General features: G+C 46.6%; 1 protein-coding gene and 1 long non-coding RNA gene across 2 annotated transcripts; both read right to left on the bottom strand.

The window, feature by feature from the left end:
* Positions 1–19,337: 19,337 nt before the first annotated feature.
* On the bottom strand, positions 19,338–19,769 carry LOC136525679 (cytochrome P450 71A1-like). The gene has a single exon (XM_066518584.1). It carries the CDS (start codon positions 19,767–19,769, stop codon positions 19,338–19,340), a length of 432 nt encoding a protein of 143 aa, XP_066374681.1.
* Positions 19,770–20,930: 1,161 nt separating this feature from the next.
* LOC136529957 (uncharacterized) lies at positions 20,931–23,066 on the bottom strand. Its single transcript, XR_010777486.1, has 5 exons — positions 22,264–23,066; positions 22,076–22,135; positions 21,874–21,950; positions 21,363–21,794; positions 20,931–21,270 (listed from the first exon to the last, which is right to left on the bottom strand). It is a non-coding gene; the product is annotated as an uncharacterized lncRNA (long non-coding RNA).
* Positions 23,067–60,948: the final 37,882 nt, after the last annotated feature.

Here is a 60,948-nt window from a genome sequence, read left to right as displayed (position 1 = left end):
TCCAGCGTCCAGTCGTTTTGATCGGAGCGTCCGGTCACCCCATGTTGTGCCCAGTGAAGGGGTACAGCGGCTCTATTTCATGGGGGCTTCTATTTAAGCCCCATGGCCGGCTCAAACTCACTCTCTTGGCCATTTGTATTGACATAGCAACCTTGTGAGCTTAGCAAAAGCCCTCCCACTCATGTCCATCATTGATCCATCATCATTGTTAGATTGAGAGAGAATCTAAGTGCATTGCTTGAGTGATTGCATCTAAAGGCACTTGGTATTTGTGTTTCGCTGTGGGATTCACTTGTTTCTCTTGGTGGTTGCCACCGCCTAGACGGCTTGGAGTAGCGGAGGAGGATTGGCACGAGTTGGTGATTGTTCGTGGCCATCTCCAGCGATTGTGAGGGGATTTGTACCTTCCTCGACGGAGTGCCAAAAGGTAACTTTTGTGGATTGCTTGTGTCATTGAGTTACCTCACTTGTGGGTAGGTTCTTGTGGTGTCCAATTGTGTGGACAAGGTTCGTGCAACACCTCTTAGCCGCCGAACCACCAAGTGTTGGTCGACACAACGGGGACGGTGTTGGCAAGCACATGAACCTCGGGAGAAAATTGGTTGTCTCTTGCCCTTTGGTATTCTCTAGGTGATTGATAAAGTATTCATCTTGTGATTGGTTCACTCCTCTATGCGGCGGTATAATCACCTCACTTACTCATTTATATTTCCGTAAACTAGCTATATAAGCTCTTTAGTGTAGCTAGAATTGAGAGCTTGCTTTGTGGATTAAGTTCATCTAGTGGAGCTCTTTAGTGTAGCAATTGTGAGAGCTCTTAGTGAGTAGTGACCTTGTAAATTGTGTGCCTAGTGATCATAACAACTAGAATTGTTGGATAGGTGGCTTGCAACCTTTGTAGATCTAGAGCAAGTTTGCATTTCACTATTTGTTATACTAATCAAATTGCTCTAGTAGGTTTGTAGATTTTTAAATAGGCTATTCACCACCCCTCTAGCCATATTAGGACCTTTCACTTGGACAGTGGCTGGGTGGTCACCACCACCCTAGGGGCGGTGCCACTGCCACCCTATCCGATGACCACCTGACCAGTCAACTAGCCATTGGATTCAACCGTTAGGGGGCACCGCCACCCCTAGGTGGTGCCACCACTGTCGTGTCCAGTGACCTCATAGAGGCTGGCTCCAAGGGGTAACGGCTCTATTTGCTTTTGGGATTATAAATAGAGGGCGTGGCCAGCCTTGGCCACTCTCTTGGCACTTCTAACAGCTACATACACCCTTTGAGAGCTAAGCACACCACTCCACTCACTTGCACACTTGATTTCATCATCTTGAGTGAGATTAGAGAGCCTCTAGTGCATTGCTTAGTGTTCTAGCATCTTGTGGCACTAGTTGGGCGATTTAGGCTGGTGAAATTCTTGTTACTCTTGGTGTTTGCCAACACTTAGACAACCTGGTGATTGGTGGATCGTCGAGCGGAGGAAGGTGATTATCTCTGGCTTCGATCATTGTGATTGTGATGGGTTCTTGTGCCTTTCCTGGTGGAGCGCCAAAGGCAACTCTAGTGGATTGCGCGTGGCTTGTGGATCCTCATCTTGTGTTGGTTGTGCGGCACCCGGTTGCGGGTTAGGCGTGTGATGCCTATTAGCGCGTGAACCTTCAAGTGAGTGAATCACCACAACGGGGACTAGCTTGCCGGCAAGCAAGTGAACCTCGGAGGAAAACTCATTGTGTCTTGATTGTCTCCTCGGTATTCATTGATATTCATTGATGGATCACTTGCCACGGTGGTATATCACTTCTACCTTTCTCCCTCACTACTTTGTGTTCACCAAGTGTAGTGCTTGTAGCTTGTGTAGCTCTTTAGTTGTAGTTATCTAGCTAGCTTTGTTCACCTAGGTGTAATTTAGCGACATAGCTCTTGTGTGACATACTAGAGATCATAGAAATTAGAATTTGGTGGGTGGCTTGCAACCCCAAGTGTAGTGCTAGCGCAAAATTCACTTTGCCATCTTATTGACTAATCACTTATCTTAGTGTTGTTGTAGAAATTTTTAATAGGCTATTCACCCCCCTCTAGCCATTAGGACCTTTCACCGCTGCCAGGCTATGCCACCATCCTTGGCCACCAGCTGGCTGGAACCAACCGTTCCCCCACTCTGCTTTGCGTCATCCCGAAAAAGGGTGAAAAATGTATGTTGCATGCGTATGTGTCAAGTGTTTCAGATATTTTAGAGGTACGTTACTGTAAGGAAAATGGACCCTTGGCCCATTTACTTTGGATTTTGGTGTTTAATGACCAACACAACAAAATTAGACTAATGAATTTGCAAGTGTTTGTTTTGTAGTTCAATAAGGTGCAAGACGTGACTTGGACGAAGGTGACGTGATGATCCGATGATCAACACCTCAAGCAAGACCTTAGGAGCACAAGAGAAGATCCAAGAGATCAACCAAAGTCCAAGCATGAAGATTAGAACCAAGCCGTACGTAAGATCGCGAAGAAATGAGCTCACTGTGGTGATCGGACGCTGGACAAGCGACCGAACGCTGCGACCGGACGCTGGGCAAGTGGCTCGGTAGACAGGCGACCGGACGCTGGCAGCAACCGACCGGACGTAGGGAAGCAGCGTTCGATCGAGTACAGAGAGGTTCTAGAGCGGCAAATCTGCGACCGGACACGTCCGGTGGCAGGTGACCGGATGCTGGCCAGCGTCCGATCAGTGTATTGCCGGCTCAACGGTCGGGACGATCGGATGCGTCCGGTCAGGATGATTCAGCGTCCGGTCAGTAGCAGTTTCGTGGGAATTCGACCCCAACGGCTACTTTCTCAGTAGGGCTTATAAATACAACCCCCAACCGGCCATTTGAGGTGTGTGGAACTGAGGAAACATACCAAGGGTGTTGATACACCATTTTAGTGATCTCTACATGCATAGTGCTTAGTGTTTTATTAGGTGATTAGCATAAGTGCTTTGCGAAGTGCTTAGGTTGATTAGACCACCGCTTATGCGCTTGCTCTAGGTGTATGCCTAGTGTTTAGTGAGGTTTGCATACCTCTTGCCACCCCGTGCTTGCGAGCACAAGTGTTGTACATCGGAGGGGCTTGAAGTCTTGCGAGATCACACCAACCGCGTTTGTGGTGTAGCCACCACCGTGTACCGGAGGGAACAAGGCCCACGGCGTTTCGGCCGGAAGCTTGATAGTGAAGACAACGGGGAGCATCCGGGAGAGGCTTGCCGAGAGGCACATCGGAGACCCACTTGCGCGTGGAGAAGGCCCGAGGCTATCCACGGAGTTACCCGACTGGGAGCTTGGCCCTTGCGAGGGATTCCTTGCGAGGGGCTCCAAAGAGGACTAGGGGAAGCTTACGCGCTTCTCGATACCTCGGTAAAAATACCAGAGTCGTCGATGGGAGTTTGCATATCTCTACCTTGCTCTTTAGCTTCCGCATTTACATTGATTACTTTACTATGTTTACGGTAGAGATAGCAACATACTAGCAAAACCATAGTTGCACATCTAGATAGTTTATCTATTGCATAGGTTTTGCTAGGATTAGAAAAAGAGGCCATAGTTTAGAGTTAGAATTTTAAGTCGCCTAATTCACCCCCCCCTCTTAGGCGTCACGGTCCCATCAATTGGTATCAGAGCCGGTTGGCTCATATTTGGACCTTTGGCTTAACCGTTGTTGAGCCGACGCTATTGTAGAGTGGTTGGGATGGATACCGCTAGACCTCCATAATTTGATGGCACTAACTTCCTTTACTATAAAGCAAGAATGGCTTGCCACCTTGAGGCAGTTGATTTAGGTGTATAGAGAGTCACTCGTGATGGGATGAAACCCATTAAGAATCCCGAAAAGCCTACAAAGAGTGATAAAAAAGAAATGCATTTCAATGCTAGAGCTAAGAATTGCTTGTTTAAATCTTTTAGCATGGATGTGTTTAACCAAGTGTTCACCTTAAATACGGCACATAAAATTTGGTTAAAACTCCAAGAGCTCCATGACGGCACAAGTAATGTCCGTGAGCAAAAACATTGTCTAGCCAAGCAAAATTATGATTCCTTTGCTATGAATGATGATGAGCTTGTTCGTGATATGTATTCTCATTTGAATCTAATCATCAATGAGCTCCATTCAATAGGATTATTAAAGCTAGATGATGCGGACATCGTGAGGAAGATCATCTCCGTTCTACCACAAAAGAAATATGCAAGCATCATCACCATCCTTCACAACATGGAGAACTTGAGCACCATGACCCCGGGCATTATCATTAGAAAGTTAGTGGCATTTGAAATGTCATGTAAGATGGGTCAAGGAGAAGCATCTTCGTCAAGCAAAGGCAAAGCTCTCGCTTGTAGCGAGAAGAAAAAGATGAAGGGAAAGAAAGTTGAGTCAAGCTCAAGCTCAAGCTCCTCAAGTGAAGAAGAAGATGAGGATGATGATGATGATGAACAAGAATCAAGTGATGATGATCAATCTTCCTCCTCCACCTCCGACCTTGATGAAGAATCAATCAAAGTGATCAACAAGGTGGAGAAGATGATCCAAAGGCTCAATATCAAGGGTGTGCCCATCCAAATTCAAGATTTCATTTTCACAAATCAAAGAAAAGAGCAAAGAAAGAAAGGATGCTATGAATGCGGCGAGTTGGGGCACTTTGTGGAAGTTTGTCCAAACAAGCCCACACCCAAGACAAAAAAGAAGGCGTGCAAGAACAAAGCCCTCACATCAATAAGGTCATGGGATGATTCCTCAAATGAAGAAGATCATCACAAGAGGCGAGGGCGCAAGCACTCATCATCAAGCTCTTCTCGTGTGTGCCTTATGGCACGAGGTAATGAAAGCTCATCCTCTAGTGAGAGCGATAGTGATGATGATTTGTCTTCTTATAATACAATTGTGCAACAAAATCTTAAATATGCTAAAGTTTGTACTAGTCAACAAAAGAAGCTCAAAAATTTAAAAGAAGAGCTAGGTAGTTCAGAAGAAGCATACAAAAATTTGCTTGAACAATATGAAAACTTTGCAAATCTCAATGTTGAACTATCTACTAAAGTTGAGCAACTTGAGGCTAGTGCAACAACAAATGCATCACAATCAATGATGAGCAACTTTTAAAAAAATTAAAAAATTAAAAGAAAAGTTAGCTAGCTCACAAGAAGCATATAATAGTTTGCTTGCTAAGATGGAAACCATGTGCAAACATTGTGATGAGCTAACTAATAAAGTTGCTAATCTTGAAGCCGTTAGCACAAACCCCACCAAGGCATCTAAAAAGAAAAGTTCTATCTTTAACATGTCTAAAAAGGATGCCTCTACTTCTTGTAATGATTTATGTTTAGACTCACCTTTGTGCAACCAAGTTTATGTTGAGAAAGTTATTATAGATACATGCACACAAGAGGTTGCAAAGGAGAATGAGCAACTCAAGCAAGAAGTAGCTCGCCTCACCAAGGACTTGACTCAAGTGAAAGGCAAGGCGAAGCAAACCCAACTTCATCAAGATAACACCGTCAAGGGAGTGAAGAAGCTTGATGAAGAACAAACCGTGGTTTGTTACGTGTGCCACAAGAAAGGTCACAAGTCCTATGAGTGCAAGGTGAAGAATGGGGAAGGAGCAAAGAAGAAGGAGAAAAAAGCAAACAAGCAAGCTCTCCAACACCTACCCCAACAAGATGGATAAGAAGGCCTCCACACCTTATCTCTTGAAGAAGAAAAATGACAAGGTGGTGGCCATCAAGGTGAACAAGCATGCCAACAATGGGGTCAAATGCTTTTGGGTGCCAAAGGAAATCATTTCCAACATGAAGAGCACCAAGAAGGTTTGGATCTCGAAAGGGAAGTGAGAAGTCCGTCGGACCGAAGGGGAATTTGGAGACTTGGAAAAGTTTGGGTGCATTTCATGGGGTGCATCGTGATGGACAAAGTCATTGCCAAGTAGGTTAGTGAATACTATGGACCCAAATTCCCCTTCCCATGTTAGGTAACTAGATGTCATTACTTTCAATTAGTATTCATTTCAATTAGTTTTGTTTTTCAATTGATATACTCTTAAAGCATCTAGTTATCTTTCATGCCTAATGTTTGCATTTACATGCTTAAATATTTTGTCATGCATTCAATAGGTATATCATATGGTAGGCTTGCTCGGTTTCATTATCAACCCTTGGAGCAAACCCACATGGTTTAAAATTGTTTAGGAGCACGGCACATAGCTTGTTTTACAATTAATTGTCTAATATGTGCCAAAGTCCAAATTATAGATAATCTCTCCCAAATATCATCTTTCAAGTGGTATTTTGATACTTAAATCAATGTGCACAAATTTTACAAGTATTCAACACTTGTGTGCACAAATTTAGGGGGAGCTTAATCTACAACTTGGATGCTTTGAGACTAACACTTGTTCAAATGGTATCAATTTTTTTTCAAACCTATCACATGTATAGTAGTCTCATTGTAAGGAAATTGGAGTCCCTGGAGTTAAGCATCATTCTTCAATTGGCATCATCATGTTGATTTCATTTCATATTTATATGCTTTCTCCATGCATTATATAGATTAAACTCTCTTGTACAATAAATTGCTAATTGTGCATATGCTTTGCTTTCGACCGTATGTATGCATATATTTAGGGGGAGCTTAGTCTATATAATGTGAGAGTCAAATTTTGTGATTCATTTCACTCTATACACAAAGGATCACGAAGTTTGACCCTCCCTTGTGCTACAAATGTCTTCCTTTTCGGTGTTTGATGCCAAAGGGGGAGAATTTGAAGGACCAAAGGCAAGCATCAAGTTGATGTCTACAAGTGGAAATGGTCCGAGAAAGGGAGGAAAGTGAATTATGGATTAGTCTAAGTAATGGGAGAATCTTTTTTAGAAAGCTAGGCTTTAATCCATAATATCATATGGGGACATTTGCAAGGGCAAGACAAGTTTTTAAGTAAAGTTTCAATTAGTATCTATCAATTAGTATCATATAACCTTGCCCTTTGCATTGCATCCTAGCAAGTAGGTAGTTTTTTAACTTCTGAATTCTTATTATTTGCTTGCTTTGGTCGTGTTGGCACCAATCACCAAAAAGGGGGAGATTGTAAGGAAAATGGACCCTTGGCCCATTTACTTTGGATTTTGGTGTTTGATGACCAACACAACCAAATTGGACTAATAAATTTACAAGTGTTTATTTTGTAGTTCAATAGGGTGCAAGACATGACTTGGACGAAGGCGACGTGATGATCCGATGATCAACACCTCAAGCAAGACCTTACGAGCACAAGAGAAGACCCAAGAGATCAAGCAAAGTCTAAGCATGAAGATTGGAACCAAGCCGTACGCAAGATCACGAAGAAATGAGCTCACTGTGGTGACCGGACGCTGGACAAGCGACCGGACGCTGTGATCGAACGCTGGGCAAGTGGCTCGGCAGACAGGCGACCAGACGCTGGCGGCAACCGACCGGACGTAGGGAAGCAGCGTCCGATCGAGTACAGAGAGGTTCCAGAGTGGCAAATCTATGACCGGACGCGTCTGGTGGCAGGCGACCGGACGCTGGCCAGCGTCCGATCAGTGTATTGCCGGCTCAACAGTCAGGACGACCGGATGCGTTCGGTCAGGACGATTCAACGTCCGATTAGTAGCAGTTTCGTGGGAATTCGACCCCAACGGCTACTTTCTCAGTGGGGCTTATAAATACAACCCCCAACCGGCCATTTGAGGTGTGTGGAACTGAGGAAACATACCAAGGGTGTTGATACACCATTTTAGTGATCTCCACATGCATAGTGCTTAGTGTTTTATTAGGTGATTAGCATAAGTGCTTTGCGAAGTGCTTAGGTTGATTAGACCACCGCTTATGCGCTTGCTCTAGGTGTATGCCTAGTGTTTAGTGAGGTTTGCATACCTCTTGCCACCCCGTGCTTGCGAGCACAAGTGTTGTACATCAGAGGGGCTTGAAGTCTTGCGAGATCACACCAACTGCGTTTGTGGTGTGGCCGCCACCGTGTACCGGAGGGAACAAGGCCCGTGACGTTTTGGCCGGAAGCTTGATAGTGAAGACAGCGGGGAGCATCTGGGAGAGGCTTGCTGAGAGGCACATCGGAGACCCACTTGCGCGTGGGGAAGGCCCGAGGCTATCCACGGAGTTACCTGACCGAGAGCTTGGCCCTTGCGAGGGATTCCTTGCGAGGGGCTCTAACGAGGACTAGGGGGAAGCTTGCGCGCTTCTTGATACCTCGATAAAAATACCGGAGTCGTCGACGGGAGTTTGCATATCTCTACCTTACTCTTTAGCTTCCGCATTTACATTAATTACTTTACTACATTTGCGGTAGAGATAGCAACATACTAGCAAAACCATAGTTGCACATCTAGATAGTTTATCTATTGCATAGGTTTTGCTAGGATTAGAAAAAGAGGCCATAGTTTAGAGTTAGAATTTTAAGTCGCCTAATTCACCCCCCTCTTAGGCGTCATGGTCCCATCAGTTACAAATGTTTGATATAGATGTTGTAAAAGTAGATTAGGATATTGTGTAACACCTCTGGTGTTACGAGCTCGCTTAGCACAGAGATTATAGCCTGAGAAATAGATCTATAAGTATAGTGAGTTAGTTTCATCGAATGCGATAATGAAAAACATAATCCCTAGTTCTATGGATAAGTAATAGTTTGGCTTAAAAAGCGATTTTTATAATAAAGCAATAATAATATAGAACATGTGTTTGGGGTTTTAATAAAATTTGAAGTTGTGTTGAAAGTACACTTTTTGATGATTTATAAAATGAAAAATAGTTAAATAACGCCTTGTTGTTTCGGTTCTGTTGTTTGGTATAAAGTGTGTGCTATGTCACGAAATGGTTGTGGGCGAAGTTTGATAAAGTTTTGACCGTTTAAAATTCAACCAAAAGTGCTTAGGAACATTAGTTCTAACTAAAACCTTGAATTCTTTCAAGTATGAAATGATAGTAGACAATGTCATTTTGGCATTTGATTTCCAAAAAAAATGGTTAAGCACTACATCTATGTTTTCGCACGATCGGTTGTAGTTAGGTGTATACTAGGATGTGGTGCAGGTCATGGTTATGTTAGAGTTACGATGCTCACGCAAAAATTGAGCGAACACCGCTAGAACGCGTTGAGGACATGTCGTTGGTGCTCTGTTCGTGAACTGGCGCCTGTAGCGAGCAATCTTAGCTGCTCACCTCAACTACCTTGCCTCGTTCGCTCTCGGTCGTTCGCTCCACCTACCCAAGCTACTGTTGCCTCTGCCTATCTCTGCTTGCCTACCTCTGCTTGTCTCTATCTGCCTCTACTGTTGCCTGTGCTGCCCCTGCGTTCATGCTCAAGTGGAGGCTAAGTCTTCACGCTGCTTCTCTCTCCCTACCATGCACTCATTCTCCCTCTCCTTGCCCTCTGTCGGTTGCGGCCGCCATGTCGAGCACCCAGTTCATGAGCAGCCACCGCCGCTATTTTCCGCTGCTCACAACCATCTCGCGCCGAGCCAGCACCTCGACCAGCTCCGCTGTTTCCCCATCGCCTCTGCGTGCCTCCTTGTCGAGCCTGCTGTGGCTGGAGCCCCACCACGCTCTTCCGCTAGCGTAGCCCTGGCCGGACGTCACAATGGCTCGCGCGGGCAAGCTGCCGGGGGCCGGCTTAGGTCTTGCCACGACCAGCCCAAGGCCACGCGGGCTCCCATGCACCTCGCCGGTGGGCTTCCCACCGCCGTGCCTTCCCTGACCAGGATTGATCGTCGGCCGGTGCTCCTCTACTCCGTGCATTGAGTGGAGGGAGAAAGGTAAAAATAGAAAATGTTTCTTGGATCTGAATGCAATTTGTGTGACTCTAATGAATAGTGCATCACAGTGCTTGTGGATCTCGGGTTGAATAGAGAAAAGCGCGGGGTCTTTCTACAAAATGCGCGCCCGTGCCTAGGCCACGCCGCGTGGGCCAGCCTGTTGGGCCGCTCGCCCTGTGCCTCCACGGCCACGGCCTGCTTGGCGCCCCGCTTGGGCCAGCCTTGTGCCACCCGCGACGTGCGCGCGCTGTGCGCCTAGTTCATGTGGGCCGACCACTTCCGACTGCTGGGCCACCACCTGCCCGCTTGGGCCGCTCACTGGCCGCTCAGGCCTTTCCTTTTTGTGTTGTTTTTGTTTTGTTAATTCAGTGCTCTCCAAAAATTGAAAATAAAGTATAGAAAAATCACAAAAATGCCAAACTAATTTTGTTAAGTTCTTAAAATCATGATCTATCTATTAGCGTAATTGGTTCATCTAGTTTTAAAATGTTTCCAGGGTTGCTCTAATTATTTTAAAATGCTTAATATTGTTAAGATATTAACTTGTAGGAATTTCTATGATAACTCGGTGATAGTATTATATCTAAAAAATTTATGGTAGGTTCATCACATGGTTAGGTGTCCACTGTAATTTTTGTAGTTGCAGAGTAATTAAATTGCTAGGATAGAAAATGAGCCCTAGTTTGAATATATAGTAAATCAAATAAATGAAATAAAGAAACATCTTGGAATTGTATAACTAAAACACTTGTTGGGAAATGACATATTTCTCGACGATGTTGATACATAGATTAGTAAGTTAGTCATTAGAGCTAGCTGGTTAGTTCGTAGTATGTACTCTGTTTTAAAAGTTGTTGTTGTTGCCTTGTTAATGAACTGTTGCATCATCTCTGCATCGCATTGCATACCATAATAGAGATGATGATGGATCGTGGAATCAACTGGAATAGCTGAGAAGATGGTGCCATGAGTCCTGTTACAAAGATGGAATGCTAACTTTTGGTTATATTTTACCCAGGCAAGCCCCAATGCATAAACCCCTATTTTTCTGCACTTTATATATATATATATATATATATATATATATATATATATATATATATATATATATATATATATATATATATATCCTATGAGTCTTACTAGTATGACAGGATCGTGTAGATTGCTATGCTATAGGACTCTGGTATAAGTCGAGTGATTGCATGTCACTCGCAAGAGATAGAAAAAATATTATGGTTGTTACTATATTATTATCACCTGGAATATATATATATATATATATATATATATATATATATATATATATATGAATGATAATTGAAGACCGGGGGGAAAGGTACTTTAGATATGGACTTGGTTTGGCATTTGAGTGAGGCTCGGATTGCATTTGTGCCATCTGGGTTGGTTAAGGACCGGCCGTTGCATTAGACTCTAGGCAAGTCACAGACTTATTATCCCGAGCACATACTTGGGTATGGGCATAGGGAAGGCTTGTTGCTCTCTTGTCGTGGGTTCTGGCTCTTTTCGGACCGACTGATTGGAGGCGGAGATGGTGGAGGTCTAAGCACCGCACTAAGTCCGGAATTCAGGAGCGGGGGCTTGGAGTCTAAGTTTGGATGGGGACCTAGACCCTGTGACATGAGAGTGACTGGTTGGTCCTGTTTGTGTCTGGGGTACAAGGGGGGATGTGTTTCAGGGTACCCAGCTGGGCACATTGATTCACGAATCGTCGGTGATCCGGTATGACTTGTCTACACTCTAGCACCGTAGTAAAAACTGGAAGATGAAAGATGGTAAATGATTTTGATTGCTTACCACCTGCTTGAAAGTAGCACAGGTGCTTACATAGAATGGTTAGTTAATGAACCAATGTTGACTGCTAATAAAATTGAATATAAGAACGCACTTTTAATAATGCTCCTGCAGATGCTCTAAACCCACAAGCAAGATAGCCTTGCATATCCTTGGAGTCTTTTCTTTCCTCCTATCGAGTAAGTCTTGCTGAGTATAATTGAGTACTCAGGGTTTTATTTCCTCCTGTTGTAGGTGACTGGCGGATGCTAGAGCTGACCCTTGTGTGTGGATTCCTCCTGGTGGGCTCAGAGAGGATTTCTTTCTGCTACGATCTTAGTCTTTATTTATAACTCTCAGTAAATGTTTTTATAAATGGAAGTTTTATAATTTGTTTTCATAGTTTATATATCAATGTTTCATCATGTCAGGAATAGATATTTATTTCCGTTGTAACTCTGATCACATGTTTATATTCCGTTGTTAAATTAAATTGTTCATAACTCTAATAACATGATTCCATTCCGCTGTTATAACAATAAATATTATACTCTGATGTTGCATGAAAAGTGATGTAAGAAATGGCTAAAATGTTATAAGCTTTATTCTCTCATTTGTGATCTTGATGGGAAAATGTGGATTTTTGGGTTCTCCCTGGGGTGTGCTCGACAGAACTGCGTAATTTGGTGTGCTCCCTTGAGTACTTAGTGTCTAATGGAAGACAAGTACTCCTAGGAGGCATTAGATTAGACGGTTCTATCATATGTTGCAATGGCTATACACGTATGTTGCAAGCGTCTATTCAAAATGTTTCATTTGTTTTTTCTAGACGTGTGTTGCAAGTGTGTTTATTTGGATGTTGCATATGTTTCACACATATATTGTAAGTGCTTTTATCCGGATGTTGTATATATTTTGCAATGGCTTTTCACGTGTTTTCAAGTGTTTTTGTAAGTGTTTCAGACACATGTTTCAAGTGTATCATCTGTCTTTAGACGCATATTGCAAATGTTTTATCTGGATGTTTCAAAAGTGGATTGGTTGTTGCACATGTTGCAATGGCGCTGATGGCTGGCGGATAGTGGCCTACCGTAGGACTTTAGCTCCTACATTGCGCGGCGCGCCTCTCCCTCCCCTCCCTTCCCTTCCCTCTATCTCACCGTGGCAGTTCGAACTCAACCAAGACGCGGAGTTCGGTGGCGATGGAGCGGGATGGGATGCGGGGCGTGGGCATGGTGCAATACGGACAGTGGTACTTCGTTGGGGACGCGGGGCGCCGAGCGCAGGATGGACGCAGGCAGGGCGCGCTAGCGCGGGATGGACGCAGGCGGGGCTCATTTCCTTATTTCAGGCGGGGCGCTGGAGGTGCGTCCGGACGCGTCGTCCGTTCGAACCTCCATCCGTCCAGGCGCTAAAAACATAGGCAATGCCAATATGGCATGTTTAGTTGCCTCTATTTAGTTCGAAAGTGGGCATCAATTGATGTAAACAAAATCTATTTTTGACCGAATCAAAAAGACAATGTTGTTATTATTAGGATTAAGTTCACTTTTGGCCCCTCAACTAATGCGTTGGTCTAATTTTAACCCTCAACTACAAAACCGTCTAGTACCAGTACCCTAACTATCATAACTGTTCACTTTTAGCACCTGGGGTAGGAGCCAGACTGTTTTGACCGACGTTGAGGCGGTTTTGTCAAGCCAACAGCCAGTAGGAATGTCAGGCAAGTAGTGCCGCTGCACCAGGCAGCAGCAACGCAGCGCATCCACTCATCATCGACTCGTCGTCCAAACACCCCCAGCCGCGGACGCTCGCTCCACTGTCCTGTCCCCCGCGCGCACAACACAAACGACAGCAGCTTCGATGGCTGCCGCCGCCGCCGCGTCCTCCGCCACAGCTTGCTTCCTCTCCCCGCTCCCACCACCACGCCGCCCACATCATTTCCTCAGGCACCTCATGCGTGTTGGGTTAATCTAGCTTGTGCACGAAACTGACAAGTTGCATGTGACTGAAACAGTCAGAGCGGGAAAGCGAGGATTCAAACCAAGCAGTTTCTCTGGAGCAGGGTGATCACGCCCACGACGTCGCGCTGTGAAGCAGTTGCGCTGAGGGCGTGTTATATCAGTGCGTGTGTTGTTTTCTTTACTGTAACTTGTTGTAAAAGCTATTGATATAAATAGCTGAGTGTTAGATCGTGCTAGTGCTTGCTTGATCTGTGAAAAGACTCGATTGTATTCGCTGTGGTTTGAAGTGAAAAAGGGCACTGTCCTCCCTGGTGACAGTTGCCAGTTGTGTTCATTGTGTTCATACCCGATTGATCTCAATTGTTCTTAGGATAGCCACTAATCAAGATTGTGTGATTGTGATTCTGGCGTTAACAATTGGTATCAGAGCCTCAATCGCACACCAAATAACCTAGAGAGTCCACAAATGAGTGAGGTTGCACGGAGCGGCGGGGGAGCCGGCGGAGCAGGCGGCGGCGATGGAGGACGGATAGTCTATCCGTTGCTGACGGCGACCAACTACACAAGTTGGAGCATCCGAGTGCAAGCCATCATGGAGGACCAAGGTGTTTGGGAGGTTGTGGAGCCGGGGGAACGGTCATCCACATCAACAGCATTGTCGGCGGCTGAGACGGTGGCGAATCTAGCAAAGGACAAGAAGGCGCGGGCGCACCTCTTGCAGTGCTTGCCGGATGACATCTTGATGCAAGTGGCTTCGAAGAAGACAGGAAGAGAAGTTTGGGAGTGCTTGAAGGCGAGATATGTGGGTGCAGATCGGGTGAAAGATGCGCGCCTGCAAACGCTCAAAGCCGAGTTTGACGCGATGAAGATGGCGGAGGATGAGTCTCTGGATCAGTATACGGGGAGACTGACGGCGATGTCAGTGAAGTATAGCAATCTTGGAGGAGCACTTGATGATGCCGCTTTGGTCAAGAAACTGTTTGATACAGTTCCAGAGCGTTTCATCAATGTTATAGCAGGCATCGAGCAGTTCTTTGATCTGAAGACTCTGCTGTTCGAAGAAGCAGTGGGGAGGTTGAAGGCGTTCGAAGAGCGGATTCAGCGGGGAGCTGGAACTAGTGGCGTCAAGGCGGATAGCAGTGGGCAACTGTTACTCACTCAAGCTGAGTGGGAGGCGCGGCAGAAGAAATCCGGAGGAGAAGCCTCGGGGAGAGGACGATCGGCGGATGGGGGAAGCCGTGGGCGAGGCCGAGGATGCGGGAGAGGTCGTGGCCGAGGAGGGCGTGGTGAAACGCCAGGAGCTGCGAAGAGAGACAAGGGACACATTCAGTGTTTCAATTGCAAAGACTATGGGCACTATGCAAACAAGTGTCCTAAGGAGAAGAAGGGTGAAGAAGCTCATTTTGCAAGGGTGGATGATTATGAACCAGCATTGATGCTTACAGTAGCAGAGATGCTGGAAGAGCCCAAGCAGAAACCAAGTCCTTGTCAGGGTTCAGGAAAGCAGCAAGCAGTGAACCTGAAAGAAGACAGAGTGATCCCTGAACTACTTCTCACTGGCGGTGGAGCCAGCACTGGTAATGTATGGTATCTCGATAATGGTGCTAGTAATCACATGACAGGTGATCCTAGTAAGTTTAGAGAACTAGATCGAGGTGTAGCTGGAAAAGTAAGATTTGGGGATGGGTCTGCTGTTGAGATCATGGGGAAGGGTACTGTTACTTTTCAGTACAAAAACAGTAGTGATCAATGGCAGTTGCATAATGTCTATTACATTCCCAAGTTGAAAAGCAATCTAGTGAGTCTAGGACAGCTCACTGAAATTGGCCATAGAGTGACACTTGATGATGATTATCTAGAAGTGATAGATAAAGTGTCCAAGAATTTGGTTATGAGGGTTCAGAGATCAGTCAATAGGATGTATACTGTTGAACTGAGATCAGTGAAGTCAAAGTGTTTTATGGGAAGCATAGAAGAACCAGCTTGGTTGTGGCATGCTAGACTTGGTCATGTAAATTTCAGGGCAATGAAATTACTAGTAGATAAGGAGATGGTAGCAGGTGTACCAAAATTCACACAACCTGAACAAGTATGCCATGGTTGTTTGGTGGGGAAACAAGCTAGAACACCATTTCCAAAAGTAACAAGTTTTAAAGCTGAGAGGCCACTACAGTTGGTGTATGTTGATTTGTGTGGTCCAATTACACCAGCAACTCCAGCTGGCAACAAGTATTTTATGCTTCTTGTAGATGATTACAGTAGATGGATGCATGTTTATATGATGAAGAGCAAAGATCAAGCTTGTGATTTCTTTCAGAAATACAAAGCTGAAACTGAGAATCAGACTGGTAATAGCATAAAAGTCCTGAGATCTGACAGGGGTGGGGAGTTCTTATCAGGCATTTTTTCAGGGATATGTGAAAATGCAGGAATCAGGAGACAAATGACAGCACCACATTCACCACAGCAGAATGGTGTGGTAGAGAGAAGAAACAGGACTGTGATGGAGATGGCAAGGTCAATGCTGAAATGCATGGAAGTTCCAGGGAAGTTCTGGGGTGAGGCTGTCAGACATGCAGTGTATCTACTGAATAGATTACCTTCAAAGCCAATGGGTGAGCAAACTCCATATGAAGCATGGAGTGGAAAGAAACCACATCTTGGACATTTAAAGGTGTTTGGTTGTTTGGCACATGTGAAGAATACAACTCCACATCCAAAGAAACTGGATGATAGAAGTCAGAAGATGGTGTATCTTGGAGTTGAAGAAGGAAGCAAGGCTCATAGGCTATATGATCCTGTGAAAAAGAAAGTGGCAGTCAGTAGGGATGTCATTTTTGAAGAATCAGTGAAGTGTGAATGGAGTGGTTTTTCACCTAAAGAATTGATGGAATTTCAGGTGGATGGAGAAGCATCAGAATTCAGCACTAACTGGGAGACAGTGGAAGTGGAAAGAAATGATGCAGAACCACTGACAGAACTAGGAGAAGTTCAGTCTGCAAATAACATGGGTACTGTGACTGATAGACTTGAGTTGCAAGGGGTTCAGTCAGGTGCAGAGGGAAATGCAGACAACACACAACAAGGAAATCCACAGTATGTGGTAGATCAGTTAAACCCTGAGTTGAATGATTTGTCAGATGAAGAACCTCAAAATTTCAAAAGCTTGAATGAGATTTATGACAACACTGAAGAAATTGAATTGGCAGATTCAGAAGAAGAAGAAGCAATGCTAGCTGAGACTGAAGAGCCTGCTAATTTCAAAGATGCAGTGACTGACCCACATTGGGTAGAGGCAATGAACAGTGAGATCAAGTCAATTGAGAAGAATAGAACTTGGGAGTTAACAAAGTTGCCTGCAGGTCATAAACCCATAGGTTTGAAATGGGTTTTCAAGCTTAAGAAGAATGCTGATGGAGAGGTTGTAAAGCACAAAGCCAGGCTGGTTGCAAAAGGCTATGTGCAGAAACAAGGGGTTGACTATGAAGAAGTATTTGCTCCTGTTGCCAGGATTGACACAGTGAAAGTGATCTTGGCACTGGCAGCTAACAGAGGGTGGAAAGTGCATCATTTGGATGTGAAAACAGCTTTCCTCAATGGAGAATTAGAGGAAGAAGTATATGTTGCACAACCTGAAGGGTATGCTGTCAAAGGAAAAGAACAGTGTGTTCTTAAATTGAGCAAAGCTTTGTATGGGCTCAAACAAGCTCCCAGAGCTTGGAACATCAGACTGGATAAGAGTCTGAAGAAATTAGGATTTCAAAAATGTGCAAGTGAACAAGCAGTGTATAAAAGAGGAGCTGGAAAAGCTAATCTTATCCTAGGTGTGTATGTTGATGATTTGTTAGTCACTGGAAGTGAGACACAGGAAATTGAGAGGTTTAAAGACCAGATGAAGAAAGAGTTTGATATGAGTGATCTGGGTTTGCTATCTTACTATCTGGGTATTGAAGTTGAGCAGCATGATGAATACCTCACATTGAAACGATCTGGTTATGTCAAGAAGGTGCTTGCCAAGTTTGGCATGGAGGAGTGTAACTCCACAAAAATTCCTATGGATCCTGGTACTAAGTTGTAGGATGATAAGCAAGGTCAAAAAGTGGATGCAACAGAGTACAGGAGCATGGTTGGTTGTCTGAGGTATTTACTGCATACAAGACCAGATCTTGCCTTTTCAGTTGGAATGGTAAGCAGATTCATGGAGAAGCCCACAATATTGCATCTGAAAGCAGTGAAACAGATTTTCAGGTACATAAAGGGCAGTGTTGAATATGGTCTTGTATATACCAAAGGAGGTGATCCAGAGGTACTGAATGGCTTTTCAGACAGTGATCTGGCAGCTGACATAGTAGGAAGGAAAAGCACAGCTGGGATGGCATTCTATCTTAATGAGTGTCTTGTGACTTGGTGCTCTCAGAAGCAGAAGACAGTGGCTCTATCATCTTGTGAAGCTGAGTTTGTAGCTGCTACCTTAGCAGCAATGCAAGCATTGTGGCTGAGAAGTCTGTTAGCAGAGCTAAATTCAGTTAAACCTAGAGCTGTTACACTGTATGTTGATAACAATTCTGCCATTGCTCTAATGAAGAACCCAGTCTTTCATGGGCGCAGCAAACACATTGATGTCAAGTATCATTTCATCAGAGAGTGTGTGGAGAGAGGACAGATTGTTGTGAAAAAGATCAACACAAATGACCAAAAGGCTGATGTGCTGACTAAGCCAATGGCAGCAGGGAAGTTTACTGTGATGAGACACCTGGTTGGTGTCCGGGACATTGGTGCACAGCAAGATTAAGGGGGAAGAATGTTGGGTTAATCTAGCTTGTGCACGAAACTGACAAGTTGCATGTGACTGAAACAGTCAGAGCGGGAAAGCGAGGATTCAAACCAAGCAGTTTCTCTGGAGCAGGGTGATCACGCCCACGACGTCGCGCTGTGAAGCAGTTGCGCTGAGGGCGTGTTATATCAGTGCGTGTGTTGTTTTCTTTACTGTAACTTGTTGTAAAAGCTATTGATATAAATAGCTGAGTGTTAGATCGTGCTAGTGCTTGCTTGATCTGTGAAAAGACTCGATTGTATTCGCTGTGGTTTGAAGTGAAAAAGGGCACTGTCCTCCCCGGTGACAGTTGCCAGTTGTGTTCATTGTGTTCATACCCGATTGATCTCAATTGTTCTTAGGATAGCCACTAATCAAGATTGTGCGATTGTGATTCTGGCGTTAACAGTGCGCACCGCAGCCACCAAGCCCGCGTCCGCCCCAACCTCCTCGCTTGCCCTCCCCTCGCCGTGCCCGTGGGCACGGCTACGGCGGCTCCACGAGCTAGTCCCCGCCGAGGCCACGGGGCGGCTGCTATCGTCGGTCGTGGGCTCCCTCATCGTGGCGCTCGCCTCCGCGTAGCTGGTCCTCGGCGATGCCCCGGAAGCTGCAGGCGGACGAGCTCGCCACCATGCGCCTCTTCCAGGAGAACACGCCATCCATCGTCTACATCACCAACCTCACCGTCAGGTGGGCCTCCCCGTCCCCGTCCCAAGGCTCGTCCGCCATGGACGCGGCAGCTTGCTCGCGCTTGCCCGACAGCAGCACGCGTCTCAATCGTGCGCTCTCGTCGCCGAACGCGGCACGCGACACAACAGCGTTGGCGTTCTCGGTGAGGAGCTCGCTGAGGTCGACGGCCGCGCCTCCGGCGACGCGGGCGGCCTCCTGCTCCCGGACGTGGCGGAAGGTCTCGACGCGGCGCGCGCTGAGGAGGTGGACGACGCACACGCGGCGCGCCTAGCGCCAGTACTCGCCGTTGGGCGCGAACGTGACGTCGCTGCCGAAGAGGAGGCGCTCGGCCATGGCGCTCCGGGGCCGGGTCGCGAACGCTAGGTCGCGCGCCCGCATCACCTCCTCGGCGGCGGCCGCGGAGGACACCACGACTGTGGGCACGCGGCCTAGGCGGAGCAGCAGCACCGGGCCGTTCGTGCGCGCCAAGGACGCCAGCGAGCGGTGCGGCAGCGCACCCAGCAGGTGGAGGTGGCCCAGCAGCGGCGACGGCGGCAGCAGTAGCGGCAGCCTCCGGCCATCGTGGCGTGACGTGGGAGCAGCAGCACTAGCGGGCTTCTTTTTGCCGCCGGCGACGACGACGAGGAGGACGTAGGTGAGCGGCGCGGCGACGAGGACAGTGAGCAGGAGGGCGACGGGAGCAACTTGTTCCAGAGCCATGTTTGAGCTGTCCGAATGTGCATGGAGTCAACATAAAAAATGCTCCCTTCCTTTTTTACATGCATGAAGCCTTTTGTTACCGGGCCCACTGCTTATCCACGGTTGCCATTTCGAGTGGACCAAAAATCAACATAAAAACCGCTACGTCGGTCAAAATAGTCTTTGTCTTTGTCCTAGGTGCTAAAAGTGAACGGTTTTAATAGTTGGGGTACCGATATTAGATGGTTATGTAATTGAGGGTTAAAATTAGATCAACACAATAGTTGATGGGCCAATAATAGACTTAATCCTTATTATTATTATCATATCTTTGGTAAAGACTCTGCCATTGTTATTGATGATTGTTAAAACCAAATATGATAAAGGATGAGGCAGTTACGTGACACTTAAATCATATGGCGTTCTTAATTGTTAATAGATATTGTTTCAAAAAAAAGAACGTTAATAGATAACGACAGCATTGCACAACCAATTTCACCTCAACGTGTGGCTAGCCTGACAAAATGTAGTTAAGAACGAGTCATGGATCGGAGCAGTTGTTGTCTATTCTTTTTCAGACAAAATTGTTATCTATTGTACTCACACATTCTTTTGCTTATTATATATTGTATTTCTTATATAATATACTGACATACTGCCATGTGTGACATTAATTTATCTTCTACTTCTAACACCCTAGTAGTACTGTATCCAAAAAGATGCAAATGCGCAACGTGAACATAGTACAAGCACAGTACCGTGGAGGAGCTGGAACCATCTTCTCACGAATGTCTAATAACTTTACTAGCACTACTCTTCAGTGCAACACAATATCCACACAACACAAACAGCCAAGCCCGCCTAGCTCTCAAACAGAATCTAATCCCTGATTACATTAAAGATCGAGGCTAAATTAGCAAATGCAATCACAGCCTACACAAGGCACACCAGGGAAGTACTAGCAATTAGTGGCTGCAGCAGTTGAACCAGCTCATTTCATTTGTATCAGACCGGGCAGTCAATCGGATAAGGTCATCTGGAACTGGAATCCTCGATCTGTAGAGTTGACATCCCCATTCTTATGGCAGGTGTTTACAAATTAAATCAAATTCTTATTGTTTATTCCTTTGGGAGATTTTGTCAAGCATAATCTCCACAAAAAATGAACAGATTGAGGGAGACAGTAGCACAGAAATTTATTGGGAAGGAAGGCTATTGATGTCGTGAGAAGCTAATTCAAATAATTCAATGGCCCAGTTCATACCTACAGGAGTCAGGAGGCACGCAGGATTTTATTAACCAGTCGTGATTTTGTGTTGCCATAACCTTACCTTTGGTGTAATTTTACCAAGTAAAATTAAATGTCTATAACCCAACTCCAAAGAGACACTTCAGGCAGGTTACAGGGGGGCTATGTTTAAATTAGGAAGAACTATCGCCATGGAATCTGTTTATCTCTTGATCTACCCACCAGCATACCTTCTCTCCACATAGACAGCTTTTATGAATTCCCTAAGACTGCCTGCCAATGTTGTTGCAACAATAGGTTATAGTCAGAGCATGTGTTTGATAAGTAAACGATACACACATAAAAGTGGTTGAATTACTCATTACCTGCTATCAGGTAGCCTCATTTTATGGGCATCAAAGTCCTTCAAGAATGATTCGTTGGCACGCTGCCCTTCTGGAGAGCCTCGACCTCTTGCGTGCTGAAAGTGGACACGGAGACGGATTTCACACGGTGGGTGAACTCGCGGCTACAAGTGCATCAATCAGTATGTTAGGATTCAGGAAGAGGGCTCCTGCTAAACTTGCCAAGTCAAGCTCTTCACCAAAAGAGAGCTTGTAGTAGAAGAGTAGCCGTTTGTTACAACATAAGTGAACTTATGTCCAATCCAAGTAGATATTTCAGGTGGAATCTCGTATGTTTGTACTGCTTGTGAAGATTTTCAGCAGTTTTTTCCAATCAACTTTATTCCCCTGTTTTCGAAGAACATAAACTCAACTCTGTAGGTTTCATCAGCACTAAGGAATGGAATATTGTACCTGTTAATTACAGCAAATGGTTGATCAGTGTCATTAATATCTTGTAACTAATATCAGTGTATGTGTATAATGAACTTACCTCCAACCAAACTGAGTGAGGTGAACAGTCTTCTTTGTTGCATTTCTTAGTATAGGGTTTCATTCTAAACCTGCATCCTACAAGCTCGATAACACCAAGTTTCATGTTATGTAATGCCAGAAATGGTCATCGTAAAAGTAACAATTACAGGAGCTAATCAGATTAAATTGAGAAATAGAAATTGTTATTTTTTTTAGCTAACCTTTTCAGTGAAATGATCTATTGTTTGCAGCTGCAGAAGCGTTCTTTTCTTAAAATTTTTCTGTTCATCAAATTCTCCTTGTAATCATAGCATTAACTCACCGGAGATGCCGCTAGAGCATCCACAGCAGAAGCGCCAGGAATTGTAAGGAACAAGCTAGTATCAGTGTATGTGTATAATGAACTTACCTCCAACCAAACTGAGTGAGGTGAACAGTCTTCTTTGTTGCATTTCTTAGTATAGGGTTTCATTCTAAACCTGCATCCTACAAGCCTGATAACACCAAGTTTCATGTTATGTATGTAATGCCAGAAATGGTCATCGTAAAAGTGACAATTACAGGAGCTAACCAGATTAAATTGAGAAATAGAAATTGTATTCTCCTTGTAATCATAGCATTAACTCACCGGAGATGTCGCTAGAGCATCCACAGCAGAAGCGCCAGGAATAGTAAGGAACAAGCTTGGATAAATAAATTATAGGAAATGTGTTCGTTATATATAATGATTTTATAGTTCTCATAGCAAATTGACATAGTTTATGATTAGAGATGTGACATTTTTTCAAGCAGGGTCACAACTGGCAATGAATAATTACAACCGAGCAACCACCTTAATGTCAGACAGTAACAGAAAAATGTGAACTATCCTTAGTTAAAACTTTTGCTCACATGTTTTAGTCCAATATTTCTATTCAATGTTAAGAAATTCTCCGGTTTATGCTGCATTAGGAAAACATTTGCACACAAAATGAAAGTATAACGGCATAGCTTCAATTAATTTTCAGATACACGTTCAGATAAATGAATCTAATCAAATTGCAAAACTCCCATTGGTAAAACCACGCAAATTACCTTCAAGATATTATAGTTCCAAGCAGCCCACAAAACATAATTTGTGTGTCAGGTAATACTAATCAGACAGTAGCATTGGATTCGGACAAGCATAGAAAGTAAATCTGAAATTTTCTTGTGTCTATACATAGGGGCAGATCTCTGAAACTAACATGGCCACACATCTGCAGAAAGGCAACAGCCTCCTCCACGGCAGAGACTTGGGGGGGGGGGGGGGGGGGGGGGGGGGGGGGGGGGGCGCATCTGAACGAAGACAGCAACCTCTTCAAGGGCAGTTATAGGCTCACGTGGCAGGGGAGGGTCCCGACGGCGTCGCGCGAGCAAGGCCACAGAGATGGACCTCGGCACGGCGCGCGTAGGAGGAGCAGCCTGCACGAGCGGAGGGTGTGGCAGTCTTGTCGCAGGTAGCCGGCGGCAACGTCGGGCCTTGGGTGGCACGGACGGCGTGGGTCTGTAGCTGACGGGGTGGCACATGGCTGCGCTGATGGGTGGCCACCGGCGGCCGCGCAAGCCACGTAGGGGAGCAGTAGGTGCGAGCGGCGCGGCGGCCCGCTGCCGTGGCTTCGCCTCCGGCTCAGGCTTAGCCACCACTGTTATTATGGCCGAGGATGGGCTATGCGCCACCACCTCGTCCGTCCTCCTCCCATTTCATCATTCGCCCGTGGTAGGGAGGCGCCGGCAGGCGACAGGATCTTGAGGAGGCGGTCGGCGGCTGCGTCGGCTCGGGTAAGGGAGATGGTTGGGAATGGCGAAGCGTCGAGCAGCGGGGATTGGACAGGGCGACGGGCGGAGCGGAGGGCGACGGAGTTGGCAGTGGGCGACGATGGCGGGCCGCACTGCAGGAGTGAGTCTGGCCTGACTGGGGAGCAGTGCCAGCGTGGTGCGGCGGCGGAGACACGGAGGAGATCAGTGCGGATTCCGACGATTCGCGAACGCACGGGTTCACGGCTTAATGGGCGACAGACCCATTATGACCGCGATCGAACGGTCCACGTTGCTTCCTCGCTGGATCCAACGGCCATCAGTTTAACGGGCGACGTGGCCATATCTGCCGCCCGAACCTTGGCTCTGGATTCGTATTGAAGAGAAGAGACGATGGTTGGCCACGTACGTGAAGGTGGCGTTTGGTTTCTGGGAAATGAAGGGTGGGATACGGAAACGAGAGGTGGGGTAAATTTCAACCATGTTTGGTTAGTGGGAAATGGAAATGGACTGAGATAGGGAAAGGGAAATTAACGGGAAATGACGAATCGGTCGCCTCCAGAAGCTCGAGGGAAGGGGAGATGCAGTACCCCCATCGAATCGCTCGCCGCGCCGCCAGGCTCACCTTGCACCTGTCGGTCGCAGATAGCCATGGAGCTACCGCTTGCTTGCTGTATTAGGGTACTGGTTTTTTTTTTTGTTTTTTTAGCTTTTTTTTTGAAAAATTTTCATAAACATGTCTCTGAAGTAATGTTTTTAAAATCTGGACCCTTAGCTCGGCGCCATCGTTGGTGGCGCCGAGCTTACACGTCTCGGCGCCATAGATTTTGGCACCTAGGTCTTGGGTTCGACACAGACTTGTCAGTCACCTTGGCGTCGTAGATCTTGATGTCGAGATTGGCGACGTGGTTATTGGCGCCAAACCCTGTCTTACGTATGGGCCCTCCCTTCATTTCTCTCTTCATCTCTCTCTCTACCCCTCTCGAGCCAGGGCGCCGCCAACGCTGCCGCACCACCGCGCCCGCCGCCGCGCGTAGCCCCGGGCGTCCGTGGCCCCAGCCCGCTCACGCCACCTCGCCGCGCGGAGCGCCGGCCGTCCCGCGCCCGCGCCGCCTCGTCTGTCCCGGCTCGCCGTGTCCGTCGCGCGCATAGGCACTCCCTCCGACAACCCCGACCGTGACACGGCCCCTGCTCCCAGCGCGCCGCGACCTCGCCGTCGATCCCGTCCTCCGCGTCCCCGTCCTGCTTCGGTCCTGGCGTCCACGTCCGCGTCGCATCGTTGCATTGACTTTGACAGGTAATTTTTTTGAATATGCAATGTAGGTACTTAGTTAGCTTGAATTGTAGTGCTACTTTGATTATTTGATAGTTTCTAGTAAATTTGATGATGTAGGTCGTTGATTTAGTTAGTGAGATAGATATAGTTAGATAAATATAGTTAGATGGCTAGTGACATAGGTACATAGATATAGTTATTAGGTAGCTAGTTGATTTAGTTAGTGAGATAAATATAGTTAGATAGCTAGTGACATAGTTATTTAGGGTGTAGTTGGTTAATATCTATTAGAGATGTACTATATAGCAACTACTTTGGACTAAACGAACTGTATTTCATTTTTTGTTTGAACTACTAGATGGACAACCTAGTGAGCATATATCATGGAGGCACCATGACAAGAGATCGCTATGTATATGTTGAGTTTGTTAAGATGCAAAGCGTGCCTATGTTATTCAATGAGAAGCATTCATTTAGTGAGTTGGTTGCAAGGGCTCGGGAGGAGCTATTTTGCTATAGAGCTGATGACGATGATGGCATCATAGTGGAGGGTGTACTTCACCTAGATTTCCCTCCCAACTAAAGATGGCAATGGGGACCCGTGACCCGATACCCGACGGGTATTTACTCCATTAGGGTCTAAATATGGACTATACACACTACCCACAGGTACGTAAATGGACCAAACCCTTCACCCATCGGGTACGCGGGTATGGGTATGTTCCAGCAATCCCCGTACCTGTTTACCCATGGGTGAAAAATACCCGGCCCAAAACTAAATAAGCCCACCAGCCCATGTAAAACCCTAGGTTCACCCACCGGTCCCGCCTGGCGACTTGGCCGCTGGAGCCCTCGACCGCTCGAGGGAGGCTCGACGCCTGGCCTCCCGCCGCCGAAAAAATAGGCGCATGAGTAAAGCGCGTCGTTACCTCGTCTCGGCGCTGGCAGCCTGGCACCGCAATCACCACTCGCCAAAAAAACGCCGCCGCCACCGAAAAAAAACTACGCCGCCCGCCCGCCCCTCGTGACCTCGTCTCGCGTATTCGCATCGCATCGAAGCGTCAGGAACTCGCCACACCATGCCGGCGACGGAGCAACTCGAGCAAGAACGGTGATATGCTATTATTTGTCTAATTTTATGTGCTCTGGTTAGTGGTGATTGCTGTTGAATTGTTGATTTTCATGTGCGTGAATAAATTATTGGCGGGTACGGGTGACCCGCCGGGTATGATTTACCCGGTCGGGTATGGGTCTGGGAAAAATTCCCCACCCATGGCGGGTATGGGTATTCTGGCGGTACCAAATTTTTATGGCGGGGATGGGTCTGGGGTGACCATACCCGATGGGGATTTACCCATTGCCATCCTTACTCCCAACATCCTAAGGAAGATGATCCCAATTGGATGTGCAGACTAGTGAAAGAACTATGTGAGATCGGCTATGAAGTGCCAGTTCCAAAGTTTGAACATGGTTGTGCATCGAGTGTTAGTTGATCCTATCCCTCGTGGGTTTTCTCCATCAATGAGTCAGCAGGCACACTTCGACCCTCCTGTCCCGGAACCTGATGTGGATGTGGAGGTTGCACCTACGGTTCTCGATGCTCAATCTGCCCTCAATGAGCTAGTTGGAGATGCTTGTCAGACTCATGATGTTGTGACAGATCCTCCTCATGAGATCCCTTTGACATAGAATCATCCGAGGAAGTGTCTTATCTGCATGGTTATTGGGAGCTTACCCCCTTTTTTACATCCATTTTTTCATTCTTTCCTTATTTTTCTACTTATATTGCAGTAGACATTCCTGACAATGTGGATGTGTCCACTATTGATGCGCAAGTACACTGTGGAGATAGATTCTATGGCTCTAATAGTGTTGAAATTATGAATGATTCGGAGCCATATGAGATGGCAAGGGCTCTTGATTCTGATGATGATCATCTTGTTGGAGAGCTGACAGAGAGTGATGTTGAGATGCTGAGGCATATCTTTCCTGGCCGCCGTGATCCAAGAGTTCACGAGTTCAACGATCTTGCTCATTTCGATTAGGCGTGTGCAGAAGGACGTGATGATGAGCTCCTGGAAGCTCTTGAGGCCGACCCTAACATGGTAATTGAGAAGGGTAGGGTATTCAAGGACCTCCCTGCATTGAAGAGGTTATTGCAGACATTTGCAGTGATATGAAAGAGACCTTACAAGGTCTTGCATTCATATACGGAGCGCCGTTACATAGTTGTGTGTGACAAGGAATGCTATCCGTGGAGGGTTTGTGTAAGAAAGCATAAGGTCACCAAAAAGTGGAAGATCACAAAAGTTGTCGGGCCATACAATTGTGCTAACCATGTGCTGACACTAAAGCATTTAAAGTTGACATCGACCCTCATTGCCAAGCGGTTGATGGGAATATTGCAGGGAGAATCCAACATGAAGGTTAGGACAATTATCAGGACCATTGAGACGTTATATGAAGGTTATGTGATAACTTATGGTAAAGCTTGGAGGGCTAAGCAGCGAGCGTGAAAGATGATATATGGGGACTGGGAGGATGGGTATGAGCAGCTGCCAGTACTTTTCAATGCAATCAAAGCGGTGAATCTAGGCATGCATTATGAGTACATCCCAAAACCAAATGCATGGAAGGATGGGAGGCATATATTCTTCCGTGCTTTCTGGTGCTTCCCTCAGTGTGTCGAGGCCTTTAAGCACTATCGTCCCGTCTTCTCCATTGATGGTACATTCTTGATTGGCAAATACCAGGGCACACTCCTTATAGCCATATCCTATGACGCGAACAACAAGTTGGTTCCTTTGGCATTTGCTTTGGTTGAGAAGAAGAACAATGACAGTTGGGGATGGTTCTTGAGGCTAGTCCGGATACATGTGGTTGGGCCTAGCAGGGAGGTTGGCGTCACACTAGGGCATACTTAATTACTATTACATTTCGTTTGTTGAATATGTTTCTCGAATACCCTTACAACTCACAGGACATACTTATTATAGTCTTTCGAGTTCGAGGAAAACTATGGGTTCACTAGGTGGGTCGATCCTCAACCAATTTATCCGCATCAGCAGTACATCTACTACCTACAGGATCAAATCTTTGATCTACAAAGGGAAGTTAGCAGCGAGTACAAGGAAAGACGAAGATGACGACAACAACAATGGTGCAAGTTCATAGGAGGCACTCTGCAATGATCCATATTGCACCTTCCCTAATCACAAGAACAAGGGGCCTCCGTCGTCATCCCCGCCACCACCACCACCAACAATGGGAGGCTACTATGGAGAAGGTGCAACACAATTTGCTATGTGGCTACACTACTAGGACGACCCTATCATATTCACATGGCGCATCTTTAAGGAAAATGGATCCTAGGCCTATTTGCTTTAGATTTTGGTGTTTGATGATCAACACAATCAAATTGGACTAATGAATTTGCAAGTGATTATTTTGTAGTTAAATAGGATGCAAGACGTGACTTGGACAAAGGCGACATGATGATCCGATGATCAACACCTCAAGCAAGATCTTAGGAGCACAAGAGAAGACCCACGATATCAAGCAAAGTCCAAGCATGAAGATAGGAACCAAGCCACACGCAAGATCGCAAAGAAACGAGCTCACAGAAGCGACCGGACGTTGGACCGAACGCTGGAAGAAAGTGACCGAACGCTCCGATCAGTACCTCGGCAACAGCAGGCGTCAGCAGTAGCGATCGGATGCTGAACAAGTGAATCGACCGGACACACCGATGACATTATTCATTAGTTCGGCAACACACTTAGCAAGTGATCGGATGCTGGCGGCAAACCGACCGGACGCAGGACAACAGCGTCCGATCGAGTACAGAGAGGTTCCAGAGTGGCGAACTTGCGACCGAACACGTCCAGTGGCAAGTGACCGGACGCTAGCAGCGTCCGATCAATTGTTTGCGGCTCCAACGGTCGGGACGATAGGACGCGTCTAATCAGGACGACTCCAGCGTTCGGTCAGTAGCAGAAAAGCGAGATTTCATCCCTAATGGCTACTTTCTCAGTGGGGCTTATAAATACAACCCCAATCGACCAAATGAGTAGAGTAGAGCTGAGGAAACATACCAAAGGTGTTGATGCACTATTTTAGTGATCTCCACTTGCATAGTACTTAGTGTTTCATTAGGTGATTAGCGTAGGTGCTTTGCGAAGTGCTTAGGTTGATTAGACCACCGCTTATGCGCTTGCTCTAGGTTTAGGCCTAGTGTTTAGTGAGGTTTGCATACCTCTTACCACTCAGTGCTTGCACGCACCATGGTTGTACATCGGAGGGGCTTGTAGTCTTGCGAGATCACACCAACTGCGTTTGTGGTGTGGCCGCCACCGTGTACTAGAGGGAACAAGGCCCACGATGTTTCAGCCGGAAGCTTGATAGTGAAGACGGCGGAGAGCATCCAGGAGAGCCTTGCCGAAAGGCACGTTAGAGACCCACTTGTGCATGGGGAAGGCCTGAGGCTATCCACGGAGTTACCTGACTGGGAGCTTGGCCCTTGCGAGGGGCTCCAACGAGGACTAGGGGGAAGCTTGCGCGCTTCTCGATACCTCAGTAAAAATACCAGAGTCGTTGACGGGAGTTTGTATATCTCTACCTTGCTCTTTAGCTTCCGCATTTATATTGATTGTATTACTCCTTTTGTGGTAGAGATAGCAACACACTAGTAAAACCATAGTTGCACATTTAGATAGTTTATCTTTTGCATAGGTTTTGCTAAGGTTAGAAAAAGAGACCATAGTTTAGAGTTAGAATTTTAAGTTGCCTAATTCACCCCCTCCCTCTTAGGCGTCACGGTTTCTTACAATTGGTATCAGAGCCAGTTGGCTCAATTTGGACCTTTGGCTTAACCGTCGTTGAGCCGACGCTATTTAGAGTGGTTGGGATGGATACCTCTAGGCCTCCACACTTTGACGGCACTAACTTCCCCTATTATAAAGGTAGAATGGCTTGCTACTTTGAGGCGGTCAATTTAGGAGTTTGGAGAGTCACTCATGACGGGATGAAACTCATTAAGAATCCCAATAAACCCACAAAGAGTGAAGAAAAGGAAATACATTTCAATGCTAGAGCTAAGAATTGCTTGTTTGAATCTTTTAGTATGGATGTGTTTAACCAAGTATTCACTTTAAATACGGCACATAAAATTTGGTTAAAACTCCAAGAGCTCCATGATGGCACATCTAATGTCCATGAGCAAAAACATTATCTAGCTAAGCAAAATTATGATTCCTTTACAATGAATGATGATGAGCTTATTCGTGATATGTATTCTTGTTTGAATCTTATTATCAATGAGCTCCATTCAATAGGATTAACAAAGCTAGATGATACGAACATCATGAGGAAGATCATCTCCGTGCTACCACAAAAAAAATATGCAAGCATCATCACCATCCTTCACAACATGGAGGACTTGAGCACCATGACCCCGGGTATAGTTATTGGCAAGATAGTGGCATTTGAAATGTCATGTAAGATGGGTCAAGAAGAAGCCTCTTCATCGAGCAAAGGCAAAGCTCTCGCATGTAGCGAGAAAAAGAAGATGAAGGGCAAGCAAGTTGAGACAAGATCAAGCTCAAGCTCCTCAAGTGAAGATGAAGAAGAAGATGAGGACGATGATGATGATGATGATGAAGATTCATGTGAAGATGATCAATCTTCCTCCTCCACCTCCGACCTTGATGAAGAATCAATCAAACTAATCAACAAAGTGGAGAAGATGATCCAAAGGCTCAATATCAAGGGTGTGCCCATCCAAATCCAAGATCTCATTTTTACTAATCAAAGAAATGAGCAAAGAAAGAGATGATGTTATGGATGCGATGAGTTGGGGCATTTTGTGGAAGTTTGTCCAAACAAGCCCACACCTAAGACAAAAAAGAAGACGTGCAAGAACCAAGCCCTCACATCAATAAGGTCATGTGATGATTCTTCAAGTGAAGAAGAAGACCATCACAAGAGGCGAGGGCGCAAGCACTCATCATCAAGCTCTTCAAATACGTGCCTTATGGCAAAAGGTAACGAAAGCTCATCCTCTAGTGAGAGTAATAGTGATGATGAAATGCCTTCTTATGAAGAAATTATGCAATAAAATCTTAATTATGCTAAAGTTTGCACTAGTCAACAAAAGAAGCTCGTAAAAATAAAAGAAAAGCTAGATAGTTCACAAATAGCCTACAAAACATTGCTTGAACAATATGAGAACATTGCTAATATCAATGTTGAACTATCTACTAAAATTGAGCGACTTGAGGCTAGTGCAACAACAAATGCACGCACAATTAATGATGAGCAATTTGTAAAGAAAAATGAAAAATTAAAAGAAAAGTTAGCTAGCTCACAAGATGCTTATAAAAGTTTGCTTGCTAAAATGGAAACCACGTGCAAACATTGTGATGAGTTAACTAATAAAGTTGATAATCTTGAAGCCGTCAGCACAACCCCCACCAAGGCATCTAAAAGGAAAAGTTCTATTATTAACATGTCTAAAAAGGATGCCTCTACTTCTTGTAATGATTTATGTTTAGACTCACCTTTGTGCAACCAAGTTTGTGTTGAGAAAGTTGTTGTACATACATGCACACAAGATGTTGCAAAGGAGAATAAACAAATCAATCAAGAAGTAGCTCGCCTCACCAAGGACTTGACTCAAGTGAAAGGCAAGACGAAGCAATCCCAACTTTAATAAGATAACATCGTTAAGGGAGTGAAGAAGCTTGATGAAGGACAAACTATGGTTTGCTATGTATGCCACAAGGAAGGCCACAAGTCCTATGAGTGTAAGGTAAAGAATAGGGGAGGAGCAAAGAAGAAGGATAAAAAGCAAACAAGCAAGCTCTCCAACACCTACACCAACAAGGTGGACAAGAAGGCCTCCACACCTTATCTCTTGAAGAAGAAGAAAAATGACAAAGTGGTGACCATCAAGGTGAACAAGCAAGCCAACAATGGGGCCAAATGCTTTTGGGTGACAAAAGAAATCATTTCCATCATGAAGAGCACCAAGAAAGTTTGGATCCCGAAAGGGAAGTGAGAAGTCTGATGGACGTCGGAGAATTTGGAGACTTGGCAAAGTATGGATGCATTTCATGGGGTGCATCATGATGGACAAAATCATTGCCAAGTGGGTTAGTAAATACTATGGACCCAAATTCCCCTCCCCATGTTAGGTAACTAGATTCAATTTACTTCAATTGGTATTAAATTTAAATTTTCCTACAATTGGAATCTTTTAGCATCTAGTTACTCCTCATGCCTAGGTTTGCATTTGTATTCTTATATATTTTGTCGTGCATACACTAGGTATTTCATATGGTAGGCTTGCTCGGTTTCATTCTTATTCCTTGGAGCGATCCAACATGGTTTAAAACTGCTTAGGAGCACAACACATAGCTTGTCCTTCAATTGTTCATCTAATTTGTGCCAAAGTTCAAATTGTAGATAATTTCTCCCGAATATCGCCTTCGAAAATGACTCTCACATTCATGTGATGTCATCTTTCAAGTGGTATTTTTTATTCTAAAATCAATGTGCATATTTTCTACAAGTATTCCATACTTGTGTGCACAAATTTAGGGGGAGATTACTCTACAAGTTGGATGCTTTGAGACTAACACCTTTTCAAGCTTATCATGTGTGTAGTAGTCTCATTGCAATGAAAATAGAGTCTCCGGAGTTAAGCATCATACTTCAAATATCCACCACCGATTGTAAGTGGTAGAAATCAAATTGATTTCTATATGTGGTATTTCTAAACCAATATCATCATGTTGATTTTATTTTAATATTCATATGCTTTCTCCATGCATTATATAGATTAAATTTCCTTGTGCAATACTTTGCCAATTATGCATATGCTTTGTCTTCTACCATATATATGCATATATTTAGGGGGAGCTTAGTCTATATAATATGAGAGTCAAATTTTGTGATCTATTCACTGTACACACAAAGGATCACAAAGTTTGACCCTCCCTTGTGCTACTAATGTCTTCCTTTTTTGGTGTTTGATTCCAAAAGGGGGAGAATTTAGAGGACCAAAAGCAAGCATTAATTTGTAGGGCCATAAGCTAGATCATAATAATTTACAAGTGGTAATGGTCTACAAGTGGTAATGGTCCGAGAAAGGGAGGATAGTGGATTATAGATTAGTCTATGTAATGAGGAGAATTTGTAGGAAGCAAGGCTTAAATCCATAATACCACATGGGGACATTTGCAAGGGCAAGATGAGTTTTTATGTAGTCTTACAAGTAGTATCTTTTAGCATCATATAATCTTGCCCCTTGCATTGCATCCTAGCAAGTAGATAGGTTTTAAATTCAAAAATTTTATTATTTGCTTGCTTTGGTCGTATTGTCATCAATCACCAAAAAGGGGGAGATTGTAAGGAAAATGGACCCTAGGCTCATTTACTTTAGATTTTGGTGTTTGATGACCAACACAATCAAATTGGACTAATGAATTTGCAAGTGATTGTTTTGTAGTTTAATAGGATGCAAGACGTGACTTGGATAAAGGCGACGTCATGATCCGATGATCAACACCTCAAGCAAGATCTTAGGAGCACAAGAGAAGACCCAAGATATCAAGCAAAGTCCAAGCATGAAGATAGGAATCAAGCCGCACGCAAAATCATGAAGAAACGAGCTCACAGAAGCGACCGGACGCTGGAAGAAAGTGACCGGACGCTCCGATCAGTAGCTCGGCAACAGCAGGCGTCAGCAGTAGCGATCGGACACTGAACAAGTGAATCGACCGGACGCACCGATGGCACTATTCATCAGTCCCGCAACACACTTAGCAAGTGACCGGACGCTGGTGGCAAACCAACCGGACGCAGGACAGCAGTGTCCAATCGAGTATAGAGAGGTTCCAGAGCGGCAAACTTACGACCGAACACGTCTGGTGGCAAGTGACCGGACGCTAGAAGCGTCTGATCAGTTGTTCGCGGCTCCAACGGTCGGGACGACCTGATGCGTCTGATCAGGACGACTCCAACGTCCGGTCAGTAGCAGAAAAGCAGGATTTCATCCCCAACAGCTACTTTCTCAGTGGGGCTTATAAATACAACCCCAACCGGCCAAATGAGTAGAGTGGAGCTGAGGAACATACCAAGGGTGTTGAAACACCATTTTAGTGATCTCTACTTGCATAGTGCTTAGTGTTTCATTAGGTGATTAGCGTAGGTGCTTTGTGAAGTGCTTAGGTTGATTAGACCACCACTTATGCGCTTGCTCTAGGTTTAGGCCTAGTGTTTAGTGAGGTTTGCATACATCTTACCACTCAGTGCTTGCACGCACCATGGTTGTATATCGGAGGGGCTTGTAGTCTTGCAAGATCACACCAGCCGCGTTTGTGGTGTGGCCGCTGAAGGGTCGAGATGGCGACTAGAGGGGGGTGAATAGTCCTTTTTAAAACTTAATCACGTTGGCTAACCGAAACAAGTGCGGAATTAAAACTATCGGTCTAGCCAAGACTACACCCCTCTATCTATGTTTACTAGCACCTTGCAAAGATATCAATTATGCAACAAAGGTGTCGGGCTAGCTAGAGCTCTCCTAACCAATTCTAGGAACAAGGTCACACAAACCTATGCCACTAGTACTTTAAGCAACAAAGGAGCTCCTACACATGCTAGTAAGCTAAAGCACAAAGCCAACTAAGCTTACTAGCAAAGCTCAATAACAAGGCAACCAATGCCTAATTAGAGAGCGCAAATACTTAGCTACATAAACTAAGCAATGTGACTAACAAGGTTACTAAAACCAAATTAGCCACGCAAGGGAGCTACTTCTATGCTACACAAGCAAGAAGGTAATTAGCAAGCTACACAAGCTATCTAATTACAAGAGCAACTACACAAGCTTAATATATATGAAAGTAAATGCAAGCTTGTGTAATGGGGATGCAAACCAACGGGAAGAACAAGGTTGACACGATGATTTTTCTCCTGAGGTTCACGTGTTTGCCAACACGCTAGTCTCCGTTGTGTCGACCACTCACTTGGTGGTTCGGCGGCTAATTAGCATCACCCGCTAAGCCCACACGTCGGGCGCCGCAAGAACCTACCCCTTGAGTGAGGGTAGCTCAATGACACGCTTTACTAATGTTGCTCTTCGCGACTCCCGCGGGGCGAGCACAAGTGCCCCTCATAAGCACTTCTCCGGAGCGCCGCACAAGCTTCTTGCGCGCTTCGACGGAGACCACCACCAAGCCGTCTAGGAGGTGGCAACCTCCAAGAGTAACAAGCACCACCGGCTTGCAACTCAATCACCTAGTGCCACTCGATGCAACCTTACGATGCAATCGTACTAGAATCGCTCACTCACACAATCGGATGATCGCTATCAAGTATGTGTGTGATGGAGGGCTCCCAAGCACTCACAAGCATGGACACTAAGTCCCTTGAGGTGCTCAGCACTAGCCATGGCCGAAGGCCACTTCTATTTATAGCCCCAAGGGCTAAACTAGTCGTTACCCCTTCACTGGGCAACGGTCGGGCCGACCGGACGCTCCGGTCGTGTTGACCGGACGCTGGACCTCAGCGTTCGGTCGCCTGCAGACGACCACGTGTCCCGATTCCAACGGTCACTTGACCTGACCGGACGTAGCAGCTTCAACTGACCAGACGCTAGACCCTCAGCGTCCGGTCGTTTCCAGTAAGCTCCCGAGCATGACCGGACGCGTCCGGTCGAACGCGATCGGACGCAGCACCAGCGTCCGATCACTCTCCAGCTACTGCTGCACTCAACGTCAGCGCGACCGGACACAGGCAGTCAGCGTCCGGTGCATTCAGATCCAGCGTCCGGTCAGTTGACCGACGCCAGCATCTTCGCGACCAACTCGTTCTCACTTCTAACTTCTTCACCCTTGCTCCAAAGAGCCAACCACCAAGAATTTGCATCCGGCGCAATAGAAAATAGGCACTCCATTTTCCTGAAAGCGTCGAATCCATCTCACCCCTGCAAACACCACCTCCTTTGTAAATGTGCCAACATCACCAAGTGTACACCACCATGTGTATGTGTGTTAGCATTTTCACAATCATTTCCCAAAGGATGTTAGCCACTCAACTTGCCACGCCACTCGATCCTAGCGACAATGCAAAGTTAGATCACTCGAGTGGCACTAGATGACCGATATGCAAACAAGTTTGCCCCTCTTGATAGTACAGCCATCTATCCTAAACCCGGTCATAAACTTCTCTGCACACCTATGACCGGTGAAATGAAATGCCCTAGGTTATACCTTTGCCTTGCGCATTCCATTCCATCTCCTTTAATGTCGATGCAACACATGCACCAATACGATCAACAATGATATGATCCACTTCATATCATCACATGATCATATTGGTTCATCGATCTTGACTCTACTTGCTCTTCACTATTGCCATCGTCCATCGGCGCTAAGTCTTGCTCAAGCTTCACCGCCATGCGGTCCATCACTCCAAAGCCTTCGACTTGCCCTTCACGCTTGCAACCGGTCCATCAAGCCAAGTCTTGTCTTGATCTTCTCCACCTTGATCACATGACTCAATGTCATGTCTCATGTGCATTTAAGCTCCTTCATCATCACATGTATGAGCTTTGCAACATCTCCAAGCCATTTTCACCTTCATGGCATATGTTGCTCATACACATGTACCTATGGACTAATCACCTGTGTATCTCACATAAACACAATTAGTCCACCTAGGTTGTCACTCAATTACCAAAACTAACAAGGACCTTTCAGCCGCCATCATGTACCGGAGGGAACAAGGCCCGCGGTATTTCGGCTAGAAGCTTGATAGTGAAGATGACGGGGAGTATCCGGGAGAGGCTTGCCGGAAGGCATGTCGGAGACCCACTTGCGCGTGGGGAAGGCTTGAGGCTATCCACAGAGTTACCCGACCGGGAGCTTGGCCCTTGCGAGGGGCTCCAACGAGGACTAGGGAGAAGCTTACGCGCTTCTCGATACCTCGGTAAAAATACCGTAGTCGTCGACGGGAGTTTGCATATCTCTACCTTGCTCTTTAGCTTCCGCATTTACATTGATTGTATTACTCCTTTGGCGGTAGAGATAGCAACACATTAGCAAAATCGTAGTTGCACATTTAGATAGTTTATCTTTTGCATAGGTTTTGCTAAGGTTAGAAAAAGAGGCCATAGTTTAGAGTTAGAATTTTAAGTTGCCTAATTCACCCCCTTCTTAGGCATCACGGTTTCTTACAGCATCCATGTGTTTATTGTTTAGTTTAATTACCTAAGGCATGTTAGTTTTAGTTGAAGGAACTATGTACCCTTATTTGGTACATGTTCTCACATGCCATTTCTTGTGCTTGTTGTTCGTTTCAATTATCTAAGGCATGTTAGGGTTTGTTCAGGACCTCTATACCCTAGTTCGGTACATGTTCTCATATGTCATTTTATGTGGTTTGTGTGTTGAATTATATAATGCCCTACTTTGTTAGGTTTTGTTTGCAGCACGTGATCACATTTCACTACGTCCACAATATTAAACTGAATATAATGACCACAAATAATAAAAACAACTACATAATGAAAAGTCCAATACTATGACACATTAAACAACACAATAATACTAGAAGTACGTGCCGACAAACTAAATAACGCAGTATATGACCTAAGCATGCCTATACTTAAAGTGCATTACATGACAACACAATGAAAAGTCCAAGAGTAGACAACATTGTTTATGAATAAACCATAGAACTAACGAGTAATGGAGACTACTGAGTGCAACAAGGCCACTTTCCCTACCTCAATGCATCAAGATTCTCCTCCATCGCTGCTTTTGCTCGGCGTGCACGCTCAAGCTTCTTCTCCCTCTCCTCCCTATACGCAGCAACACGCCTCCTTTCCTCCTCTTACTTGTGCTCCTTTTTGTAGCCTCCTCTCCGCGTCTCTTCTCCATCATCTCCTTGTCCTCTGCCTCCCACCGCAACAGTTCTACATCCATTTCTTGTCTTCAGGCTTGATCTCAGTGTCGATCTATGTCGACGAAATCACAGAGTGGTGGAGGGGTCTATACAAAATGCAAGTGTTACAAAACAAAAAAATTATGCAAGACGTCATATGACACAAACATCAATTCCTCACCATCTTGTTAATGCGGCGCTGACGAAGTGTAGGTTCAAACGCAAAATTGGAACACATCCAATACCTCTGCCTATACATGTCCTCTTCATCGGACTTGGCTACCTTGCAAGGATCGCCGCAAAAGCACATGAGCACTGGAACACCACTAGGCAGAGACAATGGGTTGAAGGCATTTCCGATCATCCGGCCATAACTACAATTTAGCTATTTTCATTCTAAGAACTGAAAGCAATTAACATTAAACCCTACACCTAAGGTTTCCCATTTGATCCACAACAATGAACCCTTATCATAACAACGTGCGCTGAGGTTACCTTGGTTTGGTAGCTTTTTCCACATCTTGGCATCCTACGGTTGTATAATATAAATATTAAAATTGCATGAAACTCTAAGTAATGATGATTCTTAAGTTGAAAAATTTGACTAATATACACCGAATCGATTTGGAAAAAAAAAACTAGAAGGGAGAGAGGATACCTTGCTCTCAAAGATCTACGGATCAAATTAAAGTTTCCAAGGTCCAATATGCCGATTCGTGAGGTAGGGCAAAGTGGGGAGAGAAAAAACCCGTGAGGGAGGAGAAAGAAGAGGAAGAAGGCTCGGGCAGGAAGGTTGGGCGCCGGGTTAAAACACCACCTCAGCGCCCTAGATCATGGCGCTGTTCTCGACGCCAATAACCACGGCGCCCAGCTCGGTGCCAAGATCTACGGCACCAAGGTGGCTGCCAAGTCACCGCCACGTCTACGTCGAGCCCAAGACCTAGGCGCCAAAATCTATGGCGCCGAGACATGTAAGCTCGGCGCCACCAACGATGACGTCGAGCTAAGGGTCCAGATTTTAAAAAGCATACCTCTAGGGGCATATTTGTTAAAAAAATTCAAAAAAGGGCTAAAAAACAAAAAAAATGGTATTAGGGTACCACTAATGGAGGCTAATATTACCGGTGGTTCTAGTACAAATAAAGTGATCCACGTAAACTAGTAAATGTTGATACTACTATTCATACAATGCAAACTATCACTACTTGTGGTCTGTAAAGAAACTTTTTTCTTTCATCATACCTCACATTTATTTCCCCTCCCTCATCTTTTTTAGCATAGACCACCTTCTCTCTCTACAAGCCACTATGGGTGTGTTTGGTTTCGTGCCTTCCATCTAGCCTGGCTAAGAAATAAGCCAGGCTAGCCCAAGACAGGCCCTAGCGAGCCAAGATAGACTTGTTTGGTTGCATACACTATCTAAGTCTGGCTAGCAACTAGTGTGTTTGATTGGCTGGTTTGGCTTGGATAGAGTCACCTCCTCTTTGGATAGGTAACTTCACCACCTTTGAGACATTTCGTCGTACACGCAGTGAGCACCACTTCTCAGCAGGTCCTCCGGCTCCGAAGGCAGAGCGGAAGGCGTTCTTGGACTCGTCGTGGCCGCCGGCGATGTACATGTTGTCATCGCCCCTAGCACACCCAAAGAAGCTTTGGACGAGGAACATGATTCCTCAGAGGCTCCGGCCCACCCCGCTCTGTGAGGGCTACCACGCCGTGGTCGCTGCCGCGCGCTGCGCCGTCCACCGGGCCTCCCTCTACGCGTCAGGCCACCCACCATGATAGAAGAACTCTGAATCTCACAGGAGGAAGGAAAGATCGCATCGAAGTGGGAGAGGAAGGTAGCGTACGCGGTGGTGACTGGTGAGCCACGAGTTTAGGCCAATGTTCGAGGCCCTCTCCGAGTGCCTCAGGAGCAAGAACACAGAGTTGTTCAAGACGAGCCTCCTGTGCGCCACCTGGCTCGTGTCTGCCCCCCCCCCACTGTGGCCCAGACAATAGCTCCTGCTCGGCTTCCGCACGCACCTGCTCGGTGTTCGTGGCCGGTGTCGCCACGGCAGTGCGTCCGCGTGCTTCTGCTTCGCCCACGGTGGCGCGTCCGCGTCCTCCTGCTGCCCCCACGGCGGCGTGTCTTCCAGATGCGGAGGAGCGGCACCGTACGATGGATAGCCTCTGCGGACGCGAGGAGATGCGAAGGAGCGACGCCGATCTCTGCGGAAGGCCTGCATGAGTGCCTCCGTCTTGGAGAGGTCGAGCGAGAAGTGCTCCGAGGCGGTGAGGAGACGCGCAGGGAGGCCTGGCCAAGCCGTGCTCCAAAAAAATGGAATCTTATCTCGTTCTTTCGTGGTCTGACTAGAGGTGCACGGATGGCCTCTCAAAGCCGGGCTACAACCCATCTATAACCAACCAAACAAGTTCATCTTGGCTTCAGAGAACTAAATCAGGAGTTAGCCACCCAACCAAACAGACCCTACGACAAGTGTAGAGCACCTACTTTTTTTTTATCTAATCCTACATGACATTTGGGGCTACTAATGAAAAAACAGCGTTGGAGAAGCCCTTAACGGGAGAGTGGATGGGGTTGACTGGAGGTTTGGAACTACCGCCTCGCAGTGAACGGATAAAGGCATAAAGCAGGTTGGAGCTAACTTGTCAATCCTATTCTGGAGGCCATTCTGGTTTTGCTCTTGGAACGGTACATTCTGATATCGATGCATTCCGGTGTATCATTCCAGTTTTCATTAATTTATATATTTTTGGATTATACAAGTTTTTAGAATATCAGAAACCACTCACAAATAATGAAAATAGAAGAATAGCAACTTGGGCCGGCCTGCTAGTATGTATTGGGCCTTTACCCAACTCAATACAGGGAACTACTAACCGCCGTCACGGTCACCTACCTCTAGACCTCCCGTTCCAAGCAGCAAACAAGGCACCAAAGCAAACGCAACGCCATGAGCCCATGAGTGCTGAGTAAAAAACTCCGGACTGCAGTATGGCTTGCGGGGTCGGAGTGCTAGAACAAGACCCGACTACTCGAACAGTCGTCCATGGTGCCTGGTCGTTCGGCATGCATCAGTTGGAGCGGGGGCGCAAACAACAGGACTCGAGCAGTCGAGCGTCTTCCTCCTCGAGGACGGTACCGGCATGGACGGAACTCTCAATCCCGCCCGGAATGGCTGGAATCGTCCGAGATGGCCGGAATCGTCCGGTATCCTGGCCGGTACGGGACGCAGCTTCTTCTGTTCCGGTCTGCACGCCGGCACGAGGCATACCGGCCGTTCCGGACGGTACCGGAACGGAATTGATAACTGTGGGTTCAAGAGTGGATGAAGTTGTCGTGTGTTTTTTCTTTTTTACCTCGTGGGCCCTGGGTTTACAATCTCATTCCCCTGACCCAAAACCAGCCCATCATAGCCCAGCACAATTCCATATCCCATACCCACTTACTATCCAAACGCCGAAGTGTTAAGAATAGTTTTGCTACCGCTAGGTGTTTGCCTGTTTTCTTAGTTTTTTTTTCTCATTTCTTCTTTTTCTTCTTTGTCCATAGGTCCTACTCCCTCTGTTTTAAATTATAGCATGTTTTGTCTTTTCTAGACATGTTATGTTTTGAGTAAATTACGTGGCTGGTCCCTAAGCTATTGTTTAGATTTCATCTGGCCTCTGAATTAAGAAACTGTTGTTTGGGCTTCCTAATCTATTTTAGTCATCCATCCTGGTCCAAATTAGCCACGTACCTCAGGCAGTGGCTGGTCTGGCACTCCACGTAGGCTGAATAAGCATGTGCCACGCAGGTGAGGACAGGGACAGGTATGAAAATAAGCGAAAACATCAGTATTTAGCGTAGTAAGGGCAACTCTAAGAGCCTGACTAGAATTTGTATAGTAAAAAAGTAGGATCCAACATATGTGCTATCTAATTTTGCAAAATAGAAAGTTGACTATTCCTTTATTTTCGATGGCCATATATAGTCAAACAAAGCTGGTGTAAATCTCTTCTTTTTTTTAGAAGTTTTCTATTTTACAAAATAGCTAAATAATAGAATTTGTCAACTAATTTTAGTCAAGTTGTTGGAGTTGCTCTAATAGATTTTTTATTTACATGATAGAATATTTAGTGCTATAGAAACCCTGCTACTCTCTTTGGACTTGTGATCCAACGCTGATGGGAATTGTGTCAGGCACACGGTACAACATCCGCGTGGAATGATCGCGTTATTGTCGAGCCGACACCGGTTACTGGCGACTGTTGAGTGGTGAAGTCGAAACGAAAAATGCAACAAACACAAGATGGAGCTGAGATGACGGCGTACAGAATCCCAATAGAACGCAGTCACGTGTAGCTTGCAGCGAAGGACGCAGCGGAGGCCCACGGCCACGGCACGACTCGACACCAGCCGCCCCAGGCAGCCCGCACCGGCGGGCGCCTGCCTTCTCCGACTCCCGGTGGCGGCAGCCGTGCGCGTGCGCCGGGCTGTCTTGTCCCGTACGCGGTGCACGCGGGCTGTGGACGACGCACGCCACGATGTGTCAACTCCGATGAAAGCGAATCCACCAACGGACAAGCAGGCGGCGGTCGTAACGTATCCAGTGCCCGCGCCGCGTTGACGCTGGCGTGTCGCTGGGCGCTGGCACTGCTGCGAACAGCTGGAAGCAACGCTGGGCGAGTGCACTGTGCCCTGTGTGAAGTGTGAACGCCAGCTCCGGTGGAATATGCCGGTGCCCCGACGGCTGCCGCGGGGGATATACCGAGGGCCGAGGGTATCTACTATCTATCCCCCGGCACCGGCAGCACCGACGCGAGCGAGCTGAATCCACGCGCCCGTGAGCTGGCAAACGCCGAATCGAATTGGGGGAAGAAGAAAAAAAGGACGCACGGCACAACCCAACAAAAAACATGCTACGGCCTATCGTCGCTCTGATCAATGCATCGGAAGAGTAAGGCCTGTACTACTCGGTACCGCTTTGATGTCTTCTTGTCGAGTAGAAAAAGGGCCCGGGAACGTGCCAGTGCTGCCACTGCTCCACCGTGTCCTGCGTCCGCTCAACGGCGGCTCGAGCCCCGACCCCGACTGAGAGAGGATACGGATCAACCTCAACTCTGTATTGATCTTGTGTGGTCATATTTATATAAGTACAAGGCCTGTAACCTCTACGGGTAAAACTGCTCTCGGCGCGGCAGAGCGACTAACAGAGGTGTGGCGTGCGCGTCGTGGCGCAGAGCGGGCGTCGTGCGTGCGCGCCTGGGTTTGACCGTGCGGTCTACATGACGTGTACAGCCCGTGGGCAGGACTCCGTTATCACCCCCGCAGTGGCAGCGAGACTGGAACGAAATCCGGTGGACCTGTTCGTCGGCAGGCCCTTCGTCATCACGTCGGCGAACTAATGGTCCATTGGCACATGAACAACACGCAGCTCGCCAAGCGCCATGCGTTCCCAGACGAAGTGGATGTCTAGCTCGATGTGCTTCGTTCATCGATGGTGGACGGATTCTTGCTCATGTAGACGGCGGAGACGTTGCCATAGTAGGTCACCGTGGCGCTGGGAACATCGCAGTAAAGCTTGCGAAGAAGCTGCCGCAGCCATATGCATTCGTCCACGGCGCTGTACTCGGCTTCCGCGCTTGATCTCGACACGGTGGCTTTGCACTTCGACGACCATGACACTAAGGCGTCACCGAGGAAGATGTAGTATCTGGATGTCGACCGACGCGTGTCCGGGCATCCAGCCCAGTCGGCGTCCGAATAGGTGATGATCTTGGGGACACATGTACCGTGGACATGAAGGTCGTACGACTTCGTGACACAGGCGTAGTGGCATGAACATGAAACGAAACGCAGACGGCCGGACTTGTTTAATCCGCGGAGGACTTTAAAAAAAAAGGGAGGGGGGGGGGGGGGGGGGGGGGGGGGGGCATTAGTCAGTAATCGCAAGGCGGCACTCACTACACTAGTACTGTATTGCTGGTACACTGCTCCTAGGATCCATCCATTATCCATGTGAGCGTGACGGCGACGTCGACGGTAGTTACGAGTTGTCCAGGGACGACGACGACGACGATGCTTGGTGCCGTGCCTCTATATTTATTTAGCCATCACTTCACTTCAGTATAGTAGTAGTAGTAGTATCGTTGACGAGCACAGAGCGCAACGAGTAGACGATCGAGATCTCGAATGCGTGCTTGGAAACGCGTAGCGCCTACGAGCACGTCCATGGCCAGGAATCCATCGCCTGCCTACTTGCGAACGGATATGCATGTCCAATTGCTCACCCGTCTCTGCACGACTGAACAAAGCAAAACTTAGATCTCCTCTCGAGCTCTTCTGCCTTTTGGCCTTTCCCCCCTCGATCGTCATGGCTGCTGCGGGTGCGGACGGACCTACTGGGTTGTGGGTAGCGGTAGCGTCCAACCAAAGCATACTTGGTAGTACGTCACTGGACGCGGAAAGCCAGCGCCCAGCGGCGGGGATTTTTTTAACATTTTTAAACTATTTCTAATTCTAACTCTGTTTATTTTTTTTCTTTAAAAGTAACATTTTTGAACGCGCTTGTTTGTACGGCGCGGCAAATTCATGCTGTCGCGCCATGCATGGCGGCGCGGCATGGGGCAGTCAACGGCCGCGGCGACCGCTGACGTAGCGGGGCCGACGCGCCGTGCATCATGGCACGGCGGTGCCGCGCCACCGATCATGACGCGGCGAGGCTTTACTTACCCGTTGCGGCGCTGGCTCCCTCCCTCTATCTGTCTGCCCGACTCGATGTGAGGCCGCTCGCGGCGCCCACGCCATTGCATCCCGGCTCCCCCACGGCCGGCCGGCGACTTTTCCTCCCATGCCGGCCCCCTCCCTATCTTCCCCGAAGCTCCTCCTCGGCCTTGTCAAGGTAATGAAGCTCCTACTCGGCCTTCACGGTGGATCAAAGGATTTGAATGAGTAGTTAGGGTATGGAAGAAAATATGAGTTCGGTAGAACGTTTGATCGAAGGATTAGGATTAGGATTGCCAATATCAAGGATAATTGGTTAGTTAGAATTATGATTACCATGTATTCTAAGGTCAATTTTTATATGAATTTTGCTTGTTTGAGTTTGCATCTCAACTTCTATATGTGAATAAATATATGGATACACTGTTGATGTACCAAATTTTATTTTTTAGTGACCAAAGTATAGTTTTTATATAGTTTGCATGTTTACATCTAAGATAGAGTTTGCACCAAAGTGTAGGTTATATTTTATTTGTTGTAATGCAAATGGTTCTCATTGACATTAATTTATGATGTTTTGATTTTTGTTTGTTAAATTACAACCGTTTTGTTAGATGCAAGACATGTATCGGAAGGAGTTTTGGTAAAAGCGGGGTCGTCCTAGAGAATTATACCCCGACGCGTCTAGCAAAGATGCCCCCGTCCCTCCTGACCTCCATGTCCCTAACTGTGACTGTGGTTTCCTGGCCGACGTGTTTCAATCGAGACATCCAGACACAGTGACGCACTGCTTTTACAAATGCAGTCGTTGTAATATAAATAATTATTTCCACTATCTTTTTTTCTTCATTTGTGTAAGTAGGCTACTAATATTTTGTTGAAATCTTATATTGTAGGCCTATAAGAGGTGCTTTTTCTTTCAAGTGGATCGACGGTGCAGACAAATTTGACCCTAGGTACCTTCTTTTCGACGATTGGTGTAGAGGGAGACATCCACGTGAGCACTTCGAGCGATGGGTTCCCCCCTACCCCCCCCCCACCAATGGCGGCTAAGGAGAAGCATCTAGCCGCAGTTAGACGACTCGAGGAACCTCCTCTGTGCGAATACGGAGATCAAACTATGATAAACCCTGAGAATACGTTGGAGTTTGTGTGTCCGAACAAGCACGAAGTAAGTAGATAGTGTATCTATTTAAATGTTTATCTCTATATGTGTGCATGTACTAATGTATTCTCTTATAGCGTTATGGATTTGTGAAGTGTTGTTTCAATGAGTGGCTCTACGATCCTAAGAATCAATGGTCAGAGCCACCAAAGGCAAAGAAAAAGAAGAAACAAAGGTTAATTTACAAAGCACCTCCAGTCATGTGCGAATGTGGTGTTAAATCCAACTGTGGTCTAGTCCCTTCAGAGCTTGGAATAGGCCATTATTGCAGCCATATGGTTGACTATGATGAGGTTGGTTATTTTTGTGAGAAACATGAAATCATATTTTTGTTTCTTTTGCTAAGACATATATGATATAATTTTTCGTTTGAACAGAGCACTAGGAAATACAAGTGGGAATGTTATGATGGTCAAGCTAAGTTCTTGAATGAACTGAAGGGGAGGCAAGTAATTACACGGAAGAGTGGATATGGACCGGACTACGTCAACCTATTCGTTAAACAACACAAAAAGAAGATGTGTTTGTTTGCTAGACAGCGCGGTATTCGTAACCCGATCGATGTTAGGCTTGACAATTGGAGGTTAGAGAGACGGAGGGCGTCAGAGGAGGAGAGGGCAAGAGAGAAGACAAGAGTACAAATGTAGGTCTTGAATGATCATGTTGTTGCATTGTGTGCTAGTGAGTGCTTGAAAGTCTTTTTTATTTTTGTTGTCTAATTTTAAATGTAATATAATCACGTTGCTAACTGGTTGTATTTTATACATAAAGAGATTGGATGCAGCGAGGACCATGCCGCAGAGGTGGCCCGTGCAAGGTATAAGGAAAAGAAGTTAGATGAACACAGAACGCGAGCTGGTCGCACCATCCAATCTTCGATTGTGTTGGCCGATGATGGGGATGAGGATAAGGACAACACTGCCAGGTTGAGCGATCTCATCGCTCTAGTGGAGGCGGGCTTGCAGGCGGAGGAGGCTGAGAAGACACTAGGCAGACTTAGCGAGCTTATTGCTCAAGCAGATGCAGGGCTTGCAGGCGAAGGAGGATACGTTCTTCTCTTAGGCCGTAGAGAAAGCAGAGGCCGCTTACTACAGGCGACAGACCGATCAAGGCAATGTAGGTGAGCCTAGCCACATGAGCCAGACAAGAGGAGGACGCGTTCTTGACTCAGGCCACATAGGACGCAGGTGAAGCAGAGGCAGCTTACTACAGACGATAGACAGATCAGGGCAATGTAGGTGAGCCTAGCCACATCAACGAGGTAGTGGTAGAGGACTGGTACTCAGATGACTGAGTTGCTTACTCAGTATATTTCAGACTGAGGATTAGTAGAGGTATGGTAGAGGATTGGTACATGTGTGCTAGTTCAATGCTTTAGATTTGGTATTTGTATTGTAGTAGAACTTTCTCGGTGTTGCATTGTGTTTTATTTGAACTATTTATGTATTGTACCCATATAACAAACATCTGTTTAATTTTTATAACGGACATTGTGTTATCTCATAAAACTTTTGCCATAAAAAATGGTATTACAATGCTGCAATTTGCATGTATTTGTTACGTTCTCGGTATATAATGCTTTTGCTTTTGTCATTGTCACACATTCGGGTATTACTTTTGGGTCTTAGTGTGTCTCATTGTGCCTGCTAGCATTAAGCGACAGATGCTTGATGACCAATGAAGTTGGGCTGGTTCCTGTAGTGTCCTGATAAAGCATATCTGATAGAGGGGTTTGCTAAAGAGGTTTCTTCCACAATCTATAGAGTACCAGTGTTACCAAGGGAAACATTAGCCATGAGACATGGCACGCATAATTCTTTTAGTTTGGTGCCCATCTTGTCCAAACATTATCTAGAAGACTGTACCAATCAATAATGACCTTGTGTCATGTCTATGCTCTATTTTTTAAAAAAAGATAAATAAAAAGTTGTTCTCACCATTGTGATCTTTTCGAAACCCCCTAAATTATATGTATCAAAATCTTGTTGTTGCTGATGCGCTCAGAAGGGAGTCTGGCCAGCGCCCAGCATGGGTTTGCCGCGCCACCGTCCATGGCGTGGCTAGGCTGACGCGCCAGCTGCCATGGCGCGGCAAGGCTAACGCGCCAGCTACCATGGCGTGGCAAAGCGGACGTGCCCCAGCCATGGCACGGCGGTCAAAGCAGCAATAAATGGAACAAGACACTTCTGTTATGTTCTCACATGAGCCAAGTTATTTCATCAGTGTTGGTTTAACGAATAGGTCAGCAGGAAGGTTAAGTGCACGAGACAATCAATACACAAGTTCAGCAATACTAACTTGTACACGTCCCAAGTTCATCGTAAGTTCGACTAATACCTCTGTTCGACATAAGTTCAACAAGTCATAACTACGACACAAATTCATCAACACATAAGTTCGACATTACTTGACATACTACATGTTCCATCAGTATATGGGTATCCGAGTACAAGTGAATCATGTCATCCTAAAGAACTCATACTGACCCTAGGAGTATATGGGTACCGCGGGCGTCGCTACCTCTTCGGACATGAAGGCAACACGTTAGGGGTGAACCCAACGTCGGTACAGTCTCGCTGGCGATACACCCGGCGATACTGCTGAGTGTAACTAGGACCCTGCAATTACAATATAGGCATCGTTACTTACAATTAACATTAATATAATAAAATGTATGCTATATGCACCTACTGCCCTTGTCTTCTATGCCTGCTAGCCTTGTGACCAGGTTCTTTGCAAACGGAGCAAAGATTCCTACCACGGGACTCGTTGAAGTCTCCCCCTCTCGTACATGTCTTCATCGTACCCTCTCATAGCGTCCATGTCCCCCTTGAGTCGCTTCTTCTTCCTCCTACCCTTGCCTACCTTCATTAGATCTAGATGCGGCACGTAGTCATAACCATGATAAGGTGGCCACTATGTCGGGTCAAGGTATGGTTCGAAGCTCCTCTCCCAAATACTAACAGTGTTTGAACGGAGATACAAGGGTGACATATATGGCAGATCCTCAAAGTTATACCCCGAACCCTACAGGTCCGTGATCATATGAGAGCAAAGGGCATGCATGATCTGAGGGATGTTGCGATTGCACTCTACTTTGTCAAGATCAACTCGATAGTTTCAGTCCACCATAACGTTCGCCGTCCAAGCTTATGCCACCCTAGCCCCGTACATTAAAGATATGGTGACGGGGTCTATACGGCTCGGCGGTGTGCTGCTTGGCCAATTCCTAAGCTCCTTCAAATGTTCTGCTCCAGGCCTTTCCAAATTCGCCCCTGCTCAGCTATATTCCTCTGCACAAGTTACCACTTCTTGACAAAATATTCGTTGCACTTACGAAAGGAGAACTTAACAATTCTAGACACAGGCAACGATCGAAACTCTAATGAAAACACGATTGAAAGACTCCGATGAGTTAGTGGTCATGATGCCATATCTGAACCCCCCTCATCATATGCTAATGCCCACTTAGCCTTCTGTTCCATCTACGCCTCTAACTAGGCATTGCCCGCTTCATTTAGCATCTTGTCTAGTTCTCTCTTTTTCTCCTTGAACTGGTGCTATGTACATACACAATATAGAGTCTTTACCTTGTCACATACCTCCTCCTTCCTCTAACACCGCCAGAAATTAGCGACAAAAGTGTCTCATGCACCATCTGTGCACTAGAAGCGGGAACCCATCTATATGCTCAGTTGCAGCATTAAGAAGCCCTAGGTGACGGTCCGAGATCAAACATATAGTGCAAGATGGGCCAAGCACTTGTACACGTAGAAGCCGCATGAACCATGACCACGATTTATTGTTCTCTCCCTCTGCCAAAGCAAAAGCCATGGGTACTATCTAGTCCTCTGGATTAACAGCAGCAGCCATCATCAAGGTGCCCCTGTACTTTCCTGTTAGGAAAGTACCATCAACAAGTACGATTTGTCGACAAAACTGTAATACATGTTCCGTTTACGTGAACGACCAGAACACACGATGCAGCCATGCAGGACATGCCTCAACGGGTCCCAAAAATGCATCCCTCCAGTGTCCATAAACCATTTCAAGCTAGGGTTGTAGTAATGCATTACACATAAGATGTGGGGCACCCTGTTGTACGCTTCCTCCCAACTACCCAAACTGAATTCGCCAAGGCAATTTGCTTAGCACTGCCAAGCCTTTTCGTACTTCACATCATACTTAACGAATCCAGATATGGACTGTTGTAATGAAGACACCTGAAATGTCGTTATTGTCATCAACGAACCCCAATATACGATGGGCAAGGATAACGTGCAGTGAGTTGTTGATGATTTTCCTTCTCCCTATTTGATAGGCAAGTGTGGGGTTCGACCACTTTACTTATCCTCCACTTGCCTTCACTCTATCTCATTGGTGCATTTAACCTCCATACAACCATTTTTGCATATCACATGGTACCTCAACTCCTGGTCCGAATGAGTGACGCTTGTACGGCCTATGGTGATACACAGCATAGTCCTGAAGAAAGTGCTTCATATCTGACATTGTATTAAATATCATCCCCTTACTAAGGATTTCTTTGTCATGGTCATATAATGATTTCCTACATATCTGGAGACCGGTGTCACAAACTACCATATCTGTCATGTTGACATCCCTATAGTTTGAAATGCTCCTAAAAGGTACATTCATCGACCTTAGTTGCTCAAGCTCTGTCGCTGTGTAAGGTGGTGGTGGAACATACTGCTATGCTTCGCTAATTCTGCCTCATGAATTATAGGGGGTATCATCTGCTGGCAAATCTGTGACTAGTCTACCCTGAGCCGTCATAGCATGCAAAACCTCAGTTAGTACTGGTAATGGCATACCATGAACAGGTACTAGCATGGCATCAACCGGTGTGGGCATAACATGTCTACCTCCCTGGTCATCATCTGAATCACTGCTAACTACATCACTGATCCTGTCCTCCTCCTCCTGCTCCTCCTCTTCCTGATCGAACTCGTTCACATTGAAGTCATTGCTTATACAACCTACTTGACTTGAATGAAACTGCTCCTACGTCAACTGACCATCCAAATCCATAGTGCCCATAGTTGGTTCCACTGTTCGACATGAACCCCATATTCTTGTTTAGTATCATCATCGAAGGATGGCCCCTCCTAGAGATCATGCATCATGTATCCATTCTCCACAACCACCTCAGCCAAGGTCACATTGGAACTTTGGATTACCCTATTGTAGCGGGACCAGTGAGCATGGTCCTATAAGGGCATCAGCACGTAGTGTGCCCTAGTCTTTCCACTATCGAACCTCTCCTTCAGTGTATAATCACCGCCAAACTTTCCATTCAAACGGCCACAAAGATCGCTGAAGCTAGGAGGTTCATCAAACCATTCCAATTCTTCTTCCATATCCTCAAACATACCATCTTCTCTCCTAACACTTCCTCCGTAGAAAACTCTAACACAACAATCCATCTATAAAAGCATTTTAGAAATTTTATTAGGTCATCAAAATCGTCATGCGTACTAACTAACTGACTACACCTATACTAACTACACATATACCAACTAAATATACTAACTAATCTAATATTAATACCTATACCAACAATTCTAACTAACTATACTAACTAACTGCACTAAACACACTAATATTAATACCTATACTTACTATACTAAGTAACTTTACTAACTATACATATCTAGCTAACTGCAAAACTAACTGCAAAACTATACATAACTTATATTTACTAACTTCACTAAATATCTTTGCTAACTTATTATATAAATCTCTATCCTAGTCAAACTAAATTTGAATCATAACCCTAGCAAAAAAATTAACAGAGATACAGAAGAGCATTACCTCGATAAAGATTATGGGTCACAATAATCCATCAATGGAAAGGAGATGGCCGTCGGCGGACAATGGCTAGCCGGCCGGTGGCAATCCCCCTTCTGGAGGACGACGATTGGGCAGCACAGCAGTGTCCTTCACGGCTTCGAGATAGTGCGGAGAGATGGAGGGGTGTAACACCCTCGGTGTTACACTGTAAATCATTAATATCATGAGCATCATGTTTATTTGTTAATGCATGTAATAAAGTGTGTAGATCAATTTCTATAACTCGAAACGATCAACTAGACTACGAAACGAAAGTTAATTCAATAGTCATGTTATGTCACTTAAGGTTGAAAACTAATTTTTATTAAGCAAAAATGCTATGAAACATGTATGTGACACTTAAAGAAAATTGAAAGTACAAACTTTGTAGATGGCAATGATAGTACTTGTTGTTGAAAAATATTATTGTTAGATAGTATTTCTAATAGCTTAGAAATGGAACTTGAACTAAAATTCAGCCCAAGACTCAGCAAATTTCAAAGTTGAAAGCAGGTGTGACAAGGCTATATTAGTGAATTAATTTTGAAAAATTTAGCTAAAGTCTTGTGCTATATATTTTGCTTGGTGGGGTACATCCAAGTAAGTACTTGTCAATGGTATAGGGGTTGGTTTAGATAGTATGTGCTTTGATCATCAATTAATTGCTACAAAAGCTAGAAAATGTTGTTTGGGCGCCGGTTGATAGCATCACTGGCAGGCTCATATTTCCTTTTCTAGTCTACCTTGGCCCAAGTATGTTGCTCCATTCAGTAGTCCTAGGTACCATCTTTAGCTCGACAGAGTTGGTTGGGTCATAACCGAGCTAGATGGGTCATGGTTGATGCTTTAGAAAGCGTGCACAACGCGTTTTGGGCCGGTTAGCCGTGTGTGCGTGGTCACCGCGCGCCTGGGGCGCCGCTGGCCACCCTGACCGTGCACCTGGCACGCTGCACGCTACTGCTGACGCCGCTGTCGGTGCCACTGTGGCTGCACACGCTGCCTTGTTGCGCTGCCTAGCTCCACTGCCCACTGGTGCCGCTGCCGTCGCGTCAGCGCTGCAGCGCGCACCGCCCTTCATTGGCCCCGCTGTCCCGTCATCACTTTGTCATCGTGTCTCCGCATGGCTGCACGGTTTTTCGTTGTCGCTACCAGTGCCACGCCGCGTTGCTGCTGCCACTTACCACCGCGTGCACGTGGGGTGCCACAGCTGCGCTCGCGCCGTCGACTCGTCTTAATGGCATTGCGGCCGCGCAGGCTACTCCCACCTGCCCTCCCCGCCCACGCATGTGGTCTGGCCGTGCGTTGCGTAGTTCGGTCGTAGGTGTCGACGCGTGTTCGGCCGGCCATTTACCGCCAAGGCCAACCGAGCAGTGCCCTGTCGCATATATCTCTCCCTCTTCCTCTATTCTCGCCATCGGGTCATGCCCACGAGTGTGCCAGTGGTGCGGTCACCTCATCAATCACTGGTGCCTGCAGCTTTGCCCTTCCATCTTCTCGCCGCCCGACCCCGCACAGCCTTAACAGTGGCCCAGCCAAGCGCCAATTTTGGCGTCTCCCACCAGCGAGCCGTTAAGGCCGCGCCTCGACCATGACCGAGTGTAGACTTAAATTCCCCGCCCTAAGCCCAATTGCTTGCACCATTGCACTCGCACGAGCCTCCTTCTCACCGTGCGCATCTAAGCCTCACCTTTACTGCCACCCTCACGGCACTGACACGATCGTGCCACCGCAGTCCATCGCTGGGCTTGCCGTGCGCACATGGCCTGACGCGCCCGGTCCGTCCCCGGCCAAGCCACCACCACGGGTAGCTGCGGGGTGAGTTGCTGATGCTCACCCATTGTTTCTATCACCTATGTTGTGCCGAGGCTCACCGGAACCTGGCTACCGCCGCTGTAGGGTGTCTGCCGCCGCAGAGGGAGCACCTGGACGTGTCCCCGTCCATTCTACCTCCGCTCGGTGACTCGCGTCAACCCCTAGGTGAGCGCCGGCCTCTTATTTTGGGCAAGGAAGGTCCCGGATGGCCGGCGGGCGCTCCAATTCCACCGCCGCGGGGCCGGTGCTCATGGGGGTGACCGGGGGACTTGGCCGATGCGAAGAGGGAAGAGTGAAAGGGCCTTATTGCAAAGTTTCTCTCTCTAGGAATAGTCATGTGGAGTGCGGATTGATTTGTCGGTAGCTCAAGGGTGTTTTTGCAAGAGTACCAGCGCGCGCGGGCTTCCCCGCCGCGGGCCGCCTCTCGCGTGGGCCCGCTTCGCGTGGGTCGCGCGTGAGAGCGCGCTGCGCGTGTGTGGGCCGCGCGGATGGGCCGCGCGAGAAGTGGTTTTCCTTTTTCCAGCAAATTAGCAAATGTTTTTCTAATTTAGTTTTGAGTTAATCTTTAGAAAATTATAACAAATTCGGTAGATGTCCAAAAATTATGAAACCAATTTTGTTAGGTTCTAAAATTGTGCTATATCTGTTAGTGTATTTAGTTCATATATATATATATATATATATATATATATATATATATATATATATATATATATATATATATATATATATATATATATATATATATATTTGTTGATACCGGTGGCTATTAAATCATTTACGAGTGCTTAGTATTATTTAGATTAGTATTTGTAGGAATTTTTGTGGTAAATTGGTAATAGCTTTGACCATAAAATTTTTACCGTAGATTCATTGTATTATTACGTGTTCGCCGTAATTTTTGTAGCCTTAGAATATGTTGAGAAATATGGTAGCTAAGTACTTCTTGTCGTAGTATATAGGAAATCGTTAATAAGAGTAAGAATATATTTTAATTGCTAAGTAGCACAAGAATGTTTAGGTAATGAACTAATCATTACTGCTAATAAGAAATATACATAAGAATTCACTACTAGTATTGCTTTCCGCAAAAAGGAAACACAGTAAACCTTAAAGCTTATCATATCCTTTGAAGTTGGGAAGTTATTCCCACTAGTCGGGTAAGTCTTGCGAGTATATTGTGTACTCAGGGTTTATTTACCCCTGTTGCAGGGACAGCTTGAAGAGTGACTGTTGTATGGAGGATTATTCTGGTGGGCACATATGGATCCTTGTATTCTACCGTTAGATGTTTATTGTAATTCTGCGGTTTAAATTCCATACTCTGAACTTGGTACTATAATAATGTCTTTTCTAAGAACTCTAGTTGTATGAAATAGACTAAGTATTGTAAACTCGTTCTCATTATTGGATCTTGGAGAAAAAACGTGGATTATTCGAGTACTTCCTTAGGGTGTGCTCGACGGAACCGTCCGATGCAGCCAGCTTTCGGGATGCTTAGTGTCTGATGGAAGACGAGCGCCTTCGGAAGCGTGCTATTTCGGACGGTTCTGCCACAAGGGGCGGCGACGAGGATGGACGGCGCGCGGCAGTGGGGAGATGGAGGGGCAGCGGCGGCAGTAAGAGAGGCAACGAGACAGGGAGAGATGGAGATGGAGTGAGGGAGGACGGGCACACGGCGGTGGGCGCGGAGGGCGGCGTGGTGACCGGGGTCGCGGTGGGCGGGGCTCGTCGGGCGCGGGCGCGCTGGGTGGGGCACGGCGGGCGTGGCGGCCGCGGGCTCGCCGGGCGGACGCGACGGGCGGGAGTCGCGGCGGCGCGTTTTCTCGTCTAAGGACGGAGACACTGAGAGAGGGAACAAGGGGTCTGTCGCGTCGTGATGTGTGGCGCGGCAGCCCCGCGCCGTGATGCGTGGCGCGGCAGGCCTGCCGCGCTGTGACGGGTGGCGCGTCAGACCTGCCACGTCGGCGGTCGCTGTGCCGCGCCGTCATGTATGGTGCGACAGCGTGAATTAGCCGCGCCGTGCAAACAGGCGCGCCTAAAATAGTTAGTTTTGAAAAAAAAAACAGTATTAGTTTTAAAAATAGTTTAAAAAAAGTGTTAAAATAAAAAAATACGAGGCCGGATGCGGGCGGCAAGGTGGAGCACGAGATCGATCGAGCGCCGCACCGACGATTGCGCGCGTCCGCGTGTGCGTTGTGCCGCTAGCGCCGTGCCCGTGCGCGTGCGCGTGCGCGTCGCTCTCGTCCGCTGCAGTTTCCGGTCGTCCGTCCGTCCGGCGCGCCTGATCGGTCGGTGGGATCCCTCGTCATCGACAGCGATGCCATGTCCGTTTGGCGCTTGCGGCAGGGGTGCTAGCTGTGACTGTGAGTTGTGACCACGTTATCGCGCGCCGCATGCCAGGCCCTTTGGAGCCGTCTGCCGTCGCGTTCGGGCGGGCCGGCCGATCACGCACCTTCCCTGTTCCTTTTTTATGCATGGGGCTGCTGCATGCTGTGCCTGCAGCGCCAACGGCGGCACGTTCACATCAGCCACACACACGATGTTCGTTCAGGAACACGGGCCGATGCATTTTTTTTGCGGGTCTGTTTGATGGTTCGCGTTGGGTACGGTAGCAGCAGGAGCAGCAGCAGGAGATCGTCCGACTGAACTTTTGGTCTGAGCCGAGCGTTACCGTTTTGAACAAAGCATGTCATGTGCATCTCTGTGCTCACCGGGGTTGCCGGTCTCGCAGTAAAGCTTTTACTGCAGCACAGCGCCAGGCCACCAGCCAGCCATACACGCCCATACCTACCTCTATCTCGGGCACACACCGCATATAGCAACGAGTCCACACCCCTTGCCAACATTGGCCCCGTTTGCTTCGCTGAAAAAGCGAATTGAAATATTGTTCCGTCTGATTTGTTGGAAGAGAAAAATACTGTTCCAACTAAATAAACAAACTAAAAAAGTACAGATTATAAGAAAAACGAACCGACCCTCTCCTTGAGCGAGCGTCTAGAACAAATCCTGACAGTAGTAGTACTGTGGGTTTCTTGCTTGGATGGACCCAGAAACATAGATATTTCTGCCCCGATCCGACGAGTGGTGTGGTGGCATGGCAGAGGCAGAGTGGCAGTACGTGACCGTGCCCCAACACAACTGCCGTCGGATTGTTCGAACGAGAACCTTGTGAACTCCTGAAGCAACTGCCGTCGCCACCGCTGGTCCGGCGGATCCGTCGTCCCGGTCGTCCGTCCGCGCCACCAACCGAGCCCCAACCATGTGACGCGAGTCGCGCGCGCGTCACGTCGGTCGTCGGTCGCCACGACGCCATCCCCCATGCGCCGGGCCGGGGCCGCGGGGCGGGATCGCTAGCGGCTAGCTAAGCGCGATGCTGGCATGTATACCAAGCTGTCCACTGTCGGTCGGTCTTTGTTTGGGCGCTCACGATTTCCACGGCGCGCTGTTGAGATCCTCCCTCCACATGGCTTGACAGCAAAGACGACGTGCAACTAGTAGCGGAGCGCGAGCGATGGTATCGAACTTGACGTTTGAACGTATTGTGCGTATATACCCCGTGGTAGGGATCATGGTGGTTTAGGATGGGTTTGATTATTAGCGAACGTGGGTGCGCGCAAGCGGCGCCGCCGCCGTTGCTCGGCTGCACGGGCATAGGCCGTCTAGCCGGTGTCTCTTTTCGGGTTGATCAGTTTTCAATGCAACACCATAGATTTCAGTACACTAGGATAGATCTGAGCGTCTATGTACAATTCTTCTAACCCCCTAGGGCGCCACTAAGACGTGTTGTATTAAATTTTTTCTCTATCTTAATACAAAAACGCGCAAACCTTTTACGTGATGGAGAAAAAAAATTGCAGCACACTACTTAGTTTTTCTTTTTCGGAAAAAAGCATAAAAAAAGAAAGAACATGCATGTAGCTGTCTCATTGATGTTCGTGTACAAATTACGAAGTCTTAATTACGTGGAGATCGACTTGTCAATTTGCATGACCGTTGGAGAACGATGCAAACTTATTTTTTTTCCTTTTTCAGGGGGCGAGTACTTCATTTTTTTTCCAAGTTATGTTTCACTTTATGTTGTCCTAATTCGTCAAATTTTGATTAACTTCATAAAAATATCAACAACATCCATAATATCGAATAATTATTTTATTAAATTATTCTTAAAATATATCTTGAAATTATATTTATTTCGGCTTGCAGGTGTTGTTACAATTTTTTCCCCTAGAACTTGATTAAAATTAGAAAAAAAATTAACTTAGAACAAAGTTGATGTGAATAAATCAACTATAATTTAAAAATGAAAGGTGTATCTTATTTAGTGTGAATCATCTGTGCACAATATGGGGATTGAGTGCATCTAACAGACCGTGCTATATGTTTTGGTATGTGACTCATATAATACCTATGAGAGGCTATTTATGTGTTTATTAAGGCTTTGACCAATATTAATTCTATAGCTATTTATGTGAAACTAGTATAATATATAAGAATTTAGAAATGTTATGGAAATGTTTTTTTTATACATCTGCTAAATTTACTTCTTGTCTGATTGATTAACCAACGAAGCAAGAGCTCTTCTAACAAAAAAAAGGAAAAGAAACGGACAAGGAGATCAAGTAGCTTGGTAAGTTTTTTTTCCCTCCTCCCTGGGAGCGAAAGGGGACTTCGATCCATGTTAAAATATAATTCCCTCTGTAGACCTTTCAAGGTGCGACGATCTTCGTGATGCCCTGGAAGTCAGCATCAAATTCTGATTTATGTATATCACGAATAAAAATGCAAGTGAGTATTAGCTCGCAAGCCCACATATACTGATATGGGTTTAGTTATGGGTTGCCACAAGCAAGTTGCAAAATCAAACCTATATACGTGTTAGAGGGCTAGCCCACTTACATCCGTAATTATGAATCAATGTATATAGTATTGATTAATCACCGTACCCATTCATAAGCCAATGTGATATGCCATGACCATTTTAAAATAAATTAATCTATAAAGTTGTTCTAGGTCAAATTATTCTAAATTCAACCAAATTTATAGAAAAAATAACAATATTTATGACATTAAATTAATTAGTATCACTATATACACATGAAAAAAATTCATAATATATTTTTTGATATTGCAAATAATGTTATTCTTCAATATAAAGTTGATCAAAGTCAGGTTAGTTTGACTTAGTGTGATTTTAGGAGTTGATTTATTTTGGACCAAGGCAGTGTATGCATAGTTTTCTTGGAAAGGACAAGTTCATAGTAGTAGGGCCAGTATTATTGAGAGTTTTATCTACATTGATAGGTTGCCATATAAACGTTTTTGATAGCATGGCAACACTTTTAAGTAAAGAGAGATGTACTATAGTTGAAACTACCGTGACTCAATTTCTACCCTAGATGAGTTATGGGATCAAATGTCTATGAAACAAAAGTATAAAACTATATATTAAGTGTCGGATTCATAAACCCAGGGTCCCCAATGGACCCGCTTCCCTACAAACCTTGGCCCAGCAGGCAGCGCAACGACAGCACAAGCCTGAGCCAGCCCAGATACACAATAACAGGCCAAGACCACGATCCGGTCCCCGACCGGCACCTCCGACCTCTAGGGGCAGCCCCGCACTCGCCCGACCTCTGGGTCGCGGGCTCCGCCTCGCCCGACCTCTTTCTTCGACCAAGGATACGCCGGACCTCTGCTCCCTGCTCTTTCCCGACCGACATGATTGGGGACGACTGGGAACGACCGACCGGGGACACCCGCTCGGTGTGGGTCTGGGGAGCAGGCGGAGCAGATAAGGTAAGGCGCTCAAGTCAACCGCAATCCCGAGGACCGTACCCTACCATACCCTGCGCACCTACAAGACGGTGCCTCCAGCTCATGACAAACAAACACTATACAACCTTCTAGACACGTCAGACCACAAACAGTATTATGGGCGCTGGCAGCCATCCCGTACCTGATGGCGTGAGCAACAGGACTAGGCAGCACACGTATACACTTTCTCTCTTTCTCTCTGACTTGCAAGGCCATCCCTTTCAACTATAAAAGGGGATGCGCTCTCTCCTGAAAAATGAGTCTCTCTCTCTCTCTCTCTCTCTCTCTCTCTCGATGACTCGAGAACACAACAACTCAATAAGCTTTAGAGACACACAGAGCATACGCTCCAATACTTAGCATACGTTAGAGCCCCAGTCACTCTCGGCCACTCGGTTCAGAGTACGACCGGGCCTCTAATGCCCCTTCTCATTCCTATTTGTTTGTAACCCCATAGCAAACTTCGAGCACCTAGGCTCAGGAATAAAGTCATCGACCGACTCAAACTGGACGTAGGACACGTTGCCTGAACCAGTATAAATCTTGTATCATTGAGTGTTAGGCCACATCCGATCACAACGTACGACAAAACTACAAATATTTACTTGTTGATCACTTTTCGCACCGACAGTGGGCACCGTCCATGGGGAAGACGTTGTGCATTCATGCTTTTGGTCATCGGATGGCCCACCTTTCCACCATCTTTGGCATGACGGGCTCGAGCGATATGATTCGCTTCGGCTCGCTGGAGTTTCCCACGCTCCCACTTGTTGGGATGTGGGTTCTTCCCGTCTTCAAGCCGCTCTAGACCTTCCTCTTCGGAAGTCTAGACTTCATCGCTGACCAGCTCGGCGTACTCCGCCTCCGCGAGGACGCACTTGTCCCGGCTCCCACTGAAGGAGGAGCGCCCTCCACCGGCCTCGGGCCACTCGATGACCTCAACGTCGAGACACCCGCGCTTTGCCTCGAGCCCATGCTGGGCTCAAACTCCATGGTGAGTAACGTACCATTAGGGACCAATACTAGGGTACCCTAAGAGGAGAAGCTAATAACCATCAACGTTGATTCATTCGAGCATTCAAGAGCGTGACTACACCTCTTGCTAGGCTCCGCCTTGTCTGACCACCGAGGCCATGGGCTCTACCTCTTTCGACCCCCGAGGGTTGGCTCCCCTCGGTGGACCTTGAGGCCATGGGCTCCGCCTCGCCCAACCCCGAGGGTTGGCACCACCTCGGCTAACTTCAAAGGGTTGGCTCCGTCTCGTCCGACCCCCGAGGGTTGGCTCCGCCTCGTCCAACGTCTGAGGGCCGGCTCCGCCTTGTCTGACGTCCGAGGGTTGGCTCCGCTTCAGCTGACTCCTGAGGATAGACTCTACCTCGGCTGACTCCCGAGGGTAGACTCTGCCTCGGCTGACTCCCGAGGGTAGACTCCACCTCGGCTGACTCCCAAGGGTAGGCTCCACCTCGGCCGACCCTAGAGGGACGGCTCTGCCTCGGCCAACGTCTGAGGGTTGGCTCTGCCTCGCCTGATCCCTCAGACACGGTTCCTAACGGAAGCTCATGTCACCGCCTACCACTATGGGCCAGAAAGTACTACTCGAGGTCAAACTTCTGGTATCGTGTAGGGAGCAGTCACATCTCAGCATGACCCATCCCCACGACATGTCATTACGGGGAACTCATATCGCCCACAGTGATGGACGTGTGGTCACTATACTGCCAACTTCCTACCTGACCAA

The sequence above is a fragment of the Miscanthus floridulus genome, chromosome 19 (genome assembly GCF_019320115.1).
Source record: "Miscanthus floridulus cultivar M001 chromosome 19, ASM1932011v1, whole genome shotgun sequence".
NCBI classification, from domain to species: Eukaryota; Viridiplantae; Streptophyta; class Magnoliopsida; order Poales; family Poaceae; genus Miscanthus; species Miscanthus floridulus.
The sequence above is the reverse complement of the archived record's forward strand: the minus strand, read 5'-3'. Positions and strand labels throughout refer to the sequence as shown.

What these genes read in the sequence shown, in the direction of transcription:
- LOC136525679 (XM_066518584.1), bottom strand. Translation starts at nt 19,769, where the DNA reads ATGGCTCTGGAACAAGTTGCTCCCGTCGCCCTCCTGCTCACTGTCCTC.